Source organism: Lycium ferocissimum, chromosome 2 (assembly GCF_029784015.1).
Source record: "Lycium ferocissimum isolate CSIRO_LF1 chromosome 2, AGI_CSIRO_Lferr_CH_V1, whole genome shotgun sequence".
In the NCBI taxonomy this organism is placed as follows: domain Eukaryota; kingdom Viridiplantae; phylum Streptophyta; class Magnoliopsida; order Solanales; family Solanaceae; genus Lycium; species Lycium ferocissimum.
Genome location: NC_081343.1, coordinates 64,764,715 through 64,836,803, shown reverse-complemented (window position 1 = coordinate 64,836,803; position 72,089 = coordinate 64,764,715). Strand labels below are relative to the sequence as shown.

General features: G+C 32.8%; 5 protein-coding genes across 7 annotated transcripts in view; 4 read left to right on the top strand and 1 right to left on the bottom strand.

The window, feature by feature from the left end:
• Nucleotides 1–1,055, top strand: part of LOC132046805 (protein NONRESPONDING TO OXYLIPINS 2, mitochondrial-like) — a 6,340-nt gene extending 5,285 nt beyond the window's left edge. Inside the window, exons 3-4 of one of the 3 annotated variants that reach the window (XM_059437562.1) lie at nucleotides 362–416; nucleotides 529–1,055. In XM_059437562.1, the coding sequence (XP_059293545.1) occupies nucleotides 362–416; nucleotides 529–625 (152 nt within the window). In that variant the 3' untranslated portion in view covers nucleotides 626–1,055. The remainder of the gene's footprint in view (nucleotides 1–361; nucleotides 417–528) is intronic. The other 2 variants (XM_059437560.1, XM_059437563.1) reach the window with 2 other exon arrangements.
• Nucleotides 1,056–26,964: 25,909 nt separating this feature from the next.
• LOC132046804 (probable indole-3-acetic acid-amido synthetase GH3.1) lies at nucleotides 26,965–29,576 on the top strand. Its single transcript, XM_059437559.1, has 3 exons — nucleotides 26,965–27,361; nucleotides 27,519–27,620; nucleotides 27,921–29,576. The coding sequence occupies exons 1-3, from the start codon at nucleotides 27,042–27,044 to the stop codon at nucleotides 29,296–29,298; spliced, it is 1,800 nt and encodes a 599-aa protein (XP_059293542.1). The 5' UTR covers nucleotides 26,965–27,041; the 3' UTR covers nucleotides 29,299–29,576.
• Nucleotides 29,577–39,350: 9,774 nt separating this feature from the next.
• On the top strand, nucleotides 39,351–40,616 carry LOC132046803 (E3 ubiquitin-protein ligase APD2-like). Its single transcript, XM_059437558.1, has 4 exons — nucleotides 39,351–39,667; nucleotides 39,819–39,888; nucleotides 39,982–40,276; nucleotides 40,425–40,616. The coding sequence occupies exons 1-4, from the start codon at nucleotides 39,590–39,592 to the stop codon at nucleotides 40,501–40,503; spliced, it is 522 nt and encodes a 173-aa protein (XP_059293541.1). The 5' UTR covers nucleotides 39,351–39,589; the 3' UTR covers nucleotides 40,504–40,616.
• Nucleotides 40,617–52,586: 11,970 nt separating this feature from the next.
• LOC132046802 (metal transporter Nramp3.1) lies at nucleotides 52,587–56,263 on the top strand. Its single transcript, XM_059437557.1, has 4 exons — nucleotides 52,587–53,248; nucleotides 53,960–54,096; nucleotides 54,206–54,858; nucleotides 55,794–56,263. The coding sequence occupies exons 1-4, from the start codon at nucleotides 52,719–52,721 to the stop codon at nucleotides 56,007–56,009; spliced, it is 1,536 nt and encodes a 511-aa protein (XP_059293540.1). The 5' UTR covers nucleotides 52,587–52,718; the 3' UTR covers nucleotides 56,010–56,263.
• Nucleotides 56,264–57,467: 1,204 nt separating this feature from the next.
• On the bottom strand, nucleotides 57,468–59,632 carry LOC132046801 (lysine-rich arabinogalactan protein 18). The gene is made up of 2 exons (XM_059437556.1): nucleotides 58,925–59,632; nucleotides 57,468–57,824 (listed from the first exon to the last, which is right to left on the bottom strand). The coding sequence occupies exons 1-2, from the start codon at nucleotides 59,534–59,536 to the stop codon at nucleotides 57,750–57,752; spliced, it is 687 nt and encodes a 228-aa protein (XP_059293539.1). The 5' UTR covers nucleotides 59,537–59,632; the 3' UTR covers nucleotides 57,468–57,749.
• Between the last annotated feature and the right edge of the window lie 12,457 nt (nucleotides 59,633–72,089).

Genomic DNA, 72,089 nt, shown 5'->3' with positions numbered 1-72,089 from the left:
CTTTCTTAATGGAGGTCTCAGGTTCGAAACCCCCTGCCTAAGACCGCAGGAGATTTGCCTTCTGGGTCGTGCTCGTTGCACGGGGCTTGCCTAGTGTGGGTTATCTCTTCTGTGTGATTTGTGAGCAATTGCACAGGAGCTGGGTTTACCCTGTGCGCACCCGAAGGGTAGCGGCTGCTGGTTCCCATGTCATTAAAAAAATAAAATTAGTTCAATCATTAGGAAGTTAAGATTCATGAGATCGTCACTTGTCACAACTCATTCTGCTTCTAGCAACATCACCCTCTTTGTGTTTTGTTTTTGTTTTGACCAATTCTTCATACTTGCTGTTCGCGGCTTATAGAATTATTGTTCCTTTTAGTTTGCTTTTTCAGTCATCTGGTATTCACAAGCTCGGCAGGATTGGGTGGGGGCTGGTGAAAGATATATCTCAGAACAAGAAGATAATTTTATTAGATTTAATCACCTTACTGTTAGAATGGTTTTCTATTCAATACAGGCTTGAATCGTTATTGCTATCTGCCATAGGTACTTAAGGACGCATTACGTATTAGCTGGAAAAGCTGCTGTATCAAACATTTGGAGGATTTTTGGTGAACTTTTCCCTGGAAGTACAAAGCTGTAAGCTCTAAATTCAATGTGCTTTCCTAATTTTTTTTTTTTCGGGGTTGATATTGGAAATTCCAGAATTCTTGAAAGCCCTGAAATGATAATTCTCTAGGTGAACTTGTCGCAGTCCATACGGTTTTATGTTGATAGAGGACATCTCTTCATTTGAAGTATTTAAATTTTTTGATTGGCTATCACTTATGGGATAAAGATCCTGAAAGCTATGTAATGATTGCCAAAAGATGATGCTTTTACCTGAGAAAATCTGATTCTGGGCGTTACTGTTCATGTCCTTTGCCAAATAAATTCACATTTTTTTTAGAATGATTCTAAACTTCCAATTTGATTAAATCCATAAAAAGCATATGTTGTAGTCTTTAGTTACCATCTGACGCAGAATTAGTGACGAATGCTCTATGCAGTAATTATTTTGGTGTATATGAAAATGATGCTTTTGTGTGTCTATTGAGATGTAACTATTCTCAATATTCAGTTACTTGGTTCTAGGCATACTATTCATTTATGAAGTGGAAGGTTTTGTTGTGTACTTGTGTCTAGGAGACGCTTGACGCAATTCAAACCTTTGTTGTAATGAAATTGGGATAAGTTTCTCATTATGCATGATTAAGAATTTTTTGGAACTAATTTGGAAGACTTGGATTTCCACAAGCTTCCTACAATTTTTTTAGTTCTCGTGGCTGTCCTAATCTCTGGGTGTGATCCAAGAATTTTAGTAGTTTCCTTCGAATTTCCATATAAGCTAATGGATGTAACTCTAATTTCATCCACCTTTTGTTAAATTTTTTAGTTGATGTCTCACATAGCCGACGCAAGTGTGAGAATTTATCTATGTTTAACAAGTAGAATTTATGGAATTACTAGTACCAGTTTGAAAAGCTTCCATCTCTTTCATTGTCTGAAAAGCTTCCATCTCTTTCATTGAATCTGTTAGTGCTGGTGCTTCAGGCCTCACCTTTCACAAACTCCTATACGAGTGACCCGTACAGATTGCAGAAGTAAAATCGTGTTGGTCAACCCTTACCTTGTTTTCTTGCTATTCCTATTATATTTTACGGCACCACTCTGCTTGACACACAAATTAATGTAAGCAAAAAGTATCAGTGTTAGCAAAATACTAGCCCTCTATAAAGCAGTACATGCAATTCGTGATCCAGCTGACATTGGTTAGTGGGCTGGGTGTGGATCGATATCCATTTTTTTGCGCGGATTGCCCTTCTTTTGGGGTGGTCTTTAAATTTTGCCCCCAATATTGCTGGTCTTTAATATTTGCCTTGCGTTGCGATCCGAGCCATAAATCTCGCTGAGGTTCTGGTTCGAACTTTAATAAATTAAAAAAAAAAATCGCAAGACAAGAAAGTTTGGGTCGCGTGTATCTGGATCAAACGTACCTTTGTTAAGGCTCATCGAATTATCTTACGGATAAAATCGTAATAAATAAGAGACTTGGCATCGTAAGTTCCGGGTTCGGCATAACGGTTTATTCCTTAACAAGTATCTTGAGTCCGGCTAAACTTTAGTTAAGCCTTAATTAAAAAGTCTTTTCTAGTTATGCCATGTGAAATGGTTTTTAGTTAGGCATAACTAAAAATATGTACATAAAATATAATTACACAAGACATAGACTTTGCCTTATAAAAAATTTTGAATTATACCTTAAGGAAAAGTTAGTTTTATAGGGCATACTTTTTAGTTGTGTATAAATGGGCTTTTAGTTAAGGCATAGCCCAAAGAGTATCTTTCTTTAACTTTTCCTTAGGGGCATAACTTTGCCTTATAAGTCGAAAGTTATAGTTATCTTAAGTCCGGTATAATTTTTAGTTATTGAAGGAAAAGTTTCGCCTTATGGGGCATACTTTTAGTTATGTTTTATGGGGCACACTTTTAGTGAAGACATAACTAAAAGTTTACCTTGATAAGTAAAAAGAAAAATACATGCCTCAAGGCAAAGTCTACCCCTATCGGCAAACTTTTGGTTAAACATAACTAAAATGCTTGGAACAAGGCATAACAAAATTCAAACTTCTATTCCGCGAATTTTTTTTTTAAAATTTTTGGTAAGGGGTTCAACATCGAACCATGGGTTTTAATAAGACAAAATTTAAAGATTACGAATATGAGGGGGGCGGTAAAAGTTAGGCCACCCCTAAGAAAAGACAGTTCTGCGAATTGCCCATCGATATCTACCCAGTAGCTTGTAAGTTCACCATTAGATGCTTTCCTTAGAACTTAATTGACAAGGGTTCAGCACTTGTGGCTTAGATTTCGAGCCTGGTGACAAGCAAACTAAATCTGATATTTAAGTGGAGGGGGGCCAAGGGGCCAGATCTATTGTCCTAGAGTTCCAAAGGTTGCGGTTGGTCCTAGGGGTTATTCTTGACAAATTTCTCGGTCATCGCAAAAAAAAAAAAAAGAAGTTTACTGCCAAATGTTGGAGATTGATGACCCCTTTGGCCATAAAAATAGTATTCATTTTTTCGGGAATAATTTTTCACTTTCTTGGAAATGAGTGTGGTTATAAAAATTTCAAATTCAACTTGAAGTTGTATTTCAAATTTGGAAAACAAGCATAAGTTGTTTTCACTTTTGAAGTTGTATTTCAAATTTGAAAAAGTACGTTCAAGCATGAAATTATTTCAAATATTTTTTGCCAAAAGTATACCAAACACAACTCCATCATTAACTTAACTCCATAAATTCCAAATACAGTGGAAAATGTTTGGAATCTATGGCAAAACGCCTACTTAAATCCCCGCTTGGATGAAAAACATTTTTCTTTGTACATTTTTAAAAATGAAAAACGTTCTAGAATGAGGTATTTGGTGTTTGGGTGAATTCCGGAGTTGGAAGTTTAACCTATTCAGCTACCTAATTCTAAGATGCTGAAATTGGTAAGGTATTTTCTTGTCACCAATTGAGTAATTCATTGACTCTCTCAATTTGGGATGGTTCAAAGTATTGGGCCTTGAATTGTTCTATCATAATCGTTTTCCATAATGACTGGTCAATTGTTGCAATTTCAGGAGACATTTGACTCTCAAATGTTTGACTCTCTAATTAATGCAAAGCACACGTTTTGTCTTTGAACAACGTTACTTCATTGATTTTGTCTTACACCCCTCTTCATTTGATGTCATTTATTCTCATGTACCATTACTTCCACTCACCGAATTGCTACCTCTACCACCAAATTAACATCCTACTAGGAGCAAATGATTTTAGTCCGTTTAATCAACCAATTAGTTGCGCCTAAATCTTAACTTGAATTCTGCTTTATTTTATTCTAATGCTAAATAGTCTATCCTAAAGTTTAAGAATTGCAACGCCAAAGTTCTCTGAAAATTTGTCACTTGAGCGTACCTTTTTATGAAGTTAGCTAATTGAAGAGCATGCCTCGATAAATTAATTATCGTACCCGTTGTATTTGCTTCTCCACAGATGTTTGAGTGGCTGAGTTGGAAGAAGAAAATAGATAGAAAAAAGAGAAAAATGTTATAAAATGAAGCTAAAAAAGAGTCACAATATTAATGGATGAAAACCATAGAAATAGAATGACAAAAAGAGAGAGATTTTACTATTCTTCCAAAATGTGTTACAAGTGTATCTCATATGAAAATTTATGCTTATCTATTTATAGTAATACATATGTATTTAATATATGAAATGGTGGAAGAAAAAGGAGAAACCATTAACATGGTGGAAGAAAAGGGAGAACCATTAACATGGTGGAAAGGAGCATTATATTTGAGAAATGGACATTCATAATTTCATAACACTCCCCCATGGATGTCCATAGATGATGTGCATCGTTAAAAACCTTATTGGGAAAAACCTACAAGGGAAAAAGCCTCGATAAAAGGAAATAGAGTACACGTATCTAGTAATACGCTTTGAGAGTTGCCCGTTAAAAACCTTACCAAGAAAACCGATGGGACAAAACTTGATTAAGGAAAAAGAGTACAACGCGTATTTTCACTCCCCACGAATAAGACAATTCGGATGTCGGGGCATTCAATCTTAAATATCATCTTCTCAAGAGTTGAAGTTGGCAAAGATTTGGTGAACAAATCTGCGGGATTGTCGCTTGAAACGAATCTGTACTGTACATCAATATCACCGTTCTTGGAGATCATGTGTGAAAAATAACTTTGGTGAAATATGCTTACGTTCTATCTCCTTTTATAAATCCTCCCTTTAATTGAGCTATGCGTACGGCATTATCTTCATATAATACGTAGGTATTTTTGTATCACATTTCAAGCCACGTCTTTCTGCGATGGAATGTATCAACGATCTCGACCACACATTCTCTACTTGCTTCATGAATAGCTATTATCTCGGCATGATTCGAAGAAGTAGCAACAATGGTACTTTGTGGATCACCATGATAAACGGTACCTCGCGTATAAACATATGCTTTGTTTGAGATCGAACTTTATGTGGATCGGATAAATAACTTTTTATCTTACGTACCTTTATTAGTATAAAATAGACCCGTATCGCTAGTTCCTTCAAATATCGCAATATATGCTTAACTTTCGTTCAATGTCTTCGTGTAGGAGAAGAGCTATATCTTGCTAACAAGTCTTGAAAACGCTATGTCGGGTTGTAGCGTTAGCAAGATACATAAGTGCACCAATTGCACTAAGATATGAAAGGCGGGACCAAGATTTTCTTCTTGAGGTCGGAACGGATCTTTACTCACTTCAGTGAGCGAACAATCATTAAGTACTTAAAGGATGCGCATTGTCCATGTAAAACCGTTTTAAAACTTTCTCTATATATACGGATTGATGGATAAAGATCCGGCTTTTGTGAAATGTTCAATTTGCGGACCAGAACCAAGACGAGTTTTGTCTTTTCAGATCTTTCATCTCAAATTCTTCCTTCAAATATTCAATCGCCTTTTGGAGCTCTTGAAGTTCCAATGAGATTTATATCATCAACATAAACGTGAAGTATAATGAACCACGATTTTGTTTTCTTAATAAAAACACATGGACAAATGGCATCATTTGTATATCCGCTTCATTATCAAGTACTCACTTAGCGATTATACCACGTAAGCTTTGATTGTTTTAAACCATATAATGATCTTTGTAATCGATTGAATACATTTCCGAGACTTTAAACCAAATGCTTCGACATTTTATATCCTTCGAGGATTTTCATATAAATTTCATTATCAAGTGAGCCATAAAGATAAGTTCCATCGGATGTATTTCAAGGGTTTTATATCACAGTTTAAACCCGAAATAAGGTATCGAAATGTTATAGCATCCATAGCGGTGAATACGTTTCTTCATAGTCAAGAGAATCCTTGTGCAACAAGGCGTGCTATGTATCGTACAATTTCATTTCTCTCATTTCTTTTCCGTACAAAGACCCGTTTGTGTAGGTTTACACCATTAGGCGTTTGGACTACGGTCCAAAAACCTCACGTTTAGCAAGTGAATTCAATTCGATTGAATTGCTTCTTTCCATTTGGCCAATCATATCTTCGTCGACATTAACCGACGGATTGAGGTTCAAATAATATTTAGTGCAACATTATGTCTGAAAACACTATTCACCTGATTTTCGAATGATTCAAATTGACCTCGTCACCGATAAAACTTAATGATAGTTCTTTACTCGGCAGGAGTCTCGGGTTTGCTTTTGATTTCTTCGGGAATATCGGGATTAATCGAGATCTTGAACCTCTTCGTGAGATCCTTTCATAGTGTCATTCGATCATTGTTTGTATTTCTTTTTCTAGGATTTTTATCCTTGGAGCCCGATAGCCTACCACGCTTCGGGCGTGGATGAGATCGCTATGACACTAGTATATTGTCCCTTTGGAACGTCATTCGAATAGGCACATTCTCTGCTTGGATATGCGACTTAGTTATTCTTTTCAAATCGGTAAATCCGTACGGCATTTGATTTGCTATTTTCTACTTTTGGATCTCTTGCTCACATATAGGGCCGTGGATCAAATGAGATAGTGATGAAACTTTCCACGCAATTTCTCTTTTGGTTTCTTCTTTTTCTCTCTCCCACAATTGTGGGAAATTTGTTTCATCAAATCGACAATTTGCAAATCGAGCAGCATATAGATCTCCCGTTAATGGTTCAAGATAGCGAATAATAGAGGGTGATTGAAGCCCGACATATATTCCTAACCTTCTTTGAGGGTCCATCTTAGTGCGTTGTGGTGATGCTACTGGCACATATACTGACCTGACCAAAGGTTCGGAGAGATGAGCAATATTTGGTTCATGACCAAATACTAATTGTGATGGGGAGTATTTATTATAATGACTCGATTAGATTTAAGGGATCTTGCGTGTAAGATAGCATGACCCCGAACGGTGTAGGCAACCGTGTTTTCATAAGTAATGGTCTTCTTTATCAATTGCAAACGCTTAATAAATGACTCGACGAAGGCCATTTTGGGTATGAACATGAGTACGGGATGTTCAACTTTTATCCCAATCGATAAACAATAATCATCAAAAGTTTGGGATGTAAATTCTCCGGATCAAGACGTATAGCCTTAATAGGATAATCGGGAAGCGTTTAAAGCGTATTATTTGTGCCAATAACTTTGCAGACGATACATACATGAGACCACCTTCTATTAGAACCATAAAATATCTGAATGACCCACGAAGATGGGTGAATAGGTCACATATATCCCCATGTATACGCTCTGAAAAACCAGGAGATTCAACGTCAACTTTCATTGGTGATGACTTAGCTATCAATTTACCACGATAACAAGCGGCGAAAATTCACCACTTTCAAGAATCTTCGAGTTCTTAAGTGGATGCCATTTGAATTTTCAATAGTCTCATCATTATTGATCCGGGGTGACCTATTCGGTCATGCCAAAAGCAAAAAAGTACTTGAATCATTAAACTTCTGGTTTACGATCGAGTGTGCTTCAATTGTACTAATTTTTGCATAATACGGAGAAGACAAAGTTGACAATTTCTCCAAAACATATTTACGGGAGACATTCTTTGTAATGACAAGATATTCATCATTTATTTCGTTTAATGTCTCAACGTGATATCCATTACGGCGGATATCTTTGAAACTTAACAAGTTTCTTGGGGATTTAGAAGAGAATAATGCATCTTCTATAACAAGTTTCGTCCCCTTAGGCAGAAATATAGTAGCTCTTCCAGAGCCTTGATCAATTTCGAATTTCAGAAATTGTATTAATATTTCCCCTTTTTCTACGCAAGTGAGAAAAGTATTTCTCATCTTTGAATATGGTATGTGTTGTTCCACTATCAATCACACAAATATCTTCATGATTGGTCATTGATCCAAATAAAATTTGAGGGATTTCCATAGATTCTTCAAAATGAAATATTAGATAAAGTGAATATCGAAGTAGATATTATGATTAGGTAAAGCATTACACACATTTTATTACATATATTACTATTTAAACAAAAGCGTTACACACACTTCATGGAAACATAAGCACATGCAAACGACACGTATGAAATATCTAAGTTTTTACGGATCCATCACCGATCAAATGATCTATTTTTTTCTTCGGGAGTTCAAAGAAATCTGCACATCTAGATGCATGGGCTCACATTATCTTCGAAATAAAATTTGTTTCGGCATCTTTTTCGCCCTTTTGAGAGAAACGATGCGGCATAATTAGGTGCTTTTAGCGTACGACAAGTACGTGACCGATGCCCTTTCCTCCATCGGAAGCATTTATTTTAATTTTTCTTTGCCCGGTTCATACTTTTCATCCTTCCTTTTACAACTGCTTTGGTGGTGAAGGGTATTATTTGGTGCAAGACAAGAATCATGATTAAAATTTCTTCCTTGACCACGGCCATGACCACGGCGGGGCCACGACCTCTTCCGCCTAGAATGGCGAAAATTTGCCTCCAACCAGGAGATGGGAGGCGATGCATTGGGTCGGCTTTCATGATTTTCATTAATAATTCATTATGTTGTTCACCACTAGAAGATGTGCGATTAGATCGAATATTTCTTGAACTTCATTTCTCGGTATTCTAGAGCATACTCGAGCGAGGAAAAAGTGGAAAATGTTTTCTCTAGCATATCATGATCGGTGATATTTTCACCACATAATTTCAGGCGAGAAATAATTTTAAACATGGCGAAATTATATGCTTTAATAGATTTAAAATCTTGTAGCCTTAAATGGAGCCAATCAAAAAAGTGCGTGTGTGGAAGTATGACCATCTTCGGTGGTCATATCTATCTTTTAAATTATTCCATAGAGTAAGAGGATCTTTAACGGTGAGATATTCCATTTTCAAGTCCTCATCAAGGTGATGGCGAAGGAATATCGTTGCCTTGCACGGTCTTGATTTGATGCCTCATTTTTATCTTTGATGGTGTACTGCGGACCAATCGCATTAAGGTGAATTTCGGCGTCAAGAATCCAAGACATATAGGTATTGCCGGATATATCTAAAGCTACAAATTCACGTTTGAGAAGATTTGCCATTAGTAAAGAAAAATAGAAAATCAATACGAGGCTTTAAAGTATTTTGCTATTTACCGGAGCGGACTCGTGCATAAAATGAAGGTAAAGTCACCAATATTAATGGATGAAAACCATAGAAATAGAATGACAAAAGAGGAGAGATTTTTACTATTCTTCCAAAATGTGTTACAAGTGTCTCTCATATGAAAATTTATGCCTCTATTTATAGTAATACATATGTATTTAATATATGAAATGGTGGAAGAAAAAGGGAGAGCCATTAACATGGTGGAAGAAAAAGGGAGAACCATTAACATGGTGGAAGGAGCATTATATTTGAGAAATGGACATTCATAATTTCATAACAAAAAAGAAGAATAACCCGTAAAAATAGTGTCATTATCGACAAATAAACAAGCAAGGATGGGGAAATCAATGCAAACGCCAAAGTAGATCCATTTTTTTTTTACAGACAAAGTAGTAGTTTCTCCACTTGACACACCCTTTAAGGATAAATCAATCTGCTTTTTGTAGACAGAGTCATCTTCACATGTGCTTTGCCTCGCTACGCTTTGATCTTTATAGGCCAGAACTCCTCACTTTCCTTTTTCAGTTTGTCTCAGTCAATCTTCACTAAACAATCAAGGATTCCAGTATGAACCAATTTCTGCAATATCCTGAAAATACGAAGGAGTAAAGAAAAAGAAAAAGAATATAAACTGACAATATAATTGTCTTACCCTTATCAATGTAACTAGTGAATACGTCCGTGCTTCATGCGAATATTAAAAATTAAATATGAAATAAATACTTTTATAAGTTTTATAGTAAAAATATTTATCTCAAATTTATCTCTCTACACCAATACATCAATCTAATATTATTCATTCCCTGATATAATTGTAATCTCATGGTTGATTGCTCTTTTCTGATATTCTCCGGCCACTTTTCTAATATATTTTGTGAAGAGAAATTCTACAAATACAAATAATACTCTTATGTGAAAACATATTTTCAGATTTTGCAAAAAAAAAAAAAAAAAAAAGGATAATATATACAATATATTTCAGTTAGAATTCATGAAGATTAATTTATTTTTGATAAATATAATTAATTAAGATAAACAAAAATATTTCCGCAAAAGAGTGATATCTCCAAGAGGAATCGAATTACATATACCCTTTCCATTTAAATCGTAAATTAAAAGTTTATACTATGAATGCATCTTCAAAATATATACATGTAACTTCTCGATTAAAATGTACTAAAAAGTTCACAAATTTAACAAAAAAGGATTTCAAACATATCCAAAAATACAAACACTTTCTAAGCACGATTTTATGAAAATAAAGTGATAAGATATATAATAGAGATATACACCTACCGATTTTTGAATTTTTATGTGTGTTGCACTCTATGAATTAGTTCCTCTAAACCGTGACAACATCCTAAAATAAGAAAAATGGTAAAAATATGTATAACTTAAGCTTTCAAGGAAATAAAAAACTTTTATTTTTCAACATATCAATAGTGCTCTTTTCATATTCCTTTGATGATCCATACTCTAAAAGTAATCAAAAGTTTAATGATCATGAAGAAAAAAAAGATAAAGCTCAATAGTCATTGATAGGTCATTACTTCTTACCCAAAAATAAAAAATTCCTTTGAAATAGAAGTCATTTGTCTAAAGCAGTCCACTCAATAACTTACTCCCTCTGTCTCAATTTATTAGTAACTTTTATTTTTAGTCATTTCGGAAGAATGTCACCTTTCTATATTTAGAAACAATTTAACTTTATGGAATGATTTACAACCACACATTTATAAAAGACTTGTTTTGGACCACACTTTTCAAAAGTCTTCCTTTCTTTCTTAAACTTCGTGTCAAGTCAAATGGTGCCACATAAATTGGGACGGAGGAAGTATAAATTTTAAAAAATTCTCTCCCATAATTTCATGTGTGTTACCTTCTAATTCCATGTGTGTGAGCATGAATAGAAAGAGAGATCCCTGGAAAAGGTGCTTTGTAATTACTAATGGAATAATGTAGAAAAAAGCACCCAAACATTATCTTTTCTTCAGGAAAAAATAAGAAATTATCGTACTGTAAAATTTGGATAGGTTCGATCTATAGTTATTTGAGCCTCCTCCTAAAACACTACTCCCTCCGGATTAAAAAAAAAAAAAAAGCCCACTTAGCCATTTGCACACCCCTTAAGAAACTACTCACTTCAAGAAAAAAAATATGTAAATTGACTAAACTACCCCTAATTAAATAGGCATTGGGATTTGATCACATAACACTTAATAGGGGCAAATCTGAAAAGGTAAGGTCAATTGTTTCTTGATTTAATAAGTGGACACTTTTTTTGACCCAAGAAAAAAAAATTAAGTGAATACTTTTTTTTATCCGGAGGGAGTACTAAGTTCATCGAGTTGTTCAAGACAAAAACAATCATCCAACTAAATAAAAAATTTGTATAACAAAAACACCTTAATTACATATGAAAATCTTACATATCGACAATATATAATTAACAAACAAACACATAGAGAAGGAGCAAAAGCTTCAAATAATTGGTTATCCAAATAGATCAGAGTTTCTAAAATTTTATATAGTAATTAAGTTGATTAGAAAAATCAAGGCGACAAAAATAATTAGGAGAGAAATATAAAGAGAATTCTCACCTGAATTTAGTTTGAAGATGGTCATGAGAATAACAGATAATCATTCATCGTAAATTTGGGAGATAAGGGTCAAAAACACACCCTAACTATCATTTTTTTTTAGTTTCATACCTAAATTATCAGAAGGTTGAGAAAACTACCTAAACTATCACTATCTAGTTTGTAACACACACCTCAAATTATTCTTAAATGGCATGTGGTCTACACTCTCCATTTTATATAAAAATATTGCCAAGTGTTGTCCACAAGGATAAATAATGTCACAATGGCACCTACATGGAATTAAAAAAAAAAAACTATTTGTTTTAAAAAAACAAACTGAAAAGTAATAATTTTTGTAAAAAAAATATCAAAAATTATAGAAAAAAAAATAGTTTAAAAAATGGAAAAGGTATTTTAAAAAAAATAAATAAGAAAACTGATTATTTAGTTTTCACATTTAAAAAAAAAAATCAACTTTTCCATTTTTTAAATCTTTTTTTTTTTTCTGATTTTCTAAATTTTTTGATATTTTTTTTTAAAAAAATAATGCAGTTTTTTAAAAAAATATACAGTTTTTTTTTTTTTTTTTATTTTTAAAAATTATTATTTTTCATTTCCATATAGGTGCCATCATAGCATTACTTATGCCATGTGGACAATTTTTTTGAGAAAATTTCAGCTTCACTTACTTTTTGGAGAGTGAGTTCACACATTTAGTTCAGGTGTGTTTTGCAAACTAGATATTGATAGTTTAGGTAATTTTCTCAACTTTATGATAGTTTAGGTATGAAACTAAAAAAAAAGTGATAGTTAGGATGAGTTTTTGACCCTTATCTCTAAATTTGGAGCACTTTTGGGAACCTAACATGAAGCTAAACCATTTAAATAGACAAAGAAGAATTTTTTTTTAGCATATGCAGTAGCGGTCTGAACTCTTAAACGTGGCGAGAGAAAAAGTCCTTTGCTTTTACTAACGAATTTACTACTACAAATTAATCACAATCAATTATAGGGGAAGGAGTAAACAGGAGTTAGTGATATATGGGGGGAGTGGGGAAGTTCTTTGCTTTTACTATTAATTTAATGTAAAGTAATCACAATCACTATTGGTAAACTTTAAATTATATTGTAATTACATAAATATATAAAGACTTAATTAGAAAAATTACATAAAAAGTAAAAAAAAATGAGAAAAAAAGACAAATAGGAATATTTGTCATAGAGAGGTGTCACATCACTTTCTTTGTGCATAACTTTATTATATATATAAATTATAGTCATATTTTAACGTGCAAGAAATAAAGATTTACATATGTGCAAGAATGAAAAGGCAAAGAAGGAAACATTATGGTGCGGTAAATTGGACAGTTAAGAAGGATATAAAAGTGATATTTCAGTTAAAATGACATTTAAAGATGACTTTTCATATTTTTTATTTTTGCACTTTTTTAAATAGCACATAGATTTTAAAAATAGGAAAGTGGTCAAAAATTTGAGAAAAAAGATAAATATCAATGGAGGCCAGAGAGGTGTCACAGCACCTTGCCTATGCCTAACTTTATATTATGTATAGATATAGATTTAACCTATTGTTGAAACTAATTTGTCTTATTTTTCAGGTAACTAGTACCACCAAGTGTGGATAGTTACTTGATCGTGCAAAAAATATTTTACACTATTAGTGTACAAAACTTCTGAAAAAAATTAAACAAGGGAGTGGGCTGCTGATCGGAAAGAAGCTAGTAATTGGCAAACAGAAAAGATATGTGTGATCAAGCATTGCCAAGAAAAGCTAAACATATCAGAAGAATGAGCAGAAAGCAAAAAGTTGATAATGGAGACGTCTTCTTGATTTTTTACCCCACCTCGTCCATTATTCAGGACAACATGTACAGTTTAGTTCCCAAAAGAAGGATGGCTAACGCCAAAAAATTATGTTGCAATTATTAAAAATAAAGAAGCAGAAAAGCAAACATCTCATCTATATGTAGTGGATATATATAACCAGAAATAGCATTACAGTCAATATGATTTTCTTAATCAGCAATGCATTTTATTGCAAGTTCCAAAAGGTTCCGAAAAGCTGTCAGCTCAAATTGTTTTCTTGTCACGAGAGGTGAAGATTTCTGTTTTAGGCTATTTAGTTTGTAAGTTTAGAACTTCCATACAATGTTAATCGCATGTATGATAGACAGTTGCATTATTAAAACCTATTCCTCAAATTAAGCCCTTATCAAGGTCCCATTTTGATAAACATGAGTTCTCTAGTGGGTTAAATGAGTCTAATTTTTTTGAGTTTGAAAGTGGTTCCACAAATAAGTGATATGGAAATGCCACTTAGGTAATTAGTAATGTGCAAAAACTTTAACCGGGCATACACATTTTTCCGGTGAAAGTAACTTTTGTGTGATAAAACAAAGAATAATAACTTTTTAAGTAATAAACTAATTAATACTTGGGTGATCACTCCTTGTATCCAAAAGAACAAAAACAATTTTGGAATATAAGCGCTTTGCTTGTAGTTCCCATACTTATGAATCATGATGGTCACTGGGCGCGGGGCTATGAATACGGTCGAATCTAGTAACTTTGGTTCAAATCTTGTAATTGCATTAAAACTTATAATGTGCAATAATTAAATTTAGAACATAATTACTAACATGTGATGGCGCTATTTTGAAATTTAGAACCCGTAAAATTTAAATTTTGACTCTAATGGTCACATCCTTTTAATATTGTGTAGTTAAATTCTGTTAGAAAAATATTATTTTCTATCTGATATCTCAAAAATAGGACTATTCCTAATGACTACTTTGAAATAAGAGTATTAATTCTATAGTTTATTAGCCTTAATGGCAGATTTCTTAATGAGAGAAATTGATTGTCCCAACGTTTTGTCACTGAATTTTGGTCAGCCTTTATGGTTGAATTTTGGTCACCTTTTATGGTCTAGATTCATTCCTTAATTCTTTCTTAATGAGTATTTGATATACTAATACTATCAAATATCTGTAGCTGTCAAGTTTTTGAAATAGTAACTGATGGCCCACGTTGATATCCTTGAATAGTATTAAGTGCTACTCCCTCCGTCTCATAATAAGTGTCACCTTAGCCAAAAACACGCATATTAAGAAACCAATAATGCAATGTAAAGTTTACTAAACTACCCCTATATAATAAAAATAAATTATTTTTCTCTTTTGATTAGAGCATGCATGAAAAGTAAGCATTTTAACATTGAGAATCCAACAATACCAAGTTTCTATGTGCTTTTTGTCTTGAATACATAAATTATTTTTGTCTAAGGGCAAAGTAGGAAAAAACTTGTCAATATATGCATTGATTTCCTAAGGTGACACTTATTATGGGACAAAAAAATTTGCCTAAAGTAATACTTATTGTGGGACGGAGGGAGTATTATTTGTATTCAAGTTCCACGTTATTTGCTGACCTTTTATTAGCTTTGATTAGCCTCTATGGCTAGCTGTTCAAAAGTTCTCTGATTTAACTTCTTAAGCCTATAAATTCCAATATCTTTTCCTTTATAGAAAATACACAGAAAGAAACAAAAAACATTCTTCTACTCTTCACTTCCTTTTGCTGGGTTTCATAAAATTGTTTAATCTTTATCAGATTCTGACTCCTAATTTTGTACTAGAAGAACTTGTTGGATCCTGAGAGAATACACCTTAACCGGGTGAAATATCCTTAAGGATAGTGTCTTAATTGACACGCCTCAAGCTACGAATATTTCCGTAAATTCAAGATTTTTTCCAACAAATTCCACTCGACAACCCTTAAAACTTGAAGCAAAGTGATATTACGTCCATAAAGATGTTCCACCCTTTAAAGCTTTACGGAAAGCGTACTATTATTACTGCTTTCCTTTTAGCTTCCATCAGTCATGTGTTTCGTCTTAATGCTAGAAACATGTATTCTGCATAACGCCCTTAAAGTGAAAATTAATTTAAAGGGCAATGATAACATATTGGGTTTTAGCTGTAGATTCCTTAATCATTGTTACCATAATTCAACGGCTAATCCAATCAAATGTTAATTAAAACCTTTTCTTGTCACTTGTCTTTTAATTGTCAAGTTCTCTTTGTCACGCTTGCTGTTTTAATGTCTCTCTAAGCAGAAGTTAAACACAATCAACAGAGAATCCAGGATTTAGACAAGTTCAGAATGTAACTTTTGAAATATATGTTTAACTTTATTTGCACTTATTTTTCACGTATATATGTAAAGTTCAAGTCAAAAGTTGAGTTATGCCAACTTGCATTTCCTGCACCCGAGTACAAATTTATGTTTGTTATGCCAACTTGCATTTCCTGCACCCGTGTACAAATTTATGTTTGAACTCCCTCTTAGAAAGAAATTTTTAAAGAAATTTTTTAATATGTGCCTCACACAACTAATGTCAGTTGTGTGAGACACATAGTAAAACTTCTCAAGTGAGGAGTGATAAGGGTCATATTATCATTTCAACTTTTTATTCATGTATTAATTATTTATTTCATCTTCTATCCTACATAAAATAATACACGTATAGGTGAAAGTTCAGGCAGCCAACACTGAGCTACTAAGATCCCCCTCCGTCCCATTTCAATTGTCAGCACTTTTCTGTCCATTAGAAAAATATTTAATACAATGTATAGCTTACTAAGTTACCCTATTTATTACTCCCTCCATTTTAATTTGTTTGCCTTAGTTATTATTTGGAAAGCCAAAATGATATTTTCGTTGACCATAATTTCAAGTACTTTTCAAATATTTTGTTTTATTAATTATTGTGACTTATATTTATGTACTTTCTAAATATGTAAATTTTATTTCAAAAAAGTTGAAGATTTTATTTTTCGAATGCACACTGAACATTAGTTAGTTTGACCCCGTACTCCGATTCAAGTCAAACAAATTGAAACAATGAAAGTAGATGTTTTTTGCGAATTGGACAATATTAAAAAGGAATACTTCTTTAATGTTAAGGCTATAGTTGAAAATAGTTGTCAACTTTGATCTTGAATTATTAAATGACACTTATTTTAAAATAATTTTTTAAACAAAAAACGACGACTAAAATGGGATAGAGGAGTTCCGATACTATAAATTGAGTTTAGCTAGAACAACGTAACTCCGCTACATTTCGTTTTTATCTCCTTTGTGTCTTTGCCTTATCTACCTTGAACTCCTCAATGAAAAGTCTTAGCCTAAGACTTTTTTTTTTTTTTTCAAATCTTAACTAAGACTTTTCTGTTTTCTAGATTTTACCAGTGTTGGGATAAAAAAAATCTATATATATAATTGCAGGACATAAGCCTGCTGATGTGACAGTCTAAAAAATCAGCATTCGCATTTATTTTTATCTTCAATTTTTTGACTTTATTGTATTAATTAATTAAGTAGTAAAAAAAAATTAATCGACATTTCCTTTCCAAATTTTTCTGTCCAATTTTTAAACGTCGTCTCCCAAAATCTCGCTTTTCTCTCTCCTTATAGTTATTACTTAGTAAATTAATCCCCATCTATTCCTACGTCACATTCCCACGACCCTTTCCTCCATCCAATCCCATTTCTTTTAAACTTTCATATCCATCCATTTAAAATACCGATTACTTCTACTATTGTGGAATTTCTTTGCTTGTACACTGCCATTTCCTTTGTTGTTTACTGAGGATCAATATAGAATCTTTTGCTTTTCATTTAATCTAACTATTATTTTATATTTATATTCATATTCATCTTTTTCTAATGCCGATTACTTCTAATATTGTAGAGTTCCTTTGCCTATACGCTGCTATTTCCTTTGTCATTTACTGAAAATCAATATAGAATTTCTTGCTCTATATTTAACCAATTTGTTAATTATGTTTTGATTTTTAACAGTACTTTGAATTTAAATTGGTATCACTATGTTGTTGTTTCAGACATGCTTCTGGAGAAGCAGTATGTTTTTTAACGTGCTTAGAATTTCCAATAATAAAGGTAACAGAGTTGATGAATTACATTAGTAGTTTAATTTTCTCCTTTGCGGTCATTGACACTATTGTTTACGTAATTTTTATTTTTGTGCATGTATTCTTATGTTTCGCTTTTAACGCTTTCATTTTTGGGTATGATTTTGCTTTTTTAAGAAAAATTCCCACTCGTGTACATGTATAGTTTTGCTCCAATACTTTCTTTTTCTCTTCAATTTATTTTATTATTTAGGAATGATAAGAGGAACTAATGAAGGAAAATAACATATTTTTTTGTTTCTTGATTTTGCAGAAGCGTGAGAATTTTGCAAAAGAAATTAGAAGGAAAACTGAAAATTTTATTGGCGTGGAGAGGGGAGTAAGGTGAAGTAGAGAGCTTTTTTTCAAACTTGAAATTTTGATAAAGAGAAAAAGGCACGCTGAATAGGGGGGATAATTTTTTTAAATTTGATACTTTAAAAACATTTGAAGAAATACACTTACGTTTCCACAGGTACCTGTGCAAGGTCTATTAATTGAATATATATTTTTCAATGTGTTTATGAAGACACAATGGTACCACCATAGTTAGAAGGCAACAAGGAATGTGTGTAACATTGACTATTGACTATAAATCTGAAAAAGAAGAATTGACACAATCTTCTCAATGGCCTTAAGAAGTTTGTTATGAAAAATACAAGTGAGATTGATTGATATTTATAATAATTTCAATTAGAATTAATAGACAAAATGACTGTTATTCGCTCCTCAAGGACGCCACCATTGAGTAACTACAAAAGTAGTGCCTCAATCCATATTTTGTTTTATGTCTTAATCATTTTTTCCTTATAATATATTTTAAGATTTTTTTATGTATAACTTAGCTATATATTTTTATTTTTTCTTTTGTTTTTGGTATTTATGATAATTTAATCTCTTATGTTTCTACTAAATTAACAAAAGACCATTTCATAAATTTGTGTATAGTGTACGCTGCAAAGTTAAAGAATTCATTCTTTTTTATGTATAATATAACATAAATATATATTTAGGACAAATTCTACCATCAGAGAATATATAAAAGATAAAAAAAATGATTAAAGAGTAATATTTTTATATCATTCATTATCTTTTAATTTAAGTTTTGAATATCCTCAACATCTATAATTTTTACGAGAATCTGGCTTTTGTTACTTTTAAAGTATTAACTTTAAGTTGAACTATTCTAAACATTTCTAATTTTTACAACAATATGCCGTTTGTTATTTTTAATATTCAAATATTAGAGAAGGAGTTTTCGTAAGTTCAATAAGGTTCTCTTTCCCCATCTATCTGCGGTATTGTAAATTAGTACTTACATTTTCTAAAATATTCTGATGAGAATTTTTTTTGCTTTTGCGTATTCATTTATAGCTTCTAGAACCAATTATGAGCTTTGGACTTACTTGATTATCCGGCGAGGAAACCAGCCCCATTAAGGTATGTTGCAACCATATATTTGATATTATTTGTTTGGGTTCTTGATGATATGAATGAGAAATTCTTTCAAAAAATGATTTAACTTTTTCTCTTTGCTTCTCTTTGTATTTTTTAAAGAATTTGATGATGTTATGTTGATATTCGGGTCCGTCTTTCCCCTTTAACTTATAATTAAGTATTCTTTAAATTTTTATTTGCTTAATTAACTTAATTTTTTAGTTTTCTTTCTTTGATGATAAGGTTAACTTATTGTGTTTTCAGGCCAGGATATTTTCGAAATTTAGAAATAGGAAAGGAAGCCAACGTATACAAGCATGCTACTTAAGGAAGAGCCAACACATTCAAGCATGCTACTTAAGGAAGTATATATATCCTTCCGTAGTCATATGGATCAACTTTTAATAACCATAATGATAGAACATGAGATTGTAGATTAATTTGTAATTTTCAAACATACAATTTAATTAATAGAAAAGTTGTTTATTGATATGTAAAATTATAACCTTCGAGTTTTCATTTTTTTTGTTTTGTTGTTAGAAGTTCTCAAGTTTTTTTCAAATTTCCGAGATCATTATTATGGTATGTTGAGTTTGAACTCTTTGAGTTCATTACTTGAAAAATGTAAAAATAGTAGCGATAAAAATGATTTACTCCTATTAAAGTTGCTTCTCTCTCTCTCTCTCTCAGAGAGAGAGAGAGAGAGAGAGAGAGAGAGAGTTGTTCCTTTTGGACTTTGATTCATCATTTACTGTCTTCATCATTTATCAAGGATTGAATTTTTAGTTTTGGCATTGAATTTTTCTTTCTTGGTTAAAACATGGCAAGGGATATTAATAAAAAAAGCTTGATTTAAAACCTGACAGTGAATATTAAAAAATGAGCAATGCTAGGAGGAATTAGTTGAAATAGAAACTAATTTTTAAGATGTTGCATGAGATTAGTAAAAGGTGAAGGAGAATTGATTTAATTACTCAAGCAAATATAACTATTTCAAGGATATAAATATGAAAAAGAGAAGAAATAAATGCGTAAACAACAGTTTATAACTAATGGTATATTTGTTAAATATTTAAATATCTAAATTATATCTTAAAGAAGAATTATAAATGCAATTTTAGACAATATATATGGTTAGATCATATATCTCTTAAAAATAGAAAGAGTATCGCTATAGAAAAACAGCACAAATTTGCAAAAGTTCATAAAGCATGTAATTACACTCCAAATGGATTACGAGGTTTCAAGAAATTTTGACATGTTTTAAAGTAATGGTTTTATTTATTACTGGAATAAAATTATTTTTATATTATGTTATCCTTTCTTTCTCTTTTAGTTTTTGTAATGGCAAATTATTGGGTCATTTATTGTTTTGAATTTCTTTTTTTTGGTTTTGGTATTAGGTCGATGCAGTATTCGGGGAGAGAGAGAGAGAGAGAGAGAGTTATTCTCAATAAATCTATAGTTTTTATATTTATTAGCACGTTAATTTATTTTTTATGCATTTATGTTGTATTTTTCCCTTTTCTTGGTAGAAACATTAAACTAAATGTAAACATAATATATATATATATATATATATATATATATATATAACTTTATTTACTTATCTGCGATAATTTTTTTTTTTATATTCAATGTTTATAATTTTAACGAAAAATTATATTTCACAACCGCACGGTTACTGACCATTTCACTGGTTGGTATTAATTGTAAGACCTTCCAAAAGTCCAACAGAAAACCCTCTGCCTTATTACCGGTATGTGATGACTGACAAGACGCATTAGCTAAGTACAAATCAGTAGCCTTCTGGGTATGTAGTTGACTTTCACTTTGATACGAATCCAGAGTTACTTTTAAAAAATAAAAAAATTCAAATGTATACACAGTACTAACTGAAAATAATAGGTTCAAATGAACATGTAAAACCCGTTGTAACTCTATGTTGAGTCATACTCAGGCGCATAGCTAGGGAGCTTTTGGGTTCATCCGAATCCCCTTCGCCGAAATATTATATTTTATATATAATATTAAACATATTTTTATGCATATATAATAAATGTGAATTCACCTTAACATATTCTTATGCATATACATTTTTGTTTTTATATTTTAAATCTTCTTAGTAAAATATTCTCAAATTATTATTGATCTGATAATACTTGTATCGTTCAACAGAGAAGATAGATATGCATTTATATGTTTTGTCTAGTCGTTCTTTAGGAAAGGAAAATACGACCACGACACTGCAGATGGAATCAAATGCATGAACGTCTGTCACAAGTCAAAACTATTATTCTTACGCTGCTCTTCAACTGTAACTATGTATAGTCTATGTATGTTGTTAAATTTCCATTTCAACTCAGACAAACAACCTCCAAAAATACTTTTACACGGCAAGGCTCTTAAAGTCAATAAGCTTAGGGAAATGAAGATTGAAAATCGTCATACTTTTTTCTGTAGCGGTGGAGGGAGGATTTTCACTACGCGTAAAAAAAAAAAAAAAAAAAAAAAGGAATTGACCTTCTATATATAATGTGATTTTTCAATAAAAGAGGTTCGGATAAATCCTTCTGCCCCTCTAGATTCACCCTACTTATTCTAGATGCTTCTCTAATAGCCTGTTTGGCCAAGCTTATTTTTTCTCAAAAGTGCTTATTTAAAAAAAAAAAAAAAAAAGAGGTGTTGGCCAAGCTTTTGGGAGAAAATAAGCGTTTCTAGGGAGTAGCAGAAGCAGTTTTTCAGAAGCTAAAAATAATAGCTTTTGCCCAAAAACACTTTTGAGAAAAATACCCTTAAAAAAACTTTCTAAAAGTTTGGCTAAACACTAATTGCTGCTCAAAAGTATTTTTCAAATTAATTGGCCAAACACAAACTGATTTTCGCCAAAATTATTTTTTTGAAAAGCACTTTTGAAAAAAACACTTTTTAAAATACGCTGATTTTAGAAATTTGGCCAAACCGGCTATAAAACTACTGGAAAACATGGAATTAGCTACAGAATTATGTCAATAATTTTCAGCTAATCCATTAATAAATAGCTCCTAGCTAATTAGATTTTCTAATTATAATCAGTGACTAAATGAGATTAGCATGAAATTTTTGCCATTGAACTGCGGAATTTTGTCCGTCTCTAATTCTTTATTTTGCAGTACGAAACAAAATCCGAAAGACTGAAAATTTGAAGCTTCCTCGGAACAACCACAAGGTAATCAAACGGATAAAGAGGAATTCTTGGTAATTACACCGTCACTCTTAAACTAGACAACTTTCCTATTCCTAGTCATTTTCTTGTCATGTTTTCTTGGTCACATCTCCCTAGTAAAAATTAATTGAAACTGGAGAGTACTTTCGTTGTAATCGAATTTATGTAGTTTTATAGGGTTCTTCTAGTTAAAATAAAAAGTAGAAGTCCTATGCTCGATGGTGTAAAAAAGGTTTACACAATTAGGAACTGCTGTCAATTCTCTATATAATTTTACCTTAGAAAAAATAGAAAACAATCTTCTATAAATGGTCAAAACACGCACATTAATAATGTAAAAGAATTTATAGCTGCAGTACATATAAACTAAACTTTAAAATAAAGACTAGGGCTCAAATTTCGTGATCTTCCCCTTGAGCTGGGTTGGCGCAATAGAAATGGAGCCAGTTAATCATGTATGTTACTCCCTCCTGTCTGTAATAAGTGTGCATTCGTCTTTGGCACATCACTTAAGAAAATACTCCCTCCATTTCATAATAAGTGACTCTTTTAGCTCATGCACACCCTTTAAAATTGCTTACTCTTAGAAAATTATGAGTATTTTTACTAACTTACTCCTAGTGCTTAGAAAAAGAAAAGTTATTTAATAATTCTTGATTATAAATAAGGGTAAGTTTGGAAGAATGAGATTAATTTCTTCTTGAAATCCTAAAGCGTCACTTATTTTGAAACAAAATAAAAAGTCTGAAAGGTCACTTAATATGGAATGGAGGGAGTACTAAGTAATTTTTAAGAAAAAAATAGATATTTTGACTAACGTAGCCTTAATTAAATATTACTTATTTAATACATATATATATGTTTTTTAATTACATAAAAGACTCACTTATCTAAATAGGGGTAAATTTGGAAGTAACAATTAATACTTTTTGATCATGTAAAAAGGATACATATTGTGGACCAAAATAAAAAGGCCAAAAAGATAGTACTACTTATTATGTAGGGGAGTATAATTTATGACTTCTGGGGAAATTATAGTGCCATTTTGTGATTTGTCTTCTAGAATAATTAGTTTCAAAATTATAGTGTCATTTTGTGATTCGCCTGTACTATGTTTTTGAAGTGCTTAATTAATTAAAATTTGAACCTTATTATATGTATTACCACAAAACTATGTTTGTCACTAAAATTAGCGACAAAATTATCATCCTTGTAAGAAGCATACAGAGAGTAGGAAGAGATTTGGAGAAGATTTCTAATTTGAATTTTGACACGAATAGTTAAGATTCATGAATAAACGGAAGGTGCGGATATGAGAGATTTTGATGACGACTATTTATAGCAAAGTCTTACTCTATTTCTCCACCAACTGGAACCGTTTAATTTTACACAATCAATAGGATCATTTTATTTCTTTCACATATATGGTTCGTTTCTCTTCTTCTTCTTCTTCTTTTTTTTTTTTTTTTTCTTTTTTCTGGAACAAGGCATAAATAGTTTTCTAGGATTCTTAAAATTAAGATAAGAATGCTAATCTTTGGCATGAGACATCATGGCAATCTTACGTAATAAGTTAAAAATATTAATGACTTAATTAGCTAGCTAGTACGTACTTAGCAAATATACTGTCCTAATTATTAGTCAAAATCTGACCCCAAAATATGGCTTCCATCAAGATTGGTTTTGTTCAGTGATAAACGTGCGCGACTTTGGCCAAAACATATTTATATAAAGTCACGCCAAAACATAAGATATTCTGTCTTCCCAGTGATAAACGTGTCAGACTTTGGTGAATGATTATTACTACAATTTACATGAAATTCAACCACGATGACCTTGTATCTCTTTATAGCGATGAAATGACTTCGGAAAACTGGATAATCAAACAAACAGCATTATAAAATCTGAAAACTAGGAATGACGCATGCTAGAATAACAGTTCTAATTCACCAACTTAATTGAAACTCGTACAAAGAGAGGCGTATTCATGATTTATATTTGGCGCGTTCAACTTTTCAATTTTTAGCATTAAGTTAAAATTAATTTTTTGTTTTTCAATTTTAGTAATTTTTCACATATGTATCTATATCAGTATTCAAAATATTGGGATTAGTTGAACACTTGAGCCATTGAGAATATGTTACGTCGTCCACTACCACAAATTTGAATATAGGCATTCGGTTTAATGACGCAAAATTTATCGGCAATAATATTAGGAGTATGGAGAATCTAACGTGTCAAACTTGAGTATTTTGAAAGAATAAGCAAAACAAACAAAGAAAAATAAAGGAAAAAATATTTAATTAAAACACAATAGGGAACACATGACATTCTCAATTCTAGTAAAAGAAGGGAAAAATGCTAAGTTGAGTTCGCAAAATGCTTCTTCTCCCCGCGTTTCACTACTCCATTGCAAAATACACTTGTAAAGAATCTTTATACCATTGAGTTAATCAGTTAAATTTCAATTACAGATTACCATTGTCTACAAGTGAGCAGACGAAAGGACATCAAAGTACAGGATTTTAGGTCCACCTTACTGGGGTCTGGGGTTTCATCATCAGCTGTTCCCTCATTATCATGAGATAATTGCAAGTTGCAAGGCAACTGAGAAAGGTCCATTTTGTTTTAGTGGCCACGAGGTATCAAACCATAAGTGAAGAAACATAGAAATTATCCATAAAGTTGGTGTCTTTATGGTGTCTCCCATTTCAGAAATTCTCAACGCACACGATATTCTCATCTTTTAGTTGAATTGACCCTTCGAAACACTATCAAAGTATCAAGTGTAGAACATGCTCGTTTCGCAGCATTTATCCCATATCATTTTGCCTTTACCACCAATAATTGATGAGTTTAAGTTACATATACCAACAGCCTTAAAATGTAGGATTTGTACTGTTCAAAATAAGATAAATAACCTATTATAATGTAAAAAGATCTTACACTTACAATGTATATAATTTAAACTGTTAATTGAATTGCGCCCATAACTACCAAATTTGACTGATCTTACTCTATGAAAGACATAGTTAAGTTATTAGTATCGTGACTAGAACGGATTCTAGCAAAACCAGTGTAACATAAACACCGAGAAACATGATATAACACACACACGAAAGAAAGAAAAAAAGTTAACCGTCCGATTTGAAAAAATTGTGATCGTCACCTTCTTGATCTGTTCTTATCCAAAAACAAACTGATTCTTGTATTGTATTCCATTCATATGTATGTTTATATGGGTCCTTTCGTGATGTCATAAATTTGCTTTATGCTCAAAACAGCTTCTACTGTTCAGTCGTGGTGGCTGGCTAACTTAAATTATTATTGAAGATAAAGATAAATAAATAAAAAGGTAAATAAAACTGTATTTCCGCTAAACCTTTAAGATGAAATGATCTCACTTCGACATATATAGTATTAGAGCAAATAGAGATATTGGCTTCAAATTTCATAGTTATCCATTACTTTTTAGAAAATTCATATGCTTGGCAATTAAAAAGAATTAACATGTTGAAATTCATGTTAAACCGTGGAGTTTCTAAACTTTTTGAATTATTTTTGTTACATCGTGGGAGGGAAAATGGGGAAGAAAAAAAAAGATTAATACTCTGCTGATAAAGTTTGAACCTTTCACTTTAATTGTGGAAGAGTGGGATCTCACCAACTGACCTAGGGAATTAGCTATACAAGAAGTCCAATGCAAGCCATAAATGCATAATCATATTGTAAAAAGATGATCTTAAATTTTAGTAATCGAACACTTAGCAATTAAATTAACATGATAAGAAAAAGAAATAAAGGAAAAAAATATATAGTTGGAGCAGACAGGGAATTGACCAGGCGATGAAAACAATGGCAGGGGCATCCTGGTGGAAGGCTGGGAGCTATACAAGTAGACAAATAGAACAATGCAGGAATTCTAGTGGCAACCCCTAGGATGTTCATGTGATTGCTGCACAATTATAGTCTTTACCCCACTGATTAATTATCTTTAGATAATATATTATCATCATAGCATCATGGACTTCTTTAATCTCCTGACATTTTAACAAAAAAATAGTCCATTTAATAGTAAATTATCCTTAAGATTAAGTGGTAGTGAATAAATTAGTATTAGCTTCTAAGATATAGGTTCTTTTCACTTCTGTTAAACAGTGAAATTTGCTCCTTCGCCGGCAGCCTATGTTTGTCCGTGACCAACAGACTCACCAGAAAGGGTTCATCCATTCAACTCCAAGACAAAAAAACCTAGCTGGACTCTGCTGACTTGTCAAACATAATGGGCCCACAAGTTCTGACTCGAGCAGACAAATGTCGTTTTCTGGGACCCACCTGTTCCCTCTTCAACGGACCATCACTCCGACGAAAAATATTACAAAGTCGATGCACGGCAATGCTTCGTCCAAGTCCATGCCTAAAATTACCAAAGATATTTTATTAGTGTGGTTTCCACGTGTACATTCTTACGTGGAAAGTGACGTGGTAAACATAGAAGATTAAGGCCTTAGTTTCACTATAAATAGGTTCCCATCCATAGCTACCAAATCACACAAATTGAAATTAACAATCTCTGAGAACTATTGTGCTTTATACTTCCACTTCTCTCTTTTCTATTTTCCTACACATTATTATGGCTGTTGATTCTAGTCTTCCATCTCCTCTTGGCCCTCCAGCATGCGAGAAAGATGCTAAGGCCCTTCAATTAATTGAAGAGATGACTAGAAATACTGATTCAGTACAAGAGAAAGTGTTAGCTGAAATACTAAGACGAAATGCCAACACCGAGTACCTTCAAAGATTCAACTTTGGTGGTGCTATTGACCGTGACACATTCAAGTCCAAGGTACCAGTTGTCTCGTACGAGGATCTTAAACCTGATATCGATCGTGTTGCTAATGGAGATCGTTCTCCAATCTTCTCGTCTCACCCTATCTCCGAATTCCTTACCAGGTCCGATTTCACAATATGTCTTGCATATACTTTTTCAAAGTGTAGTACTACTTCATATTCTTTTAATTCGATGTACGTAATTATTAACGGTATTTAAGTTGTTACTAGTTAATCGCAACATAATATCATATTGAAGTGTTATTTTGGTTCTATATAGTTCGGGGACGTCTGCCGGGGAGAGAAAACTGATGCCCACAATTGCGGATGAGCTAGAACGCAGACAGAAATTGTACAACCTTCTCCAACCCGTGATGAATCTGTAAGTGATCTAGCCCTAGGGTTAGTATGCTATAACATATTCTGACCCAAAAATTGGTATGCTATAACATGCATGAATCTTTAATTCATCGAATATTTCTACATGGAACTAATTTATGGAATATTTCTACATGGAAATAGTAAAATCCAGACTAAAATTCGATGTAGAAACATTTGTAAATTGACCACTCTTTACTAAGCCCCATTAAGACAAAAAAATTACTGAAATATTAACATTAGCCTTTTGGCCGAAAGCACTGAAAATTTGTAACTAGAAAATTGATTTTGGTTTTTTACACAGGTATGTGCCTGACCTAGACAAAGGGAAGGGACTGTACTTTCTGTTTATCAAGGCAGAAACCAAGACTCCTAGTGGCCTTGTTGCACGTCCAGTCCTAACAAGTTACTACAAGAGTGAACAATTCAAAACAAGGCCATACGATCCTCACAATGTCTACACTAGCCCTAACGAGGCCATCCTCTGTGTCGACTCATTCCAAAGCATGTACTCTCAAATGCTTTGTGGCCTTCTCATGAGAGAAGAAGTACTCCGAGTAGGCGCTGTTTTTGCCTCTGGCTTACTCCGTGCCATCCGTTTTCTTCAACTCAATTGGAAGCAATTGGCTCAGGATATCGCGTCTGGAACTCTAAACCCTAAAGTTACAGACGCTTCTATCAGAACTTGCATTTCAAAAATACTCAAACCAAATCCCGAACTTGCTGAGTTTGTTGTTAAGGAGTGTGAAGGTGACAACTGGGAAGGAATCATTACTAGAATTTGGCGAAACACGAAGTACCTTGATGTGATAGTCACAGGTGCAATGGCTCAATATATCCCTACATTGGATTATTATAGTGGGGGTCTACCAAAGGCTTGTACAATGTATGCATCATCCGAGTGTTATTTTGGACTTAATTTGAAACCAATGTGCAAGCCTTCAGAAGTTTGTTACACCATCATGCCAAATATGGGTTACTTTGAATTCATCCCACATGACCCGGTCAACCCGGTTCAAATCTCTCGTGATTCACCTCCACATCTCGTGGACCTTGCTGACGTGGAAATAGGTAAAGAATACGAGCTTGTGATCACAACTTATGCTGGACTATGCCGTTACCGAGTTGGTGACATACTCCAGGTCACCGGGTTTCATAACTCGGCACCTCAGTTCAAATTCGTTAGGCGAAAAAACGTGCTGCTGAGCATTGACTCTGATAAAACTGATGAGCCCGAATTGCAAAAGGCTATTGAAAATGCGACGGCACTTTTGCAACCGTATGATACCAATTTGGTTGAGTATACGAGCTTCGCAGATACTAAGACTATTCCAGGGCATTACGTTATTTACTGGGAGTTACTAGTGAAGGACCTGGCTAACCAGCCGAGTGAAGAGGTGTTCAACCAGTGCTGCCTCGCAATGGAAGAATCTTTGAACTCAGTTTACAGGCAGTGCCGCGTGGCGGACAATTCTATTGGGCCACTAGAGATTAGGGTGGTGAAAAATGGAACATTTGAAGAGCTGATGGATTATGCAATTTTAAGAGGTGCATCAATTAATCAGTATAAGGCTCCAAGATGTGTTAATTTTACTCCCATTGTGGAACTTTTGGACTCCAGGGTGGTCTCTGTGCATTTCAGTCCAACTACTCCTCACTGGACCCCAGAACGACGACGTTGAAGACAAGTCTAGCGATGAATGAAAATCAAGTCAAGTAGTGTTAGTGTGGGAAATAAACATGGCAAAAGCCAAAAGGTTCTGGTTAGCTATTAACCAAACATGCTTCGACAGTGGTCCAAAAAGGAATATATTTCTTCGGTTGTGTCCTCGCTTTAAATTTACTTTTTTCTGTATCTCTGTTGGATGCTGAATGTTCAAAGTTGGTAATGGTCTTTGCTTATGTAAAGAGTCGTTAGTATATGTAATTAAATTATATATGGATGCTTTCTTTGTTGTGATTTGAATTTTCAGGCATATGTGGTCCTTTTTTTCTTTTTAATTTTATGGGTTAGCAATTTGCCATGAAAAATACATATGCTTCCTCTTTACGTGCATGGATTTTATTGCACCTGGTGTATATTCTCTTCCCCTTTTTTTTAACTTTTAAAAAAAAAAAAATCCCTTTTTCTGACCAAAAAAGTTAAACAATCTTTGCTATTAGTCTTTAATTTGCAAATAGTCAGTATGGAGGGCTAGTGAAATTAGTTAATTTAATTGCTTGAATCATGTTAGGTTACATATATTCTATGCTTTGGCAGTATATTATGAAACTTTTAGTTTATGGATGGCTCTGCTTGTATGAGTTCTCTGATGCTCAATGCAATATTTTTATACTGGCTAGAGTAACGACATCACCATGCATTATATATTTTGAAATTAGTCATTAATTACTACAGTAATATTTACTCCTACTTTTTGCTAATCTTCTTTTTCTCATTTTCCATTTCTTTTTACTTGTCTTTGGGTCTTGGGTTCAAAGTGGATGAAATTCAGTCAAAAAGAGATGGCGGCCAATAATAGTATCTAAAATTATGAGTTAATCCAGAAGTTGGAGATCTGAGCATGGTCGTTTTCTCAAACATGATAATTTTACTACTTTAAATATTCAATAATTTTTTACTTTACGAAATGGCTTGCAGTATCTGTTTGTTTTATGTTCTGGTTCTAGCAATCATTAAGTTATTTGAAATCGCGTCATAAAGTGTTCTGCATATATAGATGCATGCATGACAATACAGGCAATTTGCACCTTTACCCCTTTGGTACATTGGTCTCCCGTTCAGGCATTGCCTTCCATAATACGAGATAGGATTTATATGGGTACAATGTATTTATATAATCATGTCAATTAATTAGAAGATACTTGCACTGTTACACATCCTTCCTAGAAGGTGGTTGAGGTTCTAGAGGGCCTAGAGGCTCTCTAGGATATAAATAGTTTGCTAATCAATGGTAATATTTCACCCGTTTATTGTCAAAAGAAATTCACTAAGTGCAAGTACATTATAAAATGTATCTCGAGTTAACTACCCTTTTAGGTTATGAATTCTCACTTATATATTACGCATGTTTACTTGTAATTATCTTGAATATAACATAATACAGTAAATAATTAGTTTTGCCTATAACTCGTAATGATATTTATAGTGCGATTTTTGGGCGAACTCTCTAGTTACGCTCCTGCATTAAGTATATGTACATTTTCTTTAGGCTTAAGTCAAGAGATAATATATTATGAAGATCAAAAATCATGCCAAATATTTGTGGAATTCCTCCAGGTTTTACCTCAAACTTGGCCACATAATCGAATTATTTGTATAAGACACTCCTAAAAAGCAACCTGTTCCCTCGATACCTTTGATAAAATAATTATATCTTGCGTGGCACTGATAATTATTAACATTTAGTTCAAATTTTTATTTGTACTGCGTGGAATCCACTCTTTCATTAACTTTTTTTTTTTGGTTAAAATTTGACTCTTAAATAAAATTTAATAGATAAAATAATAAAAAACTAACCCACCTTCCCCCCCCTCCCACAACTAACTAATCACGTTCCCTTTTTTTCTCCTCTTCTTCAAAGTTCTTTCTTCTCTCCATTCTTCTTACTTTTTTTTTTAATCCACTGTACGTTTGTTTCTCTTCTTCTCTTTTTTTTTTTTTTCTTTTCTTTTTCATTATAACACTTCATTTCTTTTAATTATTTATATAAAATTAATTTTTGAATTGGATGTTATTTTTTACCACCATTTTTTTTGTCCTTTTAGATCCGAAAAGTAGCATTGCTATGTTGTTCATAAAAAAATGGAGATTCACCATTATTATGACTAGTTCACCGGAAAAAATGGGATTCACCATTACTATGACTCTTTTTTTATCTCACCTTTCATTAAAGGTTGGTGAGTCTTGTAAAGACATTGATAGACCTAAATAAGAGAAGGGATAAATTATGGTAGGTGGGATTTGCACGATTGTCTTATTCCGGGGTTGTAATTTATTTTTTATTTTATGTGGACGGCGGTTGGGGGCGGTGGTGATCTTGGGGGAGCATTTTTTACCTCGCAAAGGAGATGAAAATTGGGGGAGGGGGTGTATAATTTATTTTTTAATTATTATGATGGACATCCCACCGCCACGCTCAACAAAAATTTTAATACAAAATTTTGCTTGATTATTGTGAAAAAGGTGCCCAATAGGATCAATTTAGACCTCAGTTTAAGTACTCAAGTTTGATTTAGAATTTAGCAGGAAAATTTTAAGCTAAATTATGACTTACATTTTCTTTATTTAAACACATAAGAGAATTAATATAGAAGATCATAGAAATCATGCCAAATATTTGTGGAATTCCTCCAGGTTTTTACCTCATAACTTGGCCACATAATCGAATTATTTGTATAAGACACTCCTGGAAAGCAACCTGTTCCCTCGATATTATCCTTTGATAAAATATTATATCTTGCGCCCCACTAATAATTATTAACATTAAGTTCAAATATTTGAGAAAGTTTGTACTGCTGAATCCACTCTTATTGACTTTTAAAATTTGACTCTTAAATTCTTACATACTCGCAATTATACTATTCAACTAACTAATCATACAAACTTCAGCACAAGCAACTTTTCCTCTTCTCTTTCATTTTTCTTTATTGAATTTGACGATCTAGAAGTCGAAATAAAGTTTCATAGTGAGAGGCCCAATTGACAATGAGAGCGTTCATTCATAATGGGCCGAGGCTCTGAGCCTCTATTTTATCAGGGATATTTGGTAATTTGCACGATTGTCTTATTCTGGGGTTTGTTTTTAATTTTTGTCCCTCATATTGGTGGTCTTTAATTTTTTACCTTCGCCTGAAAATTTATGGGTTCCGGGTTCAAACATCCGCTCAACAAAAATTTTAAAAAAAATCGCAAGACAGAGTTTGAATTTAGCAAGACACAATTTGCTTTGCTACCTTATAATGCAAAGTTTGACTTAAGGTAGCAAACTCTACCTTAAGGCAGAGTCTCCTTAAGGTAGAGTTCGAATTCAAAACTCTGTCTTGCATTTTTTTTAATTTTTGATTGAGCGGAGTTTCAAACCGGAACCCATGAATTTTTAGGAGAAAGGCAAAAATCAAAGATCAACAAATTGAGGGACAAAAATTAAAGAACAGTACCTTTGAAGGATCAATCCGCGCAAAAAAATGTTTTGAAATGCCTGATGGGCTGTCTTAACTTATATGGGCCATATGGCATCAACTTCTAACTAAAATGGGCAATTTGCAGGGTAGTCTTTAATTTTTGTCCCTCAAATTGCTGGTTTTTAATTTTTGTCCTTCACCTAAAATATATCGAGGTGCTGGGTTCGTATTCCGACTCAGTAAAAAATAAAAGAATATCACAAGGCAGAGTTTCTTTGCAAAATTAGGCCTATTCTGACCAAAGTTAGGCTTAAGGTCTAATTTTTGTAGAATTCCAGCAGAGTAAAAAAAATGCTTTAAGGCAAAAACATTTTTTTTTTTTTTGCCTTGAGGCGGAATTTTAAGGCAAATTCTACCTTATAAGATAGATTTTTCGCGAAGTCTTGCCTTGCAATTTTTTTTTTTTTTGACTGAGCGAGGATTCAAACTCAAAATCTCAAAGTATTTTCGGTCACTTTTTTAAACGAAGGACAAAATTTAAAGACCAGCGCCTTTGAAGGGAATCCGTGCAAAAAAAGGACTAAAATCTCGATTCTCGGACTTGAGGATATTACTTTCAAAACAAGTTAGAATGCCTTGTATTAATCAATAGCCACTTCATTTAGGCACTTGGTTTGACTGTGCTTAAAGCAATCGTTTTGTTTAGAAAGAAATAGGGAGTGTAATAATATTTTCGACACAAATGAAGTTTTCTTGCCTGTTTTGCCACAGGGAAGTGCGGCAAATTTTGGTGATCAAAATTTTGCCGAGTAAATTTGATTTTAAATGTAATTAAAAGATTGTTACATGAAGAACCTTATAATTTTTATATCTACAAAATGCTAATTGCTATTATGATAACTAATAATCAACTGATGGGAAAATGTTAGGTCATTTTCGCCTCTTGTCGTTCCTCAATGCCTCTAGATATTTCTTTAGCTACTTTCACAAGCATATTCTTTGAGATATTAGGTTTGAGGCGTTGAGAATAAAAAATCTCAAATTAAAATATAAGATTATATTTGCAACATTGGCTCTAAAAGTTAATCGCGACATGTCAAATGAATAAAAAACGAGAAACTTAATCAATTAATCTTATTTAACACCTCTATAAAAGTCAATGATAGGGGGTGGCACGTAGCCTCGTACCTATAGATTAAAGATTTAGATTTTGTTGACCAATATGGATAAGCTACTCGAACAAGCATTAAATACTTATTAGGTATTCTTCTCAAAAATAAATTTCCCAGGGACAAATACTACTCCCTCCGAATCAAAAAAAGTGTTCATTTGACCTTTTTTTTTTGTCAAAAAAAGTATTCACTTATCAAATCAATAAAGAATTAACTTATTTTTTCAAATATGCCCCTATTAAGTGTTATGTGATCAAATCTCAATACCTATTTAATTAGGAGCAATTTAGTCAAAGTACCTATTTTTATCTAAGAGTTAGTATTCATTAAATATTTACTTCATTTATATGTCATTAATATTCTACTAAGGTAAAATAGAAAGAAAAAAATTAATTGTGCTTTGAACTTCTAAAACGACAAATAATTTGAGATAACTACGTTTAGTAACAACGACAGATAATTTGAGATGGAGAGAGTAGTTTTTAGTTACTCCCTCCGTCTCAAAATAAGTGTCGCTTTAGCTCATTTCACGTCCATCAAGAAAATCTATAAATACTACAAAATATTATTTACTAAGTTACTCCTATGTATTAGATGTTTCCTGAGAATTAAGCACTATTTAGAAGAAATAGTGCTTTAATAGAAAGGTATAGTTGGAAATAATTACTATTTTTTGTCTTGAATTCCTAAAGCGACACTTAATTTGGATAAATTATTTTTATTAAAGCGACACTTATTTTGAGACGGGAGGAGTGTATTAATATATCTTTGTCTAAATTGGTGGAAGATTGCTTTGCGTGAAAACTAATTCAGCCTTTCATGATAGGCAACTTCTGTCAGACAGATTAAATACTTACCTTGCAATTGTCAGGAAACAGAAATTAAAGAGGCAAAAAATTAAATTTTATATTTATTCGATATGGTATCGTAAAATCCGATTTCTTTTATTACTTTTGCGCCATTTGGTTCATGAGAGAAATCCTCTCTTAAAATGATAGGCATAAAACATTTGCTAACTTTATTTTACTGAGATTTTCTCGGAAGATGACTTCCTGCAACTTCTAATGTCAAACGATGTCTTAAATGTACAAAGAAAAAAAGTCTTGCAACTATTTTGGGGTAAAAAATTATGTCTAACGCTAAAATGGTTTTAGGATAATCAATTAAATTTGTTAAAGTCAGGTTGGAGGCAAGTGAATCGTGATCGATCTTAAACTCTTTTTATGGTTTTTAAACCGTGAAAGATGTGAGAGTGCCAATGACTAGAAAATAAAGAAACAAGTGTTAGAAAGATAACGAGAAACTTGCTATCTTCAGAGCTCAAGAATGGTGTTTAGGGTTACAAGAGCGAGAGATGAGTATTCAGTCTCAAGAGTCCAGTCCTTTCTTTTATTTTAAGAGGGCCTATTTATTGATACAAGGCTAAGGATTTTCCTCAAAGTAAAAGAACAAGTGCACAGTGAGAAGTGACTACTCAATAGTGTAAGATTCTTTCGCACAGTGTTGAAGAGCAGGCGCTGGGCTTGAGATTGACTGACATTTGGGCAGAGGCCGGTGGAAGTGCATTACAGTTGGAAAGAGAACTATGACCGAGGGAGACTCCACGAGAATCGGTGCCCTTGGTTGCTTCTGCCCCCGGAAGCTCGGTATCATAACAAGGTAATATTGGTCCCAGATACACCAAGACGGAGACTGAGTAACGCTACCAGGCTATTGTAGGTGATTGATGTCATTGCAGGTCCGGGTCTATCTGAGCTAAGACTTCCACGTGTAGGATTCTGATTAGATCATTTGTCAAGCCTAGATTTTACCCAGTTCAATTTATCCTCACCTTATTTATACCAATTCAGTTAATATATGCATATGTTTTCATATATATTATTATCACTAACTACACATTCTCACTTTAGTTTATTACTTAATTATGCTAAATTAGTATAATTAGGTGGAGATAACGGGTATACGTAAAATTCACCATATTCCAACTGCTAACTTATTTAACCAAAAGAAAGGGGAAAAAAAGTAACTACCCAATCAATCTATATATAATATAAACCTAAAAGATAGATCAGGTGATGTAGCACCTCTTTGTGGCCTCCATTCCTATTTATCTTTTTTCTCCTTTTTTTGGCATTTTCACCAATTTTTTGCATTTTTTAGTTAATTTATTCTACTAACTAATGAAATAATAAAGCCTCATAAAGCTCAATTAAACGTAGCAATAAGTCTCCATCATTAATACTCTGAATAATGCCACCTGAAATGGTTATTGTAACAGATTTCACATGTACTTTACACTCAGAATATGAAGCAAAATAAGAAGCATCCGTTGCCTAATCAAAAAGCACAAAAGTCTCATCATGTATTTTGCCTTATGCTATAAATTGAAGCTCTAAAGTCTATAACAAAAACAAAACCAATAGGAGTTGAAAGCGAATGGGAGATCTGTACATGCCGTCTTTTTTGACCTGTGTAATTCGAGTTTTCGTCAGGTTTGTATACAGTTACATACCTAGTCTTAGATGGTTAGATTTTTTGGCAGGTTCATTATACGTTGTTATTTTTTTTTTTTTTTAATAAAGCTGAGACCATGATATAAATGGAGTAAATTACTTTAATTTATGAATCCAAAAAATATTGAATTTGTGGAATGATGTGCCACCGTGGCTTGATAATCAACCAAATATTGGATAACGTCAGAAAAAATCTTCCCTGGCATAAAACTACAAATTTTACATCTTTCATGTTAGAGTTATGTGCATTTGCATAAATTTTATCATATCATAATGGTAAAATCAAGACAATCCCTTTATTTAGTATTATTTTCATGATATATATGTATTTTTATAGTCGAGTGTAAGTCGGGCGTGAGAGGGTTTATTACATTATTACCCTAAAGGGTGGATCATTTTCTATGTTAATTTTTTAGACTTAGGATACTTGCTAGGTTATATGGCAAAATATGGGAAAGTTGGCTTAGGATAGTAAATCTAAATTAACAATACCAGTGGTAAAAAATTTTATAAAGCTATATTTTAAAATCATATCCAGTGGTATAGTATAATACAAATCGGATTAGGGAAAGTACTTTTTACTAAACAAAGCTCAGGTGATGCCTACAACTTTCAAGTGAGAATTTATTTATAGTTTGGTAAAAACTATACTTTGGGCACCAAAGAGTAATGTTTGAATTACTTATTTATTATTAAAAAAAAATCTTTTGCATGTAGCTAGGAAGATTTTTTTGATAGATTTTGGTGGTGTCCAATTGTCCATTCTTCTCATTTCTGGAAAACGCTTAATGTGCAATAATGAATCATTGAACATGGTTGTTGCTATTAATTTTATTACAATTACTTAAACTACGTTATCAATCCTATTACATTACTCAACCCTACTAATTCTAATTGATAGTGAGGTGATATGTCTGAATAACAAAGTTTGAGGATACCTAATAGATGCGAGATTGGACTCTTAAGTATTGCCAATGCTTCGAGCTAACTTAATTACTTTTCTCCTCCCCATCACGTAGTGAATTTTCATGTTCTCTTTCTCAACGGAATCACACTTATAATTACCAATTCTATTATAATTACTCAAACTCTTTTTCATTTTTAAGAAATTAAAAGGCTAATTGATTAGGATATACATATCAACTTTCCATATGTTAATTGGCTCATTTATAGAAATTGGAACATTACAGCTTGTGACATGTACCCTGCTTAAAGTATGAAAATTGCATCCATGGCAATTGGAAGTGATTGAAAATACTCATATTACTGAGTTGACTAACTTATACAATAAATATGTAAATAGATATATCAATTCTTCTTTATCTCAGCTAAATATATAAAAGTATCATTTCTCAAATTTATTAATGTTTCTAAAGATCGCCCGATGCGCGGACAATTCCATAGTTTTTATATTAAATTCGAGCAAGTGATTAACCTTGTTCTCAAATGATTTTGTTGATTGGACCTTTGACACAGTTAATCAGGCATCCACATCAAATATCATAATAGCTTCTTGGTTGAACTTGAGCACTGATGGTGGAGTAGTAGGACCATTTCCATTGCTATTTTTGTTGTACAAAAAGAGAATTGAACCAGTATATTTGTTGTTGCTGTTCAGAATTTTATTGATTGGACTAAACTAAATGGTGTCGCATAGAGAGAAGTACTTGTTACCAAAAGGGAAATTTCATTGCTCAATACTACTGAAACTTCATGGTGTAATTGATTTGTTGCAAAAGGGTAGGGATCTACAGACTCCAGACTCCATAAAATATGTATTGACAAAATTAAGTAATTTGATAACCAGTAAAGAATGGGCACTTAGCAGGTACGATGACTCAAAAGTCAACAATATTAGAAAGTTTTCCACCTAAAATGGGAGGCAGGAATATTATTTTGATTAAATAATTTCTCTGTTTAGAGGAGTATCGTTTTCTTCGAAGCCGATGTAAAGGAATAATACCAGAGAAAAGCAATATTACAATTTACATGTGCTTGTGTTTCTTCCTTCCTCATATTAACATTTTTTTCCGTTTTCTTATTTGGTGTTCGATATCCGGATTGGAGTCCGAGTAAATTCGAATTCGGAAAATCACATATTATGGGTAAAACATTTCCTAACAAAAACGATTTTGTATCTCGACATCCGAAACATCCCAATATAACCTTGTTGGTTCTTACTGCGTTATAACGGCCTGTTGACAGGGATATATCATCTACCATTCCTACTTACAAAGCCTTCTCTGGTAAGTAACACATGCTTGCAAGTTGCAATTTTGCCGTTTAGCTTCTTTTGTTTGTTTCTAGATTTTGTGTTAGCCCTTTCATTTTGCAAAACTCCCAACTCAAAAAGAAACCTATTCTGGTTTGGATTCTTTATAGTATCTGGAAGTGGAGTTGTTTGTTTCTCTTCTTTGTTTCTATATATTGCTTATGGCTGAAGAAATTAAACTTTAATCTGTTTTTTCTAAGTAGTGTGAAGGCCTTTTCCTACTTTTAACTTTATGTCTTTTTGTTGAGAAAGGGAGAATCTTTGGGCCATACAATCCCTTTGCTTGGATAATTTTATTGAAAATCCAGTTGGGTAGTTTCATTATTACTTGTTAGTTGTTTCTTCTCTTTTTCTTTCTGTGGGAATTTTACTTCAAATAGCGTAAACCTGGACTGTGAAAGTGAACATAAAGGAGGTACTAAATTCTACTCCCTCTGTTTCAATTTATTTGAACTTATTTCCTTTTTAGTCCGCGCTAAAATGAATGACCTCTTTCTTAATTTGGAAACAAATTTACTTTATGAATGATTTACAGCCACACAAATTTTCAAGGTTTATTTTGAACCATAAGTTTTCAAAAAAAAGTCTTCCTCTTTTTTTAAATGTCGTGCGGAACAATGGGTTCATATAAATTGAAACGGAGGGAGTATTAGTACTAACTTCCCTCTAAGTCATGGAAGAATAAGTATTTCCGTAATCTCTACGAAAGCTGCAACAGTAGTTGAAGTCTTTCCTTTTCAAATGATGCCTTGAGTTTCATCTCAATAAGTGGATTAGCCTGTCAATGCTTTTTCATTTAAGATGACATAAATGCCATACTTTCAATCTTGTCAATGCTTCTTCATTTGAGCAAATTGCAAATCACCTGGGCAGAAGCAGAACAATAAAGAACATGTCTTCAAATCAAGTAGTACCAGGTCCAATTCAACTCAACTTCAGTCAATACGACATCATCGTCTCTCTAAATCAAGTAAGGCCCTTTAATTTCTACCTATATGTTGTAGAATTATGTGATAATTTCACTTACAAGCTTAAATTGTTGGAAAGAACATTTTTATTTGATTAACTTGTGTTGTTAACATCTATATTCTTATTTTCTTGATCTTGCTGAAATATCAAAGGAAAATCAAGATCAACAACAGGCTGCATTTGAGTACATTCTTAATGTAGTTGTTTACGCCTCTGTTGTCCGTAAGTTTCTACAGTCTTTTTATGGCAAGACAAACAATTATGGGCTAAACTAATGTTACTGTAGGAAATTAACAGTTTGTTTGAATTTTTTAGTGGTGTTGCTGATGGTTGTGGCGTTGCTAATCAAATTACTTGGAGTTTGTGATGGCGAATTGGAAAGAAATGATACTATAAGAAGAGAGACGGACAGATTAATATCGAAAGCGGGTGCTTCTTTTTCTTACGGAACATGTGATGAAGATGATTTGGAATCGGGAAATTGCAGTCGTTCTAGTTCATCAGAGGATTTGTATGATGAAAACATATGCATAGTTTGCTATGATAAAAAACGAGATTGTTTCTTTATTCCCTGTGGCCATTGCACTACTTGTCACTCATGTGCCAAGAGGTAATATATACATGGGATTTAAGTTATATGCACTGTCATGTAGACAATTTGTAAAAGAACTTACACACTCTCATTGCACTAAACTACTTTATCTGAAAAATGAGTTGGCAACATTAACTGAAGTGGGGTTGTTTTTCTTGATATGCAGGATTGCTGAGGAAGAAAACAAGAATTGCCCAATTTGCCGGCGAGTAATTCGGAGAGTAAGAAGAGTGTTAATTGCGTAAACTCATGTTGCTCTTTTGTAATTAATGTAAATGATGCATTTGACTCTTTCTAAATCGACAATGGTAATATCACTATACTTTTTTATTGCAAGTTGCTGTTTTGCTGACTTGAACTTTGATGCGAATTGGTAAAATATGATGTAACATGTTTATGTGCACACTCATTGGTACTAATTTACTTGAGTGCCATTTGAAAAAGCTATAAGAGTAATAGTAAAATATAGCCTTGTGGGCAGTGATCTAGTGCCCAAAAATGTCACAATTTTGAATCGTCATGACAAAAAAATTCCTAATTTTCTGTTAACTGGGAGAAAAAAAAAAACATAAATTTGCTACAAATCGTAGGAGGTAGTAATAATTCTGTCTCAAAGTTCAAAATCAGCATCTAGCAGGCAGGATTATGAATTATGCTTCATCAACTGCCACTTTTAAACTAGCTTATTGATTCTGGAATACTAAACCTCCCATTGAAACGAATACTGAAGTGGAAGATCAAGGAAGAGGTAATGACGTTGTTCTATTGAGATGTTTGGACTTGCTTTTATTGGCACACAAGCTGCTGCTATGGGCCTGAATGCTGGCTATTTAGGCCCGTGAACATTTTTCGACCCAAAAGTAACTGGGGGGAAATCTATAAAGATGTGTACATGCTGATTGCTGAGCCCAAATATTTGATTCGAAATGGGCGTTCCCAACCAAACCTTCTTGGGTCGTGGTCTTAAACGAGCTGAGACAGGTTGACCTTTTTACTTACTGGACTTCAAAATGCTAGTCCAATCCAGTTTTAAGAGGGAAAAGCGTGACGGGCCGGCCCTTAATGTTTTTTCCAAGTAATTGCACGGTTTGTTGACTGTCTTTAATTTTTGCCCTTCAAATGGGCTGGTCTTTAATTTTTGGGATAATTAAGCCTAGTATACATTCGGTAATCTAGTCCGTTTTTTTTGTGGGGATTGCCCTTCTTTTGGGGTGGTCTTTAAATTTTTCCCCTCATATTTATGGTCTTTAAATTATGCCTCATATTGCTTTGTCTTTAATTTTTGCCCTTCGCATTGCAACTCGAGCGTTCACGCGCAGAAATCGCGAGGTTCGAGTTCGAACCCCGCTCAAGTATAAATTTAAAAAAAAAAAAAAAAAAAAAATTGCAAGGCAAGGTTTGGTCGCGTGTATGATGGACTCGGATATATTTGTTAAGTAATTACCAAATTTATGTCGGACCGATACTCATGCCTTATGGGCGATTGTAAGTATGTCGGTCCGCATAACTTTGGTAATTCTTCACAAGTTTATCGGTCCGCATAAAAGTTTGCCCATTAAAAGTATGCCCCCACCGCATAAACTTGTTAAGGAATTACCAAAGTTACTTTTGTTAAGGAATTACAGTTATGCGGGACCGGCATACTTATGCTAAGTCTGCTTTCATAAGGCATAAGTATGCGGGTCCGCATAACTTTGGTAATTCCTTCACAAGTGTATACGGGGGGCATAGTTAAATTTAAACTCGCCTTGCGAATTTTTTTTTAAAATTTTGATCGTGGGGGTTCGAACCCAAACTCTTGGATTTTAGTCAAGGGCAAAATTTAAAGATTTCAAATATGAGGGAAAATTTAAAAAAGACCACCCCAAAAGAAGGGCAATTCTGCGAATTGGCCAATCTAGTCTACTAGATTTGACCCAGCTATTAGTTTACTACCTATTTAGGGCAAAAAACATATATATATATACATACTAAGATGTTATATTTACGGAATATGACAATATTTTTCCGTTTACAAAATAGATCAATAGATTTGTTACAAAATCTATACAAATCAGGTAAATTAAAAAGAATTAAATAAAACACATTAAATAAGGTAAAGAGATTGCTTTCATTATTTTATCCAATTTTCTCTCTCAATCAAAATTAAAATATATTGTTACCTGATTTTCTCCATGCTCCCTTATTTCATCCACTTTTATCTCCTCATTCAAAATTAAGAGATATTGTTCTCTAATTTTCTTCAACTCTTATTCAAAAAGTCAATACTAATCGGTAGTTTTTATATACATCGTAAAACATATATGTATAATTTTTATATGCAATATGTATAACTGTATAAATTTGTTATAATTTGTGCATATGAAATATGTATTAAAATTATGTGTATTTTGATTATGATAAAGTGCATATAAATTGTATAAAATTTAATCAAAGTATGTATAAATTTTGAGAAAATATGTATATTAAATTTGTAATTGATACAAACCATATTTCATACAAAGTTCATACACCAATATGTATAAATGTATAAATTCGTTATAATTTTTATGTATGAAATATGTATAAAAGTTGTATGTATATTTTGATTATTATAAAGTACATATAAATTGTATAAAATCTAATCAAAGTATGTATAGATTATGAGAAAGTATATATGTATATTAAGTTTTTTGATTGATACAAACCACATTCCATTACCCGTATAATTTTCAACATTTTTTAGATTAATTTATATCGAATTTATTCGTATTCCATACACACTATGCCACATATATCTAAATAATGATAGTATATAGCAGATTCCTTACACATTTCATACATATACTAGTTTTCAACATTTATACAAATTTCAAACACACAATGATCGTACATATCTCAAAACGATACAATTTTTATATACAATTAATACACATGTCAGTAATAATTTTTTTTTTTGTAATATTGGTTTGAAAATTTATATTATGAGAGAAGATTTAATTTGGTCTGAAATGGTGTCTATCACGGAAGAGAGAGAGAGAGAGAGAGAGAGAGAGAGAGAGAGAGAGAGAGAGAAGAATCTTTTAAAAAGGGAGAAGAAGTTGATCGGTAACTATCCTATAATTAAGTTCACATTTAAAATCAGATTATTTTCCTTAAAAAATGCCCAAAATCGTGGGTATCTCATTAAGTCCAAATCTGATATTCTATTTGGTATACTTTGTAATTTTGTTGGTATGTTTTGTAAATAAAAAAAAATATCTTTATGTTTTGTAATATAAAATTTTAAGTAGTATTATTAAGTCATTTTCCTACCTATTTAACCCAATAGCTATTCGTTTCCGCAACTCTTTGCAAAAAGTTGATGCAATTTGCTTTGCTTAATTCTAGTCTGTAATTTTTTTCGTCATCTCTTTCTCTATTATTTATTTTTGTTTTGCTTCTTTGTGACTTTATTTTTTGGAAGTTACTTTTGAGAGAATTTAATGGAAGGAAATTATGGATATCCCTATTGTTTCTTTCCCCTGTCCCTTCGATTAATGGAGAATTGGAGGAAATAGATTATTTTACTCCCTTTTCATTTGGGTTATGTCGATTTAAATTCAGTAATCCCTACAAAATTAGGTTGTAAAATAGCAAGTCATCTCAAATTCAAGTTATCAATTCACGTTATAATCGATTTTCTTGTCTAGATCTAAAATTTGAACAAGGATTCAAATACCCAAAAATGGTGGCTTTAAGTTCTTTTTTTTATTTATTCAGATGGTGTTTATCTACTGTAAATAAAGTTTGTCGTGTTAAATGTACGGGCGGATTGAAATGATGGATCTTAAAAGGAGTAAAGGAGGTGTATATCTATACAGAATAGATACATTATCTATACACTAACGATGTTCAACTGCAATTTAAGTTGATTTCGTGTGTTTATACATAGTATATATGTATATAGAGAGAGACTGAGAGAGCATATGCAATGTTTAAATATAGTTATACATAACATATACATTATCTATACACGAATGACATGGTGAGCTACATCGGTTGCAAACTAGTTGCGTGGACCGCAATGGCGGAGCCACAGCCCAGCAAGGGTGTTCAACCGAACACCCTTCGCCGAAAAAATTATACCGTGTAGACATGTCAATTATTACGTATTACAGACATATATTACATATTAAACACCCTTAATTATATAGATTATATGAATTTGAATACCCTTAACAAAATTCCTAGCTCTACCACTGGTGGACCGTATATATGAGTTATTTCTCCTTAATTTTTCTTCAAAATCGAACTTCTGCCTAGCGGGGCATAAGTTCTTTAAAGGCGTTGGCATAACTTGTGGATATTATGATGCGTAACTTATGCCCTCTAGGCATGAGTTCAGTTTTGAAGGACAAAAATTAGAGACCATCCCATTCGCAGGGTAAAAATTAAAGACCAGCACAAACAATTTTGAAGGACAAAATTAAAGACCATCCCATTCGTAGGGTGAAAATTACAGACTAGCACAAAACAGGGACAAAAGTGCAAATGACCCCTTTTTGCTATTATACATTTTCATATTTTTGTTGCATTATTGACATGTATCTGGCACATATGTGGAACATTAAAGATATGAACTCAGAGATTAATTAAAAAAAGAAAATCGTGAGGGTAAAGTTTCAAAAAAGTTAAATAGAGGAAAATGCTAAAAAAAGGAAGTCGAATATGTGAAATAAGATAGTACAAGGTATAAATGAAAGATAGATATTAAATTTTTTGTAGAAAAAAAAGTCTAACAACATTACCAATAGAGTCAGATCTCTCTATAACAATATCCTCCTATAAAGAACACATTTCTACAATAGCCAAGTTTTTCTTCAATATGATCTTTATTATGTTTTAACCGAACCGTACCGATACCGAAAAAAAACCGAGCTGATGGGACGGTTTCGAAAAGTTCAATTTTGGTTATACAAAATGAAATAACCGAAAAATTGGTATGGTATAAATTTTATAAAATAACCATACGAACCGTACCATTGACACCCCTAATAACAACAACATTCATATATATAACAGTACGCTCTTTGTAAAATTACCCTTCTATAACAACTATCATTTTTTTTGGCAATTTAATGATTAGTCATCTTTACACAAATAAAATCTCTAACATTACCAATAATAGGTCTAGAGATTTTGATCAAATATTTTGATACTTTAATACACTATTTATGACAAAGAATATTATTAGAATATATATTTTCATCATTTAAATAATTTACTTCGTTATACATAAGTGCGATTAAGCTTAGAATTAGACAATGAAAAATTAGATTTTATGTATTTTTTTGGTCTATAAAAATGAAATATTATTTAAGTTTCAATATTAATATAGGCCTATAACTGTCATTTTTATAGCAGCAAATAAATTTCATACCCAACAATATTAATTTAAAGAGGTTTGACTGGAGTAGTTGAAACCAAATAAAAGTTTTGCAATATGATTCAAAAAGTTTCAAAGAACATAGAAAAAACATACACGAGATACTTACATGTATGTTTGATAGAATTTCTTGATTTTTGAACTTAGCAGTTTTATAAAAGGAACCGAGAGACAAATACTTTTGTTAAAAAGACAAAAATGCTCTGCAGTTTCAAATAGTTTTTTTTTTTTTTTTTTTTTTTTAATGCATTAGTATTTTTTTGTGAATTTTTTGTTTGACATATTGATTATTGTTGATTATTAATTAAGTAATTTAATTATGATTCCATAATTAGTTACTGGAAAACAATTTGAACTTTATATAATTATACAATGTTAAAAACACATTACCTATTTTTATCACAAAAAATCTGCCTAGTAACCTTAGGATCGGATCTGTTATTGTCTCCTAACAATACTTTAGAGTGGAATTATGGTGGCGGGTTTTTTTTTTTGGGGGAGGAGAAGGGAGTTGTTGGGGGGGGGGGGGGGGGGGGAGGGATGGGGATGAGGATGTAATTTAGCTTGGAACGAATAATGAACTATGTAATAAGGTTTAAGTCTCGGCGGTTACTCTAGATGATTTCTTTTTATTTGTCCAAGACTTGATTGATATAGTTATCTGGTACTTGTGCTGGTGAAAGATAGTGGGTACCCCGTGAAATGCGAGCTGGCCAAACACCACGGTTAACAAAAAAAAATTACTCCTAGTATTTAATATTTCGAACTTGTGATAGCATCTTGCTAAATTTTCAATGGAGAAGTGAAACATCCCATGAGAAGAAAGCAGCTGACGAAGCATTTGTGTACATTACTGATCTAAAAGGAAAAAGGAATGATCTAGCACGCACCATACAAAAAGTAAAGAGGGGCAATAATAAAAAAAAAGAGATAAAAGAGATGCTCACACTTCAATTGAGTGATACTTAACTAGTGTAGTAACTTTGTGCGTGCTACGAACTTGTGAGAGCATCTTGTTAAATTTTCAATGGAGAAATGAAACATCCCACGAGAAGAAAGCTGCTGACTAAGCATCTTGTTATATCACTTGTTTATATTGATCTAAAAGGAAAAAGGAGTGCTTTAGCACTCACCATACAAAAAGTAAAAGAGGGACAACAAGAAAAGAAATAAAAGAGATGCCCACACTTCAATTGAGTGGTACTTAACTAGTGGAGTAGTAACTTTGTGCTAAGACATTTCAACCTTTAATGTTCTTAATTACACTTCAAAGGCGCTACTTGAGATATTTAAGAATCATGGATACCGACTGAAAAGATCGAGGAGCAAAAAGAACTCCCCACGTAGCTGCCAGCAAATTAGAATATTAAAGAAACAGGCATGAATTCGTCCGTGAAGCTTAGTGAGAAAAGCATATTTGGATGGACCATTGCAACTTTCTTTCCTTTTTCTTCAGATATAACCTTAGTGGAATTAATATTCTTCTTCAACCGCAGAGAAACAAGTGCATACGATAGTTAGCAATTTCACAATGATCTCACTCCCCGTGATTTTTGGTTCCAGAATGTGTATATTTGCGTATTAAATACCAAAATGACCAATTATGTGTATTTACAAGGATAGTCAATATCACTAGTTGTAGAGGTCATAATATTTCGTTGTTCATATGACAAGTGTTATTGCCTATTTTAGTTAGTAAATTTTATGCGAGGACAATATCTTTCAAAATTGAGCGATTCATGTCGCTTTGAAACTTTTTCCGTAAGTGTATTGTCCGTCCATTATTATTATCTCCATAATATGCGTATGGGACACTAGCTTCTCACGCTTCTTAAACAAATGCTCAAGTAACCAGCAAAGTAACACGAGTTTAAACCAATTAAGTCGAAATAATTGACAATATTTTTTTTAAAAAGCAACCAAAAAAAAAAAAAACTCCTCCCCCTCTCCCGTCTCCCCTGATTTTTTAAACGTGAGGAGAATAATTTTGCACGGCCTATAGGTGATGGCTGATGCTGTGGCATAGTGTTGACATGATAGTGACTTATGGTTTGAGAAAGCAGCAGGGACCAGCACAAGCTATGAATTAGGATCACCATATATATTACTCCTTTGTTTCAATTTATGTGAATCTATTTCCTTTTTAGTCTGTACCAAAATGAATGACTTCTTTTCTAATTTGGAAACAAATTCACTTTATGAAATGATTTACAACCACACAAATATTCAAGCCATATTTTGAATCACAAGTTTTAAAAGTTTTCACTCTTTCTTAAATGTCATGTCCAGTCAAATGAGTTCATATAAATTAAAACAGAGGGAATACGTTTTAAAGGGTCTCCAGTTAAACTAATGGATTCTGAAATTCTAGGAGTGATGCTGCAGTGCTTTTCATGCCTTGCACTTGCGTGCACTAGACTTAACAATTGTTTCTTCAATTCTTTCCAAAAGATTCTGTTGGTGAGCACTTGAATTTGTTCCATAGTCTCTCAGAGAATCTTTAATTAATCTCTAATAAATCCAATTAATTTTTTTATCTGCAATAAAGCAGGGAACTGTAAGGTTAAAAAAAGACAAAAGAAAAGTTAGATTGGAATTTTGTCGTGTAACGGAAGCGGGGAAGCTTGAGCAGCCACGACAGTGACACACGCTTGCCTTATTGGGGCACACGCTCGCACTTGGCGACGCTTGACTCGGCTTCCCAGAAGTTTCCTTTCTTATCCTGCCTTCTCAAAACCTTCCCATTTCTACCCTCTTTATCAATGCCACGTTTTTTTTTTTGGCAGATGATGTCAAGATTGGATTTTTGGAATGAAACTGGGACATATTATTGGAGGATGATGTCGGCTAGAAAACAAGATTCCTTTCAAAAAAAGTATGCTCTTTGGATAGTGTGCAGTGCAGTCCCGCACTCTCCACGAACATAAATGGGATATTAATTTGGATAAATATTACGTAACTCTTTCAACACAAATGTATGATTGAGGTCAAAGGTATTCAGTTTTTTCAAACTGCTAACGTTGTTTAATTACCTTGTTCTTATCTCTCTTTGATAATTGTGATTTTTAGACATATATATCATGTACACTTCGACAATACATGGGTAATAACCCTCATTAAGCTTAAAAATTATCTTCTTTTTTTTTAATCAAAATATGAACTTTGATTTCCAATAATTGTCTCCCGCTTTACTAACTGTTAGGCTGCAATTCTTAAATCATCTATAATCAAATTTCAATAATTGTCATTCGTTATAATAGCATTTCATTATAACCATTTGATTTTCTCTGAAACCGATCTTTCATGTTATATTTTACTCATCTATAACATCATTCTACCTATAACGATAGTGTCATTCATTATAGCGGTGCATTTTTTGTAAAATTACTTCTCTATAACAGTTGTACTCAAATATTGTGTAAGGAATATATTATGTATAAAAATAAAGATTAAGATATTTATAGTAATCATCATTAATGTCATGAAGAGTCTCAACTTATTGCTACTTGTCATGAAGAGCCTAACCTTACTGCTACTTCCGGTGAGATAGAAGAGTCAATTGTTGAACTCTTAGACCATCTTTAAGGAAAAGCTATTGAATTATCTTTTGCTGAAAGTTTGGACAAAAATCTTCGACATTTCAAGTGTTATATTATCACTAAGAGATTAGAATTTACGAAACAATCTACAATTGTAAAATTCTTACGTCAAACTTATTATATTTAAATTTACAATAAATTTTTAAATGCATATGTTCCTTAGATTTTAATTCTTTATCAATACAAAACAAATTATGAATTTAGTAGTAATTTATTAGTCTTCTCAATTTTCAATAATGAAATGTGAAAATCAATTGAGATTTTAAAACAAACAAGTATTTTGTTTTCGTTTATCTATATTATTTTAAAAGTATAAATATAAATGTTGATTGACCAAAATATCTTTTAAATATTGAACGACTTTTATACTCTTAGAAATTTAATTATCCTATGAACATTACGTCCAAAATTGTAAAAGTTCTTTATAATAAATAAAAGATCATTAAATACAACTTTAATTTTATTATCCACTCCTATTTTTTCTCCGTTGAAATTATAATCAGTCATTAACCATAGCTCTAATTGACTTTTGATACATTCTCTCTCTTGAAAATAAATAGCTCGTCTAATACGTACTCTAGATGTTTTATCTTCGTGAAATGACAATCTGGGATCGATACAACTTTGTTAAATTTCTATCTCCTGCATTCTCTTCCTTGTCATAGACGGTGGCTGCACATGTTATAAAATTCAATATGTTTTATCTGTTATGACTTACGATGATGTCAAGGTAAATTATACGTGTTAATATTATTGTGACTAATTTTGTCAGACTTACTTTTGGTGTCCACTGAAATTATGACTTATGATGACTTAATTTTTTACTATTGCTTGGATATCTGTTATTCATTGAAATTATGAAAATTACTGCTCTAAACTTTATTTAAGTTACGTGGTTCTTAGCTTTTTTACTATTGCCTATGTACGTGTTTTTTGTTGGAATTCATTGATCAAGTGAGATTTTACAATACACCAATGGACTATGTCTAATCCATCTAACTCTAGGTCTATTCTAACTCCCGAACCTGAAAAATACTATCTCATCATACTAATCCATCTAACTCTTGTCTACTCCTTACGGTTCAAAAAGTGTTCACGTAGCCCTTATTTTCTGGTTTAAAAAGAGTGTTCACTTATCAAATCAAGAGAAAATTAACCTTATTTTTTTTAGATTTGCGCTTATTAAGTGTTGAGTAACCAATCTCAATACCTATTTAATTAGGGGTAGTTTAGTCAAATTACCTATTTTTGCCTAAAAGTTAGTATTTTTTTAAGGGATGTGCAAATGACTAAGTGGACGCTCTTTTTGATCCGGAGGGAGCATTATCTGAATAAAATTAGCCATAGAATTTCAAATGTTAAATAATTAAACTAAAAAAATCATGTCTACTACTTTTCTATTTTTTTTTTAAATTCATGGATGTACCTTCTCCAATTTGTTGATAATCATTTTATTAAGTGTAAAATAGAAAATTTAAACTTAAATGTTTTTGTAACTCATGAAATAAATGTATATAATTTTAAATAATATTATTTAACATTTTTACTATGATTGTAATTGTATAAGAATAACGTGCTACTACACGTTAATAGAGACTAGTATTTTAAAAGCATGAATATAAATGTTGGTTGAACAAAATATCCTTCAAATATTGAACCACTTTTATACCCTTTTATTCTAATTCTATCATATTTTTATTGTCTATTTTGGTGAATAAGAAACTTGTCCCACTTGAAGATAGTGTTTTGAAAAAACACTACTTCTGAAATTTGAAACCCAATCTAATTACTATTAAAAAATCTTTGATATCATCATGTTTAAATAAGAAAATATCCTCCGTACTTTTGACATTAGCCTAATAGCATCGCTCCTTTTCCAAATTCAAGTGCTGAATTAGGATGTCAATTATTTAAAAATATGATATACGAGATATCATTCCATTTTGACAAACAACACCATAAGGTATACCAACATAAATAATTAATTTACAAAGGAAAAAACAGAAGAAAAAAAAAAAGCAAGAAAAAATAAGGTGTTGATCAATTTTATAAGTATGAATGGTAGACAAATTATAGGCTAACATAGCATACTCAACGATCAAACGTTTACTAACATAACATTGTTAACATATTCAATGATCAGACATTTCTTCTCCTTTTATTAAATCAAAACAGGTAGCAAAAATTAAAAGATACAGTAAATATTAATGAAGCTAGAGAACGCATTTAACCAGCTACCAAAAATTATTAAGGTTTTGTTCGCCAGAAAGATGACGTTGGGCAAGAGTTATAGAATAAATATTTTAGGTACAAAGAAATAAAAGAAAATTTATTATCTTTAGGTATAATCTTTATAATAGTTGAAAGGGAATAATGTGCGGGACACGTTTATAGAAACTAATAACATAAAAATTGCAGAAAAATAACATTTTGCATGTTTTTGTTTATAACAACTAAATGAGATCTAAACATGAATAGCCAATCGTTAATAATAGCAACATATTTATAGCGGTTAGAAAGTTTTTTCGGACAAATCTTGATTATAGAGAGGTTTATTATCTTTTGATATCAGTTTAATTTTTATATGCTAAGCATGCTAATATAACTAAATTCATCCTGGTATCGTAGATGTGTCATGAAACAGTAACACCATAATTAATCTTTATAAGATTGGCTTGTATAAATGTCCACATCATAAGTGTCGTCAACACACCCGGTCCCGGTGAATTCGTTTCAATCTTACATCACATTTCCAGCGGCTCGCTCCGAAAGAGATGAATCGGATTTCATCATTATTTTTTATAGTAATAAAATGAAAGCTACTTATGTTGTCTCATTACAAAATTAGGAATAGGAATTTGGAGAATGTAACTGTAATTTGGACAGTGTTTCTACTTACTACTCATCTCTGGAAGATACCCTTTCGTAAATAAATTCTTCAATGTTGTCGAAGCGCAGTCCTCAATCAACGGAGATTCATCACAAATATAAAGAACAGAGACTAATCTAGGTGTCCGCTTCTTGTGCTATAAGTTCAATAATAAGCAAGGAAAAAAACAAAAAATAATTACAAGCACAATCTTAGAGAAAACGTCAAAACTATTTGTCATGATGATAAAATAGATTGAGTAAGAATAGCTTGTTAGATTTTATGGAATTTTTCTGATTATATGATGTTTGTTAAATATTTATCGGAAATAAAAAAAATTCATTTTAATAAATGTAAAGGACTAAAACTGCTCATAAATATAAGGAACTATCCTTTTCATTTCCTTGGAAAGAAAATAGGTGCAATAGAAAAGAAATTCGTCTTATCGTGTGAAAAGAAAAACCAGAAAAGATCCAAAGCCACCAGCCAACCACTATAAAGAGCATCACTTCCCCACTAACCGAACCCACCTGTTACTTTTAACCGCTAAATCTTCTTTTATAAAAATATATATTGTGTGTAAAAATGCCTCCACACGATGAAGAACAGCAACAATTGTTGGCTAACAGATTACTCGAGGAAGAAGAAACAGCCTATGAATATTCCGACAAAGTCCATATTATCGGATTCAACGAACCTGACGATGAAGATTTCACAAAAACACCTCCTTTTTCCTGGAAAAAACTATGGGCTTTTACTGGGCCTGGTTTCTTGATGAGTATTGCCTTTTTGGATCCAGGAAATCTTGAAGGAGATCTTCAGGCTGGTGCTATTGCTGGGTATTCACTGTTATGGTTACTATTTTGGGCTACGGCTATTGGGTTGCTTGTTCAGCTTTTGGCGGCTCGTTTGGGTGTGGCTACGTCTAGACATTTGGCTGAGCTTTGTAGAGATGAATATCCTAAATGGGCTAGGTTGCTTTTGTGGATCATGACTGAATTGGCTCTTATTGGGGCTGATATCCAAGAGGTTATTGGTAGTGCTATTGCTATCAAGATTTTGAGTCGTGGGTTCTTGCCTCTTTGGTCTGGTGTTGTCATTACTGCTCTTGATTGGTATCTTCTTTTTTCTTCTCTCTTGTTATCCTTTTTGAATTCGACCTCTGGTTTTTTATCGATTAGATATTTTGAAAGCTTTGATGTTTAACTTCTTAAGTGTCTTAATAATAACATATTGTAATTCATTTCAGCTTTTGATTAACGAAAGGGCTCTGTTTGTTGCCTCTTTTCATTCTGTAGTTTATCACGGTTACTTGTTTATACTTAAATATAATTAATGGAGAAGTAGAAGACGGAGGAGAAGATACGGTTTTAATTTTTCCAGGTCAAATAATTAAATAGTGATACATAAGAGAATAGTTTTCTCATTTTTTTTTTTTTATAATGGTCAGTGGGATGGATAAAGAGGATTCATATGGCTGACACAATTAGTTTGGATTGAAGTATAGTTGAATGATTGACTCTTTTTTTTAATTTTAAATAGTCGTCTACACCCAGGGTTGCATTCTATATTATCCAGACTTGGGAATCCTGTGTCATTCCTTTTCTTTATCTTTAATTAAAAAACTGTTAGCATTTTTTCTTTGAATGAAGAAGCATAATAACAGTTTATCTAACTGTTTAATAACCTTACTACAAAGGTAGGGGTAAGGTCTGCACATCTTGCCCTCCTCACACCCCACTTGTGGTATTACACCGGATATGTTGTTGTTGTTTAATTCCCTATTGAGCTCATGACCCACCTTTCCAATCCTTTTTCTTATGCAGCTTTGTATTCTTATTTCTTGAAAACTATGGAGTGAGGAAGCTGGAAGCACTCTTTGGCATCCTTATTGCAGTTATGGCGGTCTCATTTGCGTGGATGTTTGGAGAAACGAAACCTAATGGGGTTGAACTTCTTGTTGGTGAGAAAATGCAGCACAAAAAAATAAATTAAGATCTTCCACTTATTAAGTTTCCAAATCATAAACCATTTTTTTATCCATGGCCTTAAAGTCTTCTGACTAATTGTAGGTATGGTGGTTCCAAGACTAAGCTCCAAGACAATAAAGCAGGCAGTTGGAATTGTAGGGTGTGTTGTCATGCCTCACAATGTGTATCTTCATTCTGCTCTAGTGCAGTCCAGAGACATTGACCACCATAAGACTGGCAGAGTTCGAGAAGCACTTAAATACTACTCCATAGAGTCGACAGTTGCCTTGGCAGTTTCATTCATTATCAATCTGTTTGTTACAACAGTGTTTGCAAAGTCATTTTATGGTAGTGAAATAGCCAATAGCATTGGCCTAGAAAATGCTGGTCAATATCTTCAGGAAAAGTATGGTGGGGGAGTGTTCCCCATCCTTTCTATCTGGGCTATTGGATTACTGGCTGCTGGACAAAGTAGCACTATAACTGGCACTTATGCTGGGCAATTTATAATGGGAGGTTTTCTGCACATGAGGTTGAAAAAATGGCAGAGAGCGTTAATAACAAGAAGTTGTGCTATCCTCCCAACTCTGATCGTTGCTCTTGCTTTTGACACCTCTGAGAAATCATTAGATGTTCTCAACGAGTGGCTTAATGTTCTTCAGTCTGTCCAAATCCCTTTTGCCCTGATCCCCCTTCTTTGTCTTGTATCCAGAGAAGAAATCATGGGTGTTTTCAAGATTGGCTCTACTCTGAAGGTATGTTGTTATCTTCAAACGTTCTGCTCAAGTGAACTGATATTCTCACAAATCATAATTCCTATCCTTTTCCTCTTGAATTTGGAATCTATCCAAAAATATTAGAGATATCTTTCATAAACAGTCATCATTTCCACAACAGGTCTGGGGATCAGAATTTGTTAATCTTTAAATTATCAAGTTTCCTGATCCTTAAATTATTTCGTCACACCAAATACTATAATTTTTTGATTAAAAGATAAGGAATACTATAATTATGTTTCAGTTTTGAATGAGTGCTTCTAATTTAGATGTGGTCAACGGATTGAAGTTAGAGGTGCCTTTTGTTCCACTCTTAGATTTGTTTTTGAAATGATGCATTTCTACCACTAAAGTTGCGAGATAATCCAAATGTTTTCCAGTTAATGAAATCCAAATACACTTGGACATTGACAGAATCTACTGGTATATTTTGTCGAAAATTTTGTGTTGTTTATAGATTTTAGGACTTGGAGAACCTTCTTCCTACTGGTATTTGTCTAATTGTATGCCGTCTTTTTGCTAACCTTTATAGAGTATCAGCAAGTGCAGTACAATGTGGGAATTGTCTGATTGACATCATTTTAGTTTTTAGATTCTTACTTGTCCGAGAAGATCAAAACTCCTACATTTACTTTTGTCTCGATCACTTGATTCGATTGAACGAATAAATTTCAAGGAACTGCTATAGGCGTAGTTATGAAGATTGAGATCATAGCCTATTAATTTTATCAGCTTTCAGAATAAGTGATAAAATCTTAATCTAACGTGCTTCATTAGACATAATCCCTCCAAGCTTATCATTGTCTCTTAGAATTGTACTTTTGTTAGGGGACTGTAGTTTCACTGTGATCCAATTTTGCATGCTTGATGGTTCTTATACTGCTTACATCTTATGTTTCTTTTGTTCTTTTTAGGTGACATCATGGCTTGTGGCTGCGCTGGTTATGCTGATTAATGGCTATCTTTTAATGGACTCCTTATCTTCTGCAGTCAGTGGGGTGTTGTTTACATCTGTTGTTTTTGCATTTACGGGTGCATACGTTGCTTTTATTGTATACCTCATTTTGCGGGAAATTACCTTCCCCAATTGTTTTGTAAAAAACAAGAGTATCACGAGCATAGATAATTGATAATGTTATTGGCAGAAAGCTGAGATCATGCTGTACCCTTTGAGTCTCTGCTTCAATATTAGCTTCGTAATAGCTAGTGCTTGCTCTGTTAACATGTCGAATTTGCCAAGCTGAAAGTGTGACTGCAGCTCAACAAGGTTTTTGTATATCATTGATCAATGGTTACTTATTACCTTCTAACAAGGAAAACGAAAAGCATGTACACTAGCCTTTTGGATTGGACTATGTTATGTGTGTTTGGAGTTGCTGTGATTGGAGTTGCTGTGATTACATCACTTGTCTTTGGGTATCTTAGTGTTACGGGCCTATTTGAGACAGTGATTTTAGTTAGTAGCATAACGCTGGTAGGAAAATTAGTTAGAGCTTGTAATAATTCCTTCTCTTAAAAAATAAGCCCACACTTGTATTGACCGGCAGTTTTGGATTTTTGTGGAATAAACAATCCCACTTTTGTTCTCCTTAATCTGCCCGTCTCAATCTTGAGCTTGGGAATTCTGTTCAGGAGGAATTCTTTCCTTTTTCTCCTTGGGATTTCGTTATTTTCTTGCATTCAGTTCCTTCAATTGGGCCAAGAATTGTAGTTATATGTGAGTCAATTGTGGTGGTATCTACAAGAAATATTTGTCAGCGGAGCGATTCCAAAATATATTACGGGTTCTGTAGTATTTGAATTCGAACTGATAAATCTTTGTCAAAGGAGCAATTCCAAAATATATTACGTAGTATATTTTGGAATTGAACTCTACATAATGAAGGGGAAACGTATTGTTAAATTCAAGAATCATGATAGAGTTGTATTTGATCCTCTTTCCTCAACCGAATGTAAAAGATTTTTGTTTGAAGCTTCTTATTTTTCGTCATCGCACGATAAAGTTGATACGTACAAGATACGTTGCTGGTTAAATAATTAAAGTTTTATTTCTTATGCATCAAGTAATCAATAAGTTACTTTAGTGTATTTTTTGATTAATTCAATTACAATGACACAGCTACTTTTAATGCTTTTGAGTTTTGACTCTTTCACAAGTTTTAAGAGTTATCACTACTCTCCGTTCACTTTTTTACTTATCCGATATTTAAAAATAGATTTTCTCTTTTATTTATCACTTTTAGTATATAATTTTTTTTTTCTGTTTACCTATAGTTTAATTACTCACTTCAAATTATTTTTGAAATTCAATGAGAATATGCACCAATTAATATGGCTACATTGGTAAATTATGTACTCATTTATTATTTCTTAAATAACGTGAAAAATCCAAAATGAACAAATAAAAGTGAACGGAGAGAGTAGTTAACCAAACTCGAATGACTTAGATGATTGCTGCTGTGGTTAACTACTATTTCAAAGTTGAAATTTGGAAACCGTAACGTGATAAGACTGGATAATAGTTAATTGATAAATAATCATGTCCAAGTGCATTAATGGAGGCAGTAATCAAATGGAGACATCAGAAATCGACAAATAAACAAATGAAATTTATATAATGGAAGAAAGTGGGGGAGATGAAGAAAATAGTCCAAAAGGAGTATAGTAGTGAAGACTAGTACAAATCTCTACCCTTACACTCCACGAAAGAATATAAAAAGGAGCCAATGTGGCCAAATCTAAGCGGATCTAAATGAGGACCCCATGACCATAAAGCGCCAGAAATAACCAAAAGATAAATTATACATGTGAATATCAAAATGATAAAATACTGGACAAAATATGTTTAAAAAAATGAAATGACAGCCTCTCTAGAACAAGAGCCAGCTCATCACAGCACATCCAGCTACCAAACTTCCGAGCATCTTCAATTTCTCTGCTCCACTCTGCATTAGATCCACAATATGTTAAAATCTTTATTTTCAGTTCTTTAGAAAATAAAAAATCAGATCGACAATATATTTTTGAATGATAATATTAAAGTTTTATATAAAATCGGTATCCATTTTAGTAATGTAAATGACCAGTACAAGCCGTGCATGTGCATTGATTGACCCGACCCTACCATTGAGTTGCCTCGTGCTTAGTGACCTTTAATGTTTCTTTATCGAATCTATTACTGTTTGGTCTGAAGTGAACACTACAATTAAAGAAGATCAGAAGAACCTTTGGCTGCACCGTGGAAGTCAGCTATTATAAACCTCAACAGATCTATGCATTATTTATGACTTTCCACCGACACCATATGCTATTGTGCACTGGGTTGCCTAATACAGAAATACTTAACAGGCACTTGAAAATTGAAATCAAGTCAATGTGCAAATCTGTGAAGGGTACCATGCTGAAAAAACTAAAGTTGCATCTTCATATGTCATCATCATGTACAACTGACATAGGCGACCTTGAAAAAGACCATATTTTGCAGCTGTAAAACGTTAATGTCTTCTGATAATCTAATTGACTTACATCACTTGCCACCGACAATGCAAACATACGTTACGGCACCATATTCATACAATTAGCATGCAGCAGTAAATTGTCAATTTTCTCCAATGCACCTATATGCTTATCTATAACAACTAATTAATATAAAGATGGAACTTTATTACCCGTTAAATTATTTAATCAAAGCCGGATTCATAAATTTCAGTTTATGAATTCTAAATTCTACAAATAGCTTACAAGGTTTTAAATAATTGATAGGAGTATATACATATTACGTAAATTTCTTAACATAAATATAGAATGTACCCGAGCTATTGAATTTTGGCAAACAAAACTTTAGCTCCGCCTCGGTATACAATTAGCGTAAATCCTATTTATCCCGCATTACGAAAATGCAGATAAGCTAATACTCCTACTAGATTATGAATTCGTTGCATATATTACTAGATCTGGATGCGCACTAAAGATCCATCATGTATTAGACAGCAAAAAGAAGATTAAAACTCTAAGAAAAAAGAGAGAATTTTATGAGATTATGTACCTCATCGTTAAGAGATGGGCTGGGAGAGTCAGAGCCAAGTCCATTAGGTCCAGGAGCTTCAGTAGGAGGTGCAGGTGGGCTCATCATATCAGGAGAAGGTGCTGGTGAAGATGCATTGTGTTTCTTTCCCTTCTTCTTTCCCTTGCTCTTGCTAGGAGCTGGTGCTGGTACTGTCTCGGCAGCAACAGGTGCTGCAACTGGAACTGCAGCCGGTGGAGCAGAAGCAACAGCTGGTGGTGTTGCTGCCACTGGAGCTGGTGCTGGTGGAGATTGCACTGGTGAAGCCACTGGTGGAGAACTAGCGGGTGCTTTAGCAGGTGGGGAACTTGTTGGTGTTTTAGCTGGTGGTGCTGATACTGGTGCTTTAACAACAGGTGTAGTGGGAGCAGCAGCTGGTGCGGTTACTGGAGCAACTGAAACAGCTGTTGGTGGGGCCGAGGCTGGTGCTGTAGCAGGAGCAGGAGTTTTGGGCTTAGTGGGGGCAGCAGCTGGTGAAGTACTAGCCTTAGCACCTACGGGTGCTTTGGCTGGTGCTGCTGCAGGTGTCTGACCCGTGACACCGGCCACTACAATGCACAAAATTGACATTAAACATAAATATTTCCTATCCATGGCTTCTATTCTTTGTAATAAAATCAAGAGAAAATAGAGAGTAAAAAAGAGAGTAATGAGAAGAGGAAAGCTTGTAATTGTGGCTTAACGAGAGTGAAGTTAAGTGCATATAAGTAGGCAAAGTTAAGATGTGGAACAAAGGCATAACGGCTAGAGGAGGGTCGACATCTGGGTGGGGCCATGCAAAAAAATACAAAATTAACCATGTTGGTGTGGCAATTAAACAGGCTGGATTTAGCAAAATGTGGGCCCAATAGGCCATGTGATTAGGTAATGGGCTCACCCACGTCAGGTGTATTGGGTTATGCGGAGTATAGGTGATTTCTTTAGCTGGAGCCTGGAGGTGTGATTTGGTGTCTTCGATTGAGGGCAAAGCTCACAGCTGGAACATGGCTAGATATGGGACCCATTGGGTCACGAGCAAACCAAGAGCGATGATTGTGGAAAAGAATTACAAGAAATTGGTTAGCTGGACTCTCATTCCACCGACAAAGGTAGGACCCTTACGGTGGAGCTACTTTTGCTTCAAATTATTTTTCCTGACTTAAGAAATCTTTTTGAAAATGAAACAATTAATTTTTGGTTTCTTATGTTATTCAAGTACTCATTTGGAGTTCCAATTAATTTAGATTCATTAAAGGGGAAAGCAGAAGAAGTTCCCTATGAAAAAGCTTTTTCTTTTTAGACACAAATTTGAAATTGCGTTGAAGGTGAAGATATCTTAATTATCACACAACAATTTTTATTGTGAAATAAAATTTCTTATAGTCAACAATGAGTCTTATTTTTGCTGAAAATTTTTCTCGAGAAACTTCACAAAAATGTTCATCGAAAAGTTCTACAAAAACTGTCTGAATGTCATCATCTTTTTTTTTTTCTACTCATCCGGTACTCACATTAAAACTCGACGAAATTTAAATTTACATCGGCACGTAAAACGCACCTTAACAAAGACAACTTCATATTCAAGGCTCGTGAAGCGGGAGGGTAAAGCACCCACCAGTACTATTCTACAATGAAATATATGGTGGGATGGATTAGTATCCCTTTTTAACTTAGATTTTGGATTCAAGCCCTAAAATAATCAAAAAAATCTCGCTAATGATTTTTTTCTTCATGTTTCAGAATACGGTTAAGCAACATGTTAATTAATCGATTACGATAAATTGGATCAATTTTTCTTGTTTAATATCGAGTATTTTCTTCTTAAATAAGTCCTACACGGTAAAAGTCTGAATTATTCGAATGAGAAAATTCTGAATATGAGATGGTTAAGAAAAAGAACAATCATTCTCACAGTTGGCCTGGCTTAAATGCTTTTGGTTTGATTCCGTTGGAATCGAGCAAAAGATAGCTAAATACAATGAAGGAAAGAAATAAACAACTAACCCAATAGTAAAAGAATTGGATCCAAAGAGGAAAAAAGGAGAAAATAAGAAATAGGAGGCATATATTTATTACGAGTAATGTACATGTAGAATGGAATAGTAGGTGTAAATAATGATTGATATAACGGAAAAGGGCCAAATATACTCCTGTACTATCGGAAAAGAGTCAAATATCTTTGCATAGTTATAGTTTGAGTCTAAATATACGTACATTGTTGTTATCTTTTAGATTAGGATATCCACTATTTTAACGCGAGAGACACGTGTATCATCCTGTTGGCCTATTTTAAAATGTCCCTTAATCAATAAAAATCCAACTCATAACTCGGTATCTAATAAAAAAATCCATACCCATACCCAGTATCCAATTAAAATGAAATCTTGCTCCTCCTTCGCCACCGGTCCATTTCATCAAAGCTTTCATCTTTATGCATTTGCATTTTGCTATACTTTTGCTTTTTTTCCATCAATCAAAATCTAATTCTTCTTCCACTTCAGCAAATCTTTCAGCTCTCTCCTTTTACTATGCTACTGTGTTGTTTATTATCAATCGGATGGACTTTTTTCCTATTCAATATTTTCAGCTTGAACAAAATTTTCAACTTTATGAATTTACTATGCTATTATTTTCTTTATCCTCCATCAAAATTGGTTTCTTTTCTTCATTGCGACAAAGTTCTTAGCTTTCTGCATTTACTATGCTATTGTGTTATTTATTCTCAATCAATATTAAATTCAATTTCAATGGTGAATTGGATGGTCCCACTATTACCATATTTAATCTGCTCCAAGGCATTTAATCTGCAAAGCAGAAGAAGGGGGAGCAAAACTTTCATTTTAATTGAATACTGGGTGTGGATATGAATATTTTAATGGATATCGGGTTATGGGTTGAATTTTAATTAATTAAGAGATAATTTAAAATAGATCAATAGGATGATGACACATGTTCCTTCATTAAAACGAGGGGTATATTAGAAGTAGAAAGATAACTAGGGTATATTTGAGCACAAAGATAACCAGGGGTATATTTGGACCCAAAGTATAATTAGGGATATATTTGACCCTTTTCCAATAGTACAGGGGTATATTTGACCCTTTTCCGTTGATATAATGGGCTTCCAGGAAACTCCTAATGGCATTCCCGTGAATCCAATAGTTGCTGTAAAGAATCAGCTGCGCCGTTCATTTGTTTATATCCATTTGTACTGACCATTGCCCAATTCTGTTTAATACTCTGACTAGTACTATATGGGGGGATAAAAAAAGAACAAAGCATGGCGTTTTGTATGGAAAAATCTACATTACGTTTTGTTTTAATAAGACATGGCCTATCTCGTTTTTCTAGCCGTTATGGGGAAGATAATTAAATTGACAACGACACAGAGAAGAAGCTACCCCACCCGCACCTCCTATTTTGTTGAGTTTATTTCCGCGAACAGATTACATACTATCAGATTTTTTTTATGCGAAACAAATTGCAAATTTAACACAATAGTAACTAATCCGTATTATGGACTAAAATATATAATAGTGTAACATATGTTAAATTATGGATGTATATAAGTTTATTTTTTCTTGTTACAGTACATGATAAGAAGGTTCCTTTTAAGTCTTTTTTTTTTGGGTAAAGTCACATGCGATTGATTTGACCTTTTTTTTTTTTTTTTCCGTTGTAATAGACGCGCAATTATTATGGACCAATAGTGGTAGTAATAATTGTTCTCACTGGCTAAGACCATCTTCAATATAATACAATGGAGTGCTTATTATGTGTCGCAATCAATAGAACTATGCAATCGATTAAATCAACTACTCATAGCTTTGTTCTGACTTTACAAAGAAAATACACAAATTGTTTTTAAAATTTATCCGAAAAAGTTAGTTATACACTTTAATTTTACGGATTACTTCTTATTCACTATTCTTGTGAAAAGTGGAATTAGTGTCACTAAGTGATGATGTGACAGAAAAAAAAGTGTACTTTCGAATAAATTTTGGAAGTAACTTATGTATTTACGTACTTTCCCTAAATAACTTCTGTATGAATTGTTTTTTTTTTAAATTATTTTATTACATAGGAGGTAAGGAAAGGGAAAATGAGGGAAGAAATTATAACGTGGGGATTTGAGCCCTACATGCGATAAGGTGAAAGTCGGTGTGCGTAATTGAGATTTCTTAGATCCCTATTCTGTATGAATTGTAAAACTGTCTACCAATGTTTTTTTTATTTTTTGGTTTTCATATGAGCTGAGCTAATTTGGTTGATACGAATGGTCCTTCCTTCGCCGGAAATTATATTTTGCCAGCTCAATAATATTTTTCTTTCCTTCCTAGCGAACTTATCATTTTTTTTCCTCAAGCAATTCGCAACTAAAGAGGCTTAACGTAAAAAGTTAGAAACCGAAAAATAAAGCATAATATTGATAGCACTCTCAGTTTCAATTCATGAGTCGTGGCATAATTTAATTGGCACAAAGTTTAAGAAAGACATGAAGAATTTTAAAATTTGTGATCTTGATAAAATATTGTGCGACTATAAAACTTTTGATACTTATGGTCTCAAACATATTATAATTCATAACATTAATTTATGTGAATACAAGAATTTGTCATTGAATATAAAATGAGAAGTTGAAGTTGTTTTGAGAATAAAAATACTTAAATATATATATATATTGAAACTTTTATAAAACAATATTACCTAATCGCATCAAATATTGAGAAGCGATCCAAAAATAGGATAGTGGTAGTATTCCTTCCGTCCTATAATAAGTATCACCTTATTCAAAAACACGCATATTAAGAAATTAATAATATAATGTAAAGTTTACCAAATTATCCCTATATAATAAAAATAAATTAGTTTTACATTTTGATTAGAGCACACACAAAATGTCTTTTGACGTTGGGAATCGTGTCCAGTTCTGATGTAACGCTTTTTTCAATCATCATTTATACATTCTCCCTCCGTCCCATAATTAGTGTCACCTTAGCCAAAAAATTTATTTCATAATAAGTGTCACCTTAGGAAACCAAGACATAAATTGGCTAGTTTTTTCCAATTTTATCCTTAGACAAAAAGACAAGTTAAAGTAACATCTAAATAATGATTGGAAAAGCCACATAGTAACTTAGTATTGTTAGATTCTCAATGTCAAAAGATTCGCTACTTGTGCATGCTTTAATCAAGAGGAAAAGTAATTTATTTTTATTATATAGGCGTAATTTGGTAAACTTCATATTACATTATTGCTTTCTTAATATGCGTGTTTTTGGCTAGGGTGACACTTATTATGGGACGGAGGGAGTACTTTATTGTCTAAAGGTAGAATTGAAAAAAACAAGTTAATTTATGTCCAGAAAAAGACGTAAATGGTACCTTAACTATGAGAGTAGGTTCAAAATAATCCCTTAACTATGCATTTAACCGTTTTGGTCCTTTAAGTTTGCCACAAGTTAACAAAATGATCCCTTAACTATGAGGGTTGGTTAAAAATAGTCCCTTAAGTATGCACTTAACAGTTTTGGTCCTTTAAGTTCACCAAAAGTTAACACTTTTAGTCCCTGACAAATATTCATCACCCTGTTTGTTAGATTTGATGAGAACTATGAAAAAAAATTTAGCGAGAACTCACATTTAGAGGCACACATTACTAAAGAAAAAGACCAAATAACTCGGGATAAAACTGACGGACGTCAGTTGGTTATAAGGAAAAACCTAAAGACTTGATAATGTCAGAAGATAGTGTCTCGAAACACAAAAACCGACAGACTCTGTCGATTAAAACCGAGGGAGCCCATAGGCTAAGTAAATACGTTTTTACTGAAAACTTGGTATAAAAATAAATACTTCCATTGTAGTGATTCTTTAAAAAAAAAAAGTTTCCACGCATTTTTCCTTGAAAATAACTGAACGGACGGCCGTTGGTTTTCGTAAAAAACAATAAAAAAATTTTAAAAAAAATTGTGTCCCTCGATTTTATCCATCGGTTTCCGTCCATCATTTTTTCGCTTGTTTTTAGTAGTGATAACTTTTGTAGTTTCTGTTATTTCTAATTTATTTCTAAAGTTTGGTGTATTTTACTTAACCAATGGACTCTCTCGGTTTAATTGACAGAGTCCATCGGTCTTTGTGTTCCAAGACACTATTTTCTTGCATTATCAAGTTTGTTGGTTTTTCCTTGGTATTTCTCTATAACGGACTAATGTCCGTCAGTTTTGTCCCGAGGTATTTGGTCTGTTCTTTAGTAATGTGTACCTATAAATGTGAGTTCTCGCTAATTTTTTTTATTTTTTATAGTTCTCGTCAAATCTAACAAATGGAGTTCGATGAATATTTTATCGGAAACTAAAATGTTAACTTTTGGCGAACTTAAAGGATCAAAACTGTTAAGTGCATACTTAAGGGACTATTTTTAACCAATCCTCATAATTAAGGGATTACTTTTGTTAACTTATGGCAAACTTAAAAGACCAAAACTGTTAAGTGCATAGTTAAGGGACCATTATGTCCTTTTCTCTGGTTCCGTAAGATGACACTTATTATGGGATAAAAAAATTTGGCTAAGGCGACACTTATTATGAGACGGAGGGAGTAATAGATAGACACATGTCAAACTCTTACTCTATTTTTATCTCCGCCGAAATCAAGTCCTTCCATCTGTTCCTCTTTATATAAAGTACTTGCTTCTGCAATCTTTTGGAAAAATATACGCGACGTGGCACGTTAATTGTTTAAGTTCCTTGAGCTTGCTGAGGAAGAAAGCAACTAGAGAATGAATAACCATATCCCTTCTGTCTCACTCAAGGGCCTTATTCTAATTGTTCCAGTCATAAACTTGGCTTTCCTTTGCCTGCACCTGCAATCTACAAGTATATTTATGCAAAAAGTTTCTACTCTTTTTTTTATATTTTTATTTTAATACAAAAATAATGAATGTAATGCGATTGAGAGTTATGAAACTTTAAACTTTACTTCATTCGAACTTCAATATTATGCGATTACATGCTTATCTCACACATTTTTCTCTCTATGGACCTGATTTATCCTTAGGTTTGTCTGGTAGAATATTACTCCTTTAAGGTTTGTGATTTTACACTGGATTTTTTTTCATTTGATAGTTTTTTTTGTTTTGTTTTGTTTTGTTTTTGTTTTGTGAAGAGACTAGCGTTAATTAAGGATAAAATGTTTATATTATTCCATCGATTCGAGAAACTAAGAAACTTTATATGAGTGCATGAATCAGGGTTACTTAGCTACTGTCCCACTATAGCTACTGAAGAGAAATATAATCTCAACGTTCGTTTAATATGATGTAAAATAAAAAATAAATAGCTTGCTGACCATCTTATTTTCAAACATTACAAGTTGATAATTGAATTTCTTTGCCATGGAGATTTAACAACTTACCTTTATATTGTTAGAGAATGCTATACACAACTCTCATCGGTAATTGTGAAACGGTTTATAAAGAAGTTTAAATGGTACGTTATGGGTCCACTCCGATTATAATTTTAAAGTTTTGGATTGAATGCTCTTTTTTTTTTTTTATATGATTCAGAGCAAAACTTCCGCGAGTTCATTTGCACATATATTCTCTTTTCACGTTCCATCGCTCTGATCTTCTTTCTCTTAGCTCGGCTAATGGAACTAGTGCAGTTGAAGTAACATGAATATCTTTGATAGTTTGTCTATTTCTATCAGTTGGCCGATGGGAATGACCTGCTCTCGGCTTCCTCTTGTTACTCAATTTAGCTCATCAAATCAGTAACATATCAAACACTCATTAACTTGTTAAGCCTAATTTATCTCTCTATTCACACTATAGCTGGGTTACACGCACTAGAGGTGTCACGCCTTGAACCATAGTCTGGGCGTAACACGGCACTCGGTGCCTTGCTGTATGTGACCGAGCGGACCACATGGCTTAATGAATCAACATGGACAAGAACTAATACGGAATACACTTTAAAACATGGATAATCTGAATAATCATGGAATCTCGTAATGGAAATGGAAATGCTTGTTTAAACGTGAATCGAAAATAGGATGAATAAACATGATAATACTGAGCCAAAATGGCTATACGACTCTGAATATCTGACATAACATAACTGACTAGTCAATGAAACATCTAACATGAGTTTGAAAAAGCATTTAGCGGGACAGCCCCCCCCCCCCGCATACCTTTAAAGCATAACTGAAATAAGCATAAATAGAGATAACAACCCGAATAGAATAGGGCTCACCAAAAGCTGATACGTGCTGAGCCGTCGTCCTGTAAATCTGCATCGTGAAATGCAGGCCCGCAGACAAATAAAAGGGGACGTCAGTACATTCGAATTGTACTGGTATGTAAAGCAACTAACGAAATAAGCATGACACATGAAAATAATATAACTGAAACTGAAATTGTATCCATATGCTGTGAACATAAATATCATCTGACACGAGTAAAAGCATTTTTAGTAGGGAGAGCATTAATATAACCGACAACATAAATCACCACGTAGGTACGTGGAGTCTGGTACCTGGCCCGACCAGCAGAGCAATCTCATACCTTGCCAGGGGTATGAGACATAAACATGACATGAAATGATCTACTCAATAAAACATGAAGGAATCGTCCTAATTGGGCGGAGCGATCCTTACGGTGGCAAGCCTAGTTTCAGGCTATCTGAGCCTTCTTGGTAATCTGTGCAATTTCTAAAAATATGAACATGAAAATAGGTGGCATCTGAGCCCATGGTTTTGTTAAACACGATTTGTTGACATAAATTGTAAGTATAATATAGCGTGAATATATAATTACATAATATTCTTGTATGAAAACAAGGAGACATGTAGGATTTTCATGAAAATAAGCATAACGGTTCATATCCTGCATTTAAGAACCCATGGAATGCAAAGTATGAGTTTTCATGGATTATAGACAGATTCTCAATAACCAAAATGGAATATCAAGAACACAATAACGAATTATTAATACAAATATGGTATATCATGGTACATGTACTTACGGTTATCATGAACATGTCTGGAACGCTGGTTTTTTATGAGCTTTCGTATAATCACGGAAGAACGTGGCGTCAGGCATGGGGAAGAACAATGATGTTCCCATATGTAGATAAAAACTCTACATACCTTAATTGCTTCAAAAACTTGAGAAAAGTCTGAATCTTTGAAGAAGAATTCCAAAATCTTGAATTTTGAACCTTGAGATGGGTTTTCTGAAAAATCCTAGGTTGTTAACATAGGATTTCGCTTAGAATTTATGTATAATCATTAAAATTCAATTGGGAATACATGGGAGGGACTTACCTTGATGTATGAGGATGAGGAGAAGAGAGAGGGGTCGTTCTAGGGCTTGCGGATGTGAAGAATGAAGCGAAAAGGCCTTAAAACGAAGTTTTAAAATTGTTTTCGGACCTATTTTACGTTCACTTTAGGCCCATTTTACGGCCCGTAAATCCTACCATAAATTAGTAACAGTGTTTGTGATTTTTGGGCAAAAATTTACGACGATAAATGCAAGTAAATTGAGCGAAACGTTTTTTAGTAAAACGGACATAACTTTTTGTACATATGTTTGTTTGACCTCCATAATATACCGTTAGGAAGGTATTTCAAAGATTTACAACTTTCTAAAAGTTTTTTCAAATTCCATATAGATTTTTCCGTATACTCACTTTAAGTGAGACTTGGTGCAAACTCACTTGAAAATATACTCCGTAGGGTAGCTTCTGACTTTACTTTGCCCTTTCTACAATACTCATATTGGGTTCATTATACCCTCGTCTTATGAGTTAAATCTTAGCCCGAATGCACGAGGTGGTACAAGAGGGGTTAGAGAATAGTATACTTGTCTCTCATCTTTTATAAAAGTTTTACCAGTAGCCCTAAGGTTTTGAATTTGATGCCTAGAATCTTTCAAATATTCATTATAAACGTGATCATATACAGTAAGAACTTGATCTTATACAGTATATTTTTTTTAATAAAAATCCAAGCAATGACTTTTGGGCAATTCGCAGGAATGCCCTTATTTTGGGGTGGTCTTTAATTTTTGTCCTTCGTTAGAATTCCTTGGTTTTGGGTTCGAACCCCTGCTCGGTCACATTTTTTTAAAAAAAATCGCTAGGCAGAGTTTTGCATGCTTTAGTCAGAGGTTCAAACTCTACCTTAAGGTTTAGGCAGAGTTTTGAAGGCAAAACTCTGCCTTGCGAATTCAAACCTCTGCCTTGCTAAATTCCTTTTTTTTTTTTTTTTTTTTTACTCAGCTGAATTCGAACCCAGAACCTCGAGGTATTAGGCAAAGGATAAAAATTAAAGACCACCCAAAAAGAAGGACTATCCGCGCGAAAAAAAAAAAAAAAAAAAGATCACTTTGCGGTTGTTAAGGCCGGTAGATTCATTGGGCTTGGGCCCAATGACAAAGACCTCTAACCGATATCTAGTATTATAGAATTATTGAAAATTGATATTAATGATTAAAATATTGAAATTGATGATTAACTTTTTAAGAAATTTTAAATTTATATTAATAAAATAACCAATATTTAGTATTATAGAATTATAAATCTTGTGCATGTAATTTTTAAAATTTCTATCTAATGTTTGCAAGTTATGGTTCCCTACATTTTGTTATCTTTTAAAAATCATATGTTTACTCTATTATATCTTCGGCAATTTTAAAGATATTACTAAAATCTAAATATATACTTTATTGATATTTATTTAAACTCTGAACACGCTTATTGATATAGAAATACTTCTATTTAAGATGAAGTTTCATAAAAATTTACATATATTTTTTTAAGTGTACAAATGCAATCAGTGAAGATTGGAATACTACTGAAAGTATAAAATGTATTGTTGTAATGGGATCCACAAATTTACAGGAGAACTCCAGCGAATGCAAAGAGAAGTCTCAACTACGAAAAGAATGGGGCCCACATATACAAAAAGTTGAAGTACACTTTTCGGCTGAACAGGAGTAATTAAGCCAGCGTATACTGGCTTTCTTGTCCGATTGTACATAGGTATCTTTATAAAGCAATTTGGTACAACGGTCTTAAAGCGTTGAAATCTTGAAATACCAAAAATACCCTCAGCTAGGAAGCCGGCATGTCGACTGACAACTGCTTCCTAGCCTCTTATATATAGTAGTAAATAGTGAAAACTGAAAAGTGCGACTTATTTATTTTATTATATTTAGTGAGATTATGCGTCATATTTTAATTTTTTTTCTTGTATTGAGAAACCTAAATTTGGTCTTATTTAAACTCTTCGTTGTTTCAAAAGGGTATAAAAAAAGGAAAAGTAAGCTGAGTGTCCATTGGACATATAGTTTACCAAAATTAGCCCAACAATCAACTTGTTACTCCAATTAGCCATTCTCTCATCTAATTTGCCTTCAGCAGCCCATTACAAGCTGAAACTTCTATGCGCCTATTCTATACCATGTGTTCCTCCACTAAAAGGTCACCGTTGAATCCTCAACACCCACCGCCAACTGCCTTATTCGTCGGAAACTTCACAAAAAAATAAATAATAGAAAAGCTCTACAAAAACTTTGAATGTCACCTTGTCATTTTTTGTTTTTCTACTTGGTGTTTGATACTCATGGTGAGGCTTGACTAAATTTAAATTTACGTCGTCAGGAGGATAAGCCATTTCACTGTGAACAGATAATTTTATATCAAGACTCGTAAAGCGGGAGGATAAAGCACCCACTAGTACCATTCAACAATGAAGTATATGGTGGAATGGATTAGAGTATCCATTTATAATTTAGATTTGGATTCAAGTCCTGAAAATAAAGATTTTTAATATCGAGTATTTTTTTCTTAAATGAAGTATATGGTGGATTGGATTAGAGTATCCTTTTTAATCTTAGATTTTGGATGCATAACAAAAATCATTAACCGAATGAGCCAAGTTCCGAATATGAGATGGTACTAAGAAAAAGAACAATCATTCTTAGAGTTGGCCTAGCTAACGCTTTTGGTTTGATTACATTGGAATCGAGCAGAAAATAGCTACAACGAAGGAAAGAAATAGACAACTCACCCAATAGTAAAAGAATTGGATACAAAGAGGAAAAAGGAGAAAATTAGAAATAAGAGGCATATATTACTAGTACTAATTTAAAGAATTGGATACAAAGAGGAAAAAGGAGAAAATTAGAAATAAGAGGCATATATTACTAGTACTAATTTACAGAATGGATAGTAGGTGTGTGTGAATAATGATTGATATGATGGGCATCCAACAACCTCCTAATGGCATTCGCGTGAATCCAATAGTTGTTGTCTGTGTCCTTCATTTGTTTATATCCATTTGTAAGATTGGCAGAAGGGTACCCACCATTGCCCAACTCTGTTTAATCTTTTACCATACTAATATAGGGGGATAAAAAAAGAATAAAGCATGGCGTTTTGTATGGAAAAATCTACACTATCTTTTAATAAGACAAAGCCGATCTCGTTTTTTCTAGCCGTTATAGGGAAGAGAATTAATTGACAAGACACAGGGAAGAAGCTACCCCAACCCCACGTACTATTTTGTTGAGTTTATTTCCTTTATTTTTATCAAATTATTTCTCTTATTTTAATTTTTTGATTTTTAATATTTTTTTATTTCTAACTTTGAATCAAAATTTTATTTTTACTTTTTTATTATTTTTATTTTTTAAAATGTATTTTTTCTTTTATATTATTTATTTTTCATTTTCTTTCTTTTAATTCCCAATTTATGTGATTGGTTTTGTTTTTTTATTTTATTTTATTCATTTAGCATAACCGTTTATTATTCTAATATTTTATAACCTTTTTTAAAGAATGATTGACATATAAAACGTTATTAAAGTAAAATTTCGTTGTGAATGGGGTTATAGACTTATATTTTCAGTTTCTTTTGAATATCTAAATTTTAGTTTTAAAATATTAACTTACTTATGTAATGTTGGAATTTGACATAAGATTATGTTGAACTTTTTCTTTTGGATTTTGAATTTAGGTTATATTTTCAATTTTAAGTTATTTGCTTTCAAGGAATATTGTTTATTTTTCACTTAAAAAATGTTCAAATTTGAATAATGTATGGAATTATATTTATTAATATTATTTTTTTGTCAAACATCCAATCCATGACGTTCTCA

Coding starts and splice junctions, on each gene's coding strand:
- LOC132046804 (XM_059437559.1), top strand. CDS start 27,042: ATGGCTGTTGATTCTAGTCTTCCATCTCCTCTTGGCCCTCCAGCATGC. Junction 27,362..27,518: donor ATCTCCGAATTCCTTACCAG/GTCCGATTTCAC, acceptor GGTTCTATATAG/TTCGGGGACGTCTGCCGGGG. Junction 27,621..27,920: donor CTCCAACCCGTGATGAATCT/GTAAGTGATCTA, acceptor TTTTTTACACAG/GTATGTGCCTGACCTAGACA.
- LOC132046803 (XM_059437558.1), top strand. CDS start 39,590: ATGTCTTCAAATCAAGTAGTACCAGGTCCAATTCAACTCAACTTCAGT. Junction 39,889..39,981: donor TGTTTACGCCTCTGTTGTCC/GTAAGTTTCTAC, acceptor TGAATTTTTTAG/TGGTGTTGCTGATGGTTGTG. Junction 40,277..40,424: donor TGTCACTCATGTGCCAAGAG/GTAATATATACA, acceptor CTTGATATGCAG/GATTGCTGAGGAAGAAAACA.
- LOC132046802 (XM_059437557.1), top strand. CDS start 52,719: ATGCCTCCACACGATGAAGAACAGCAACAATTGTTGGCTAACAGATTA. Junction 54,097..54,205: donor TGGGGTTGAACTTCTTGTTG/GTGAGAAAATGC, acceptor GACTAATTGTAG/GTATGGTGGTTCCAAGACTA. Junction 54,859..55,793: donor AGATTGGCTCTACTCTGAAG/GTATGTTGTTAT, acceptor TGTTCTTTTTAG/GTGACATCATGGCTTGTGGC.
- LOC132046801 (XM_059437556.1), bottom strand. CDS start 59,536: ATGGATAGGAAATATTTATGTTTAATGTCAATTTTGTGCATTGTAGTG. Junction 57,825..58,924: donor GCCCATCTCTTAACGATGAG/GTACATAATCTC, acceptor GATCTAATGCAG/AGTGGAGCAGAGAAATTGAA.